This window comes from Pelophylax lessonae, assembly GCF_965119305.1.
Source record: "Pelophylax lessonae genome assembly, chromosome: 1".
NCBI lineage: Eukaryota > Metazoa > Chordata > Amphibia > Anura > Ranidae > Pelophylax > Pelophylax lessonae.
Window position 1 is genome coordinate 702,498,556 of NC_138768.1, and position 64,223 is coordinate 702,562,778.

Here is a 64,223-nt window from a genome sequence, read left to right on the forward strand (position 1 = left end):
ATAAGACACTGTTAAATGCAAGAAATCTTTAAAAATGTATGGGGGACCCACCAACTACCATAGCTCACAACTAGGTCGGGTGGTGTTAGCTCTGCCTGCTTGTCTATAGGTGGTGGCCTCTGCTATGATTAAAAAAGTAGCTAAAATTGTCCTGGGAAATCAGCTGATGGTTTTGGTGTCCCACCCACTCTCTGCATACAGTGCTGTTAAATGCAAACATTAAACACCTACCTGCAGCCTGATTAACCAAGTACGAACTTGCCCATCTGGCACCTCCCAACTGGCATTTTTCAGGTGCAAGGCTTTGAATCCAGCCACACGTCTGAGCCCACCTCGAACTTGGTTAATGAAGAGATACATAATGTGAAAATATGTAACTGAAAATTACAATGGTGCGCTAATTACTAAATAATCAAACAAACAAAATTGTCCGTGAATAACTAAATTGATTGAAGAGGAGTCTATTCCATCTGGAAAAAAGGTGTTCCCAAACAAATACGTGCTGAACGAACTCTTGTGAAGTGATAGGTGAATTAACCTCTTACCAAACAAAAATCCAATGGAGCATGATATGGTGCAACAACTGTGTATTCATTTATTTTTCACAGTGCTGCTTTTACACGTTTGTATTGGTTCGCGCACCTTTTTTCATTTTTAATGAAGAGATACATAACTACAGCCACGTCACAAGCATGTTTTTCATGCCTTTTCTACATCTCTCAGATGAACCAATAGCTGATGCCGAACTGATGTCGTTGTTTTTTACAACTGCCTAAATGTGACTTTTTTAGTATGTACTTGTGTGTGTGTGGATGCTTTCCCCAAGTAAAGAGATAGCTAGAAAAGAGACAGTCAATATTACTGTCAGGAAGCTGCCATCAGAAACAGTTTGTAATTCAGGAGGGAGACTGGCAGAAACCGGAGCAGCCTTGCAGGAGTGAGCGAGGAGGATCCAGTTCCTTTTCCATCGGGGGAATTAAGTCATAAAGGCATCTGCGGGGACATTTTCAAACAGCTATTCGTACTGAGAACGTGAGTTACCCCTCTAAGAGGGAGATCGATCTGGTGAGTGGTACCACAAACGGGGGGGGGTAATAAGGAGTGTTGCTCGGACACCGACCACTTGTGTGGAGTTTGCAGCTTTTTCATGCACTTGTTTTCAAGGACTTTTAATAGATTATTTTTACCTTTACCTGAGGACTTGCTGGTTTTATTTTCACATAAGGACCTACTGTTATATATTATATGCACAATATTCACTGACTTTATCTCACTTATTATCACCTATTAATTAGGGTCTATATAATTCAAATTATGCACGTTTGATTATATTGCCTGGTATTTGATCTATTATATTTATGTTTTTTTATATATTTTTTTTTGAGGATTCATGACACATTGGTTGTATTTTATTAATACACGTTTGTTGGATAGTTAGTCACCCAATATTAAACAGCAAGAGTCTAGGTTGCAGTAAAGCTGATAAGATGCTCCAGAATAACAAAATCTCTCTTGTTCTTACTAAAGAATTCTTTTGGAACAGGTAACATGTTCCAACAGCTGCAGCCTCTCCCCCCTTCCCTGTGATGAGCGGTGGCGCTTCTCCCCCGCCTTGCGGCTGTGTAGGTCCCCAAACACAAACTGCAACTTATATAGTTACATAGTTTGTGAGGTTGAAAAAAGACATCAGTCCATCCAGTTCAACCTATGATATGTGTGTGTGTTTGCTGTTACATTGTATACCCCTGTATGTTGTGGTCTTTAAGGTGCCCATCTAATAGTTTTTTGAAACTATCGATGCTCCCTGCTGATACCACTGCTTGTGGAAGAGAATTCCACATCCTTACTGCTCTCACAGTGAAGAACCCCTTACGTATTTTAAGGTTAAACCGTTTTTCCTCTAGTTTTAGTGAGTGGCCACATGTCTTATTGTATTCCCTTTCTGTAAAAAGTTTGTTCCTTATGCTAGGGTCGCCAGTACAGTATTTGTATATGGATATCATATCCCCCCTCAATCGTCTCTTCTCCAGATAGAATAAGTTCAGCGCTTGTAGTCTTTCCTCATAGCCGATGCCCTTCATTCCCCTAATTATTTTGTTGCCCTTCTCTGGACTCTCTCCAGTTCCAGCACGTCCTTCCTGAGGACCGGTGCCCAGAACTGGACAGCATACTCCAGATGTGGCCGGACCAGAGTCTTGTAGAGTGGTAGAATAATTTCTTTATTTCTGGAGTGAATCCCCTTTTTTATACATGCCAGTATTCTGTTGGCTTTGCTTGCAGCGGCTTGGCATTGCATGCCATTGTCAAGCCTGTTGTCCACCAGAACCCCCTCGTCCTTTTCCATCTTAGATTCACCCAGAGGTTTCCCCCCTAGTGAGTAGCTTGCTTTCGTGTTTCTGACGCCCAAGTGCATTGCTTTACATTTCTCAACATTAAACCTCATCTGCCATATAGTTGCCCACCCCATTATTTTGTTCAGGTCCGCTTGTAAGGTTTCCACATCCTGCATAGAAGATATTGGCATGCTTAGTTTAGTATCATCCGCAAATACTGAGATTGTACTAGATATCACCTCCTCTAGATCATTTATGAAGAAATGAAATAGGATTGGTCCCAGGACAGAACCTTGGGGGACCCCACTTTCCACACCCGCCCAATCCGAGTACTCCCCATTAATCACCACCCTCTGGACTCGCCCCTGGAGCCAGTTCTCTATCCAGGTACTCACCTTATGGTCCATACCTACCTTCCTTAGTTTGTACAGTAAGCGTTTGTGGGGAATGGTGTCAAAGGCCTTTGCAAAGTCTAGATACACCACATCCACAGGCTTACCTTTATCTAGGTGGCAGCTCACTTCATCATAGGTTAATAGATTGGTTTGGCAAGAACGATTTTTCATGAATCCATGGTTTGGCAAGAACAATTTTTCATGAATCCATGCTGATTACTACTAATAATACCGTTTTCATTACTAAAGTCTTCTTAACATCCCCTCCAAAATCTTGCAGACTTCTGATGTTAGGCTGACCGGCCTATATTTACCCGGGATATATCTCGGCCCTTTACCTTAAGTCATTGAGGCTGACAGCTTGTAGTTCTAAATAGATTGCAAGGTCGCTGATCAGCAGCCTCGTAGTTCATTCACAAGCCCTGCAGTTTGTAAAATGGTCAGCCTGTAGGAGGCATGAGCTGAAAGCTACAGGGCTTGTCTGAAGGAGTCTAGCATTGCACTCCTGATCCACTGATCACGGATCCAATGCTTTCCAGGCTCCTTAGGGGGAAAAGTAATAAAAGGCACACTTGATTTCTGCAAAAATATGTGCATTTATTATATTTTCCTAAAAGGTAAACCTATCCTTTTATGCTTTGTCTGTGCAAATTCTTGAGAAAATGTGTTAATATGCAAATATGTTTGTGTTTTTTGGAGGGCCTACCTGTCAACTGTTCAGGCCTGGAACCTAAAAGCTTCCCTTTCAGGTGAAGATGCTGGGTCTTGGCACAGAAGATTAAATCCTACATTCATTTGTTAAACATTTTGCTTTTACTTATCACGTTTTTTTCATTTTCTAGTTTCTTTGAGGCGCGGGTGATGTACCCAGGGCCTCACAGATGTATCCTGGTAGGTTCATGTCTCATGCTCCAGGAAAAAGACCCAGAATTCTAGGCAGAATTCTATAAGTAAAGGAAGATTAATTCATTTTTTCTTAGTAAAAATTGCCACAGTGAGAGGAAAAGAAAAATAAGGTGTGTAAAAAGTAAAACACCTGCATTTATCTAAGTATTGGTTTGTTGACTGCCATTGCTAAACAAAAGGTATCTTTGTTGTAATGTAATTTTTATTATATTGGGTGAAGTTCTTCTTTAATCCCTTTTCCTTCACTTTTTTAGCTTTTCACTCCTATGTAAACTTTCAAAATCATTCATTGTGAGCAGAGGTTGTGGTTTGCCTTATCACAATGCAGACTTGCATATATAAATGATGATAACTCCAAGGTTAATGACGTAATAAAATAATTAGAAATGGAATTTATACAAATGAAGTGCAGTTTATAAAAGTTGTTTGTGCTTTTTTTTGATACATAAATAAAAGGATAATGTTAGAAACATTTAGACATGTCATTAGCGAGTGAGATTCTGCATGTAAAAAAGCTTAGAAAAAGAAAACAAAAAACCTCCTTTAACTTCTCTAACTGAGCCAAATCCTCTTAAATCTGTATTTCATACACTCCCCCTGCCAGACACTGCAACACAAAGTGGAGGATTTCAAAAGCACAGTCAGTGCTGCCATTCTAGAAGGCAGTGGGCAGGGCCTGGTATGGCTAGCTACTGATTAACAAGGTACAGGCTTATGAATCAGGAGTGACAAGACAGTGACTGGTTGCCATACTTCATGCAACATACACTATATTGACAAAAGTATTGGGACACCTGCCTTTACACCCACATGAACTTTAATGGTATCCCAGTTTTAGTCCATAGGGTTCGATATTGAGTCCCCCCCCCCCCCCCGCCTTGCAGCTAGAACAGTTTCAACTCTTCTAGGAAGGCTAACCACAAGGTTTAGGAGTGTGTCTATGGGAAAGTTTGACCATTCTTCCAGAAGCGCATTTGGGGGGTCAGGCACTGATGTTGGCGGGGGAAGGCCTGTCTTGCAGTCTCCGCTCTAATTTATCCCAAAGTTGTTCTATCGGGATGAGGTCAGAACTCTGTGCAGGCCAGTCAAGTTCCTCCACCCCAAATTCACTCATCCATGTCTTCATTGACCTTGTTTATGCAATGGTGCGCAGTCATGTTGGAACAGGAAGGGGCCATCCCCAAACTGTTCTAACAAAGTTGAGAGCATAAAAATTGTCCAAAATGTCTTGGTATGCTGACACCTTAAGACTTCCCTTCACTGGAACTAAGGGGCCAAGCCCAACCCCTGAAAAATAACCCCACACCATAATCCCCCCTCCACCAAATGATTTGGACCAGTGCACAAAGCAAGGTCCATGAAGACATGGGTGAGCAGGTTTGGGGTGGAGGAACTTGACTGGCCTGTACAGAGTCCTGACCCCAACCGGATAGAACACATTTGGGATGAATTTGAGTGGAGACTGTGAGCCAAGCCTTCTCGTCCATCAGTGCCTGACCTCAAAAATGTGCTTCTGGAAGAATGGTCAAACATTCCCATAGACCCACTCCTAAACCTTGTGTACAGCCTTCCCAGAAGAGTTACAGCTGCTATAGCTGCAAAGTGTGGGGCCAACTCAATATTGAACCCTACGGACTAGGACGCCATTAAAGTTCATGTGCGTGTAAAGGCAGGTGTCCCAATACTTTTGACAATTTAGTGTATTCTGATCCCACAGTAATGCAAGTGGGCACAGTCCTAATAGGAGTGGCAACTTTGCTCTGAATTTAAATTGGGTGTTTACCACTTGAATCTCTTGTTTGGTGATTTCAAATGGAAATCGGAGTATACTGTAAAATACCTAGGAATTTTTGTAATAACCATTTTAATACTATGCTATGCATATTTTTTTTTACAATTTTGTAATAAAGATTTTGTACAATTTTAAGGATTTACTCAAAATCACTCAAGTCACAATTTCCTGTGCAAGACTACAGACACTCACCTGTCCCATGGTCCAGCGGTGAGCTCACCACAGCCGTCTTTATCCTCAGTCCTCCCACGGCTGCGCCGGCATCTTCACTATGGGCACCCGGCTGTGACAGCTTGTGGTTTCACAGCCGGGTGCCCACTGCGTATGCAAGAGTCATGCGGCACATCCTGGATTGGTGGATGCAGTCTTCTGGGACCTGTCAGTGTCCCACAAGACTGCAGGGGGAGAGGGGGGGGGGGGGGAGAACTTCTGTTCCCGAGCGCCTTGTCACTCGGAAAGGAAGTGGGTACAGGTACCTGTCAAAACCGGGTACCTGTCAAAAATGGGCACCTGCCCCCCCCCCCCTCAAAAGTGCCAATTGTGCAAGAGGAGCGGGGGACGAGTCCTTAAAGTGGAACTTTCCATTTTGGGTGGAGTTCGACTTTAAGTAGGGAAACACTCTTGCCACAGCATTGAAGATGGCTATATATTAGGTGGACTTCACTGGTAGGATCAACAGGTAATAGTGGAAGTTTTATTTTGCTTTCCTTGGTACCTCCCTACCCCTTTCATTAAAATGTGAATGTCATTTTTAAACAACGGGTGCCCTGACTCAAGTCAAAATGTACCTAAAACTATTTATCAAACATATACAATTACAGCTGCTTAAAGTTACAGTTTACCATCCCCATTCCATCACAGTTTTTAACTCCACTGTTCAATCAGCATAGATTTACTCACCCTTGCCACAGCAATTCGTCATTGGCCAGGTCTTGCCATACACATGACGCCAAACACAGGTCAGTGGCATTAAGATAGGATAAAATAGTAAGGCTTAGCTCTGGTGGCAGCATTTCAAGATTAATAAATCCTTGTTCGCCCTTTCCTTTTCTAGCTTTCAGCAGATGGTAGAGGTCTATGCCACTCTGGGCATGTCTTCGATTGCTTATATTGTTGTCATTATCTGTGGATAGGTAGCTGTGATCTAGATATCCTTGCTGGAACTGGTGGTTTCTTGCAACTCTCCAAAGCCCTTGACCCATCTGTGAACCCTAGTAGACAAAAACATAAGCAATATTAAAACAAAATAATCACACAGGAATTCCTTGCCACGGTCTCTGTTCTATTTTATGGGAATGTCTGGGCCTTTGATTATGCAGGAAAGAGATTCTAACTTCTGATTATTGAAGGCTCTCTGCTGCCTAATTGAGCACACCTCTGACCATCAACAAAAAAATATCCATGACTCTTCATTCTAGGGCTAGAACAGTGTAGAGAGATTCTGTGCCGAGATCAGAGAGGGAAGCCGCATAGCATAGAATGGGCAGCAAGACAGACAAATTGGGCCAACACAGAGGTACTGCAAAAGCACAGCTCAATCTGATCGTATAGGTTTATGGGGAATTTATATAAAACCAGGGGAAACAGTAACTTTTGTGGAATTTGAATGTCCGCAGAGTCCAAAAAACTTGCCTCTATCAATTACTTTTTCCTCTTCAACACCGTTATTCTACTTACTATTACCAAAGCCTGGCTCCAGGAATCTGATTCTGCCTCTCCGGCTGTCCTCTCCCATGGTGGCCTCCTCTGGACTCCCCTCACCCAGATCCAGCAGATGAGAAGGAGGCAGAGTTGGAATACTCCTTTGCCCACAAAGCAACTTCAAGGTTCTTCCTACACCTCCCTCTCTGTCCCTCTGCTCTTTTGAAGTGCACTGTTTTTGTCATTTTTCTCCTGTTAGTCTGAGGGTTGCAGTTATTTACCGGCCTCCTGGCTCAGTGTCACGCTTTTGTGATGACTATGCATGGCCACCCTACTTTCTCTCCTCTGAAGTACCTGCCATCAACCTCAGTGACTTTAACATTCCAGTCAATGTTAAACACCTCAGCCACTTCTCAACTACTCAACTTAACCCTCATATTTTAACACAATTGACATAAATCCCCACTCACTCCAATAAAAACATCCTCAACCTTGTTTTTTCCCACCTCTATACTCCCTGCAACTTTTCTAACACCCCATTTCCCCTCTAAAATCTCAACCTTATTAGTTTCAGTTTCACACTCTTCCATGCCTTCAACCAGCAAACAGTTACCCGTGGAAACCTCCACCCCCTCAACTCTCTCTCTTCTTCCCTCTGCTACTGATTGCCTTTATGACAAAATTGCACCCTGTCCTGCCCAGACCTGTCCACTTTGGTCTACAACAACTTACTGTCATCCTCCCTGGATATACATTCTCCTTTCAGAGCAAGGCCTGCCCTGCTAAACCTTGCAAACAGATGACACCAAAAGTCTCAAAAGATGCAGCAGTGCTCTTGAGCCAGTGTGGTGTAAAACTCAATCCCTGTAAGACTTCACCATCTTTAAATTTGCTCTTCTCAAATACAACTTCTGTCTCCATGCTGCTAAACAAACCTACAAGACCACTCTGATCAAAACCCTCGCATCCAATCCTTGTCAACACTTTTGTACCCTTACTTCCTTACTTAACCCCCCCCCCCCCCCCCCACTGCCTTCACCCACTGAATTACGTACTGCCCAGGAGATTGCAAGAACAAGATTGACACAATTCATAATGAGATCGCCATTATCCAGCTTTCTGCTCCAACCAACATACCAGGTCCAACACCACACTCAATAGTTTCCTCTTTCGACCCTGTTACCACCGAGGAAGTTGTCAAATTCCTTTCCAAGGCCCACCTCACCACCTGTCCCCTCACAATTACTACGGCCCCCTTCCTGCTCTATCCTAAACTCTCCAACTCACATCTTCAACCGCTCCCTCTCCACTGGCACCTTTCCCTCCCAGCTAAAACATGCACTGGTTAACCCATACTTAAAAAACTCTCATTGGATCCCACCTGTTTGAATAACTTAAGACCCATTTCCCTGCTCCTGTTTGTCTCTAAGCTTCTTGAATGCCTTGTCCACAACCATATGAGTTGCCACCTCACTGACATCAACCTTCTCGATCCCTTACAATCTGGCTTCCGCCCACAACAATACACTGAGACTACCCTAAAAACACTCACTAATGACCTATTCACTGCTAAAACCAATGGCCAATACTCCATACTCCAACTCTTAGACCTTTCCACTGCCTTTGACACAGTCAACCACCCAGCCCTCCTCAAACTCCGCTCCCTTGGCATCCATGACTCTGCTCTTTCCTGGTTCTCCTCTTACCTATCCCAGTGCACTTTCAGCATCACATACAACACCAACTCCTCCACTCCTCTTCCTCTTTCTGTTGGGGTACCCAAAGGCTTCGTCCTTGGGGCCCTCCTATCCTCTCTCCACACCTCTTACCTGGGCAAATATATAACCTCCCACGGCTTCCAATATCACCTCCATGCCAACGACACCCAGACACATCTCTCATCTCCTCAGCTCACCCCTTTAATCTCCTCACTTATCACAAATTTACCAAGAGACATAACAGTATGAATGTCACACCACTTCCTCAAAATCTTTCAAAAACTGAGCTTATAATATTTCCTCCTCCCCGATTCCCCATTCATGGATTTTACCCCCAGGAACCCAGGACAAACTCATCACTAAGGGCTTGACGATTTCAGCTTTGGAAGTAAGCCCTCCACCCAGCAGTTAATCCACTGTCCACTGAGAACTTTCAACAGCCAACAGCAGCTCTCACGGGTGTGTAATACACACAGGGTGGGGAAAGCTAAGGTTCATGGGCATGGAACGCTGAAGAGGGTTTTTAGGTTAATAAAAGGTTGAACAATTTTGGTTCCTGCACTGTAAGTGTGGACCTTCATCTTACATAACATTTTACATTTTACTACCGTTAGGTGATAAGTTTCTTTATGCAACTCTTTTAAGGTGTCTACAACCAATTTCGTCTGCAGGAAAACTTTGCTAAGCATTCTTTGTGCAAGACAAAAAGTCTTTGAAGAAGAGCACCCATCTTAAGCATCATCTAAAACAGACATGTTGAATTTCACAGTGCATTGGGATTACGGAATAACATATGTAATCTTAAATTAAAAGACCCCACTTGGATAAAGTTTCCTAAATGCCTTAAAATGTCAACTCAGGCAACGTGTATTCCCTTTTTTAAGTAGAGTGAATGAAGTTCAAAAGCACTGTATAAATCTGGTAATTTGACATACACAGGGAGCTTCTGCTGTACTAGTTTTTAAAAGCTACAAGAAATTAACTTTTCAGAAAAGGTGAGGAAGACTATTTAGATTAAAGCCCAACTGAAATTTAAATTTAAATTGGCTAAACTCATTTCAGGTGCGTCAAAACAGAAGAAGGTGTGAAAAGTCTTACACAGTTTTTTCTTGAAAAAATAGCCACATTCTCGTAAGAGTGTTAAGTTCACATTTTGGAACATATAACATGTTCCAGCTCCTGCTGCTAGTTACCCTGACCCCCCCCCCCCCCCCTCAGTGTGACAGCGGGCAGGTAATATTCTCTCCGCACCCACTGTCCCTTTTTGAAAAGAGCGTGGACGTGTGGGACTTTGCTTTCAAAGCTGTATCATTCATTCACAGTTTCCTGTAAGTGAATGAACAACACACACCATCATCCACCGCAGCTAAAGGCTTGTAGTTCTTTGTAGTTAATTCACAAGCCCTACAGCTTTCAACACACAGCCCATATGAAGGTATAGGCAGAAAGCTGCAGGGCTTGTCTGCAAAAGCTTGACTCCACTGATCACGGGTGCAATGCTATTCAGGCTCCTGCAGGAAAAAAATAAAATAAATGCACATTTTTCTGCAAAAATTTGTGCATTTAATATTTTTTTTTTTTTTTTTTTTTTTTTTAGGTAAGAATGTACTTATTCTTTAATCTAACCATGCACTAATGGAATTCTGCAGGTTCAGCAGGACCAGAAGAACATTGATCAGTTTGTGGGCTACTCAACAGAAATCAATTAAACAGGGATTATATACTGGAAAATTTTCCATCAGTGGCCACTGGTCAGTGTATTCTTACAGGCCAACTTTACTCTATGTGGGGAAGCAGTGATTTCTTTACAAAGGTCCAACACACGAAGGTCCAACACACCACTCTTGATGATGTAGAGCCAGAACACTTCAATCAGCAGAGGACAGGAGATGAGCTGATGGCAGAGCTACAAGTCTCCCCAGAGGCAGCAAGGGTCTTACTCACAATGTTATTGCTTTGCAAAGCAAATTACTGTAACTGAAAGACAATGAAAAAACTTTTGGAAAAAAAACGAACTGTAGGACACTGAACGCCTTTTGAAAAATATTTGCCTTTTTAAAACTAAAGGTTTAGTTGGGTTTTAATAATGTGGAAGAGTTATGATAGATCAAAAAGCACATCAAAAAAGATACCAATTTACATTGTTATAGTATACACCTTAACAAATACTGTACATGTATTCCTGGCATAAAATGTGAAGGATTTGGCCTTATTCAATAAAAAGGTGCTAATTCTCAAAAGCAAAAATCCATAACAACCAATCAGAATCCACTATATATGAATCGGTCCTCAGCAGGGTGAATTCGGTCTGGAACAACCTCTCTCAACAACTAGTTTTGTAGCAGAAGAAAACAAACCAATACCCCTGGGTCAACTGTTTCCAATTTGACTAAAATAAAGAATAAAAAGTTCCCCCGACCCTCTAAGGAGAATAAATTATTGTTCTTGCATATGCAATTGATGTGTCCTCATCATTTGTACCATTCTAGAAATAAAAGGTTATTTTGCAAAATCTTTATACTGGTTTAAAAAAAAAAATTTAAACTGATTAAGCCAGCTTTGAGATTTTAATGTTTTCTAATTCACAACAACTAAAAATGTCCTCTTTTATGAATTTAGTTGATGATCTTTGAACTCTCCAAAACTCCTCTTTGCTTTTACAAACAAATATCCAGTGTTAGACCCCCATAATCTAAATGTGGCTGTTACAAGGGATTTATACAATGGGGTTCATTTACTAAGCCTGCGGTCACACCGGGTACGATTTATAATGGTGTGATTTAAAGCCAGACTTCAACAATTTAATACTACTTTAGCACTACTTCTGTGAGATTTGTAAAAATACGATAGAACTTCAGTGCTACTTCAGTGAGAGGGGCTGTCCATGTCAAAGGGAGGAACAAGGATGTTATGAACAAAAGTTGAACTAGCAAAGGGTTAATATTTCACTTCTTTCAGGCTTCAGTAGTGCGGATATAGAGACAGATGCGATTTGCAGCACGATTTACATTATAGTCTATGGCAGTGAAATCGTGCTGAAGTCCTGAAAAAGTAATGCATGAACTACTTCTCAAATCGCACTACTTGAAATTGTACCTATTAGGACACTGCCATTGAAACACATTAGATGCTTTTTCGGGTATGATTTGTATATCGCATGTCGTAGAAGTATCACCGGTGTGACGGGGGGCTAAAACTGGTTAGAGCAAAATCTGGTGCAGTTCTTTACAGAAACCAATCCGCTTACAGGTTTTTTTTTTTGGCAAAGCTTAATTGATCGAGCTGAAGTTAGAAGCTGATTGGCAAACCTCAGATTTTGCACTTTCCAGTTTTAGTAAATCAACCCAAATGTCTTTACTATGTTAGCAATAGATGCGTTTCCTTTTAGTGGAGGTACTACTTTAAATTTTTTAATCTGGTATTTCCAATCATCAAAGTCCTTCTTTAACCTTATTTTACCCAGATAGATTCCACATAATATACAGGATGCAATACCTTATATTTTTAAAAAATTCAAAAAGGTAAAATTTGGCTCGGTTGTCAATTTCTCAAGATTCTTCTATGATATAATCAATGTCCTACTAAATTTTGATAATTCTAAATAATTTCAGAGTAAAAATTATATTTAATTTGAAGCACTACAATTTACAACTAGGTCTATAACAACTGGGCCCAAAGCCAATCCCTGTAGTAAATCATTTGAATAGGTTTTGTGTTCAACATTCCTTTGTCTCCTTTTTTTTTTAACCTATTCATTTAAAAAGAGGAAGTAAAGCTTCCTCTGTAACTTGTACCTATATGTAAAGCCTATGATAAGGCTTACCTAAAGGTACTGTAAATATCTCCTAAACATGCACAGTTTAGGAAATATTTACTTTGCGTGCAGCCAGTGACATCACTGGCGCATGCGCTCTGAAGGAACGGCTGCCCATGCCATTCCTTCAGAGCCCTGTGCGCATGAGCAGGAGTGACAAAATCGTGGCTCCAGTCAATCAGATGGCCGGAGGACACGAACCAGGAAGGAAGACAGGTTAACATGTCGGCCGGATAAGTGTTGTGCAGGCGGTGCTGCGGGGGCTTCGTTTTAAGGCGAGTATTTCATAATGAGCTAGTATGCGATGCATATTAGCTCATTATGCCTTTGCCTTTCAGCAACCTCTTTAAAAAGGACCAGGACTATTTTGACACTTTTAGTTTACAAATAAAAACCAGTATTTTTTTTGCTAGAAAATAACTTAGAACCCCCAAACATTATACAATTTATTTTTAAGAAGAGGCCCAAGAGAATAAATTGGTGGTCGTTGCAATTTTTTATGTCACACTGTATTTGCGTAGCATTTTTTCAAATGCAGTTTTGTTAGAAAGAATACACAAATTAATTGAAAAAAAGAAAAAAAAACAACATCTTAATATTTGACCCTTTTTTTTGTAAAATATGAAAGATGATTTTACCCCAAGTAAATAGATACCCAACGTCATGCTTTAAATTTGTGCACATTTGTGGAATGGCACCAAAACGACAGTACCTAAAAATCTCCATAGGTGACATTTTAAAAATGTTTACAGAGGAGGTCAAGTGCTAGAAATATTGCTCTCGCTAGAACGAGGTTGAGGTGATAACTCACAAGTGTGGTGCAAACACCGTTTACGTATGTGGGTGTGACCAACGTGTGTGTTTGCCGCTACGTACGAGCATGGGGGGACGGGGGCGCTTAAAAAGAAGGTTTTCATTTTTATATTACAATTTTGTAATTTTTATACTGTCCCTTTATATATTTTTTTTCTTCTACTTTATTGCTGTCACAAGAAATGTAAACATTTCTTGTGACGACATTAAAGCAAAACAGGTTCTCCTTATGAAGAGATCTGGGGTCAATATGACCCCACATCACATCAAAAAAAGAGAACCCCACCAGACTCACTACCCAGCAGAAAACAGGCACTTGCAGCCACCAGGATAACCTGCACTCCACGTGCGGTGATCAGGAAGTAAAATCATCCAGGAGTCAGCACCAGGGGATGAGGAGGGGCTCCCACCGCCAAAATCGCCACCCACAGGGCTCCACTGTCATGGCCACCGCTATTTTCAATGGCAAACCACCGCAAAATGGCCGCCAGACTACACAAACATCACTGTCGTTTATAAAAACACATGCTACAACAAAATGGCGGCCCCGCGTGGCACCACAAGGCTTACAGGGACCCAGGAGGAAACCCAGGCCTCAAAAGGACAGACCATGGAAGGACGGGGGACCCTGACCGGGGCTCCAACCAGGTACAACCCCTCCCCGCACATTTTATCATCCGGTTGCTGGCAGCACACCCCCCGGCCCCTATCGCCAGCATATCGCCCTGCCCCCACCCCAGGAGGTGGACCAGACCACCCAAACAGCCCCAACATAATTGGAGGGGGAAGGGGGTAGGATGGGGGACAGATGACAAGATGGGGTGCGTGACGAGAAGGAGGGAACCCCAGGGGTCCGGCCATCCCAAGGAGGGGCCCACGTCCCCCCCAAAACACTGCAGGGGGAGAGGGGGGAACAGCTACTCACCATACCAGGAACCAGGCGGTCACCGCTCTGGACAGAACCCCTCTCCATAGAAATGGGGGGCTGTCGGCCAGGTGGAATACTGCGACTCAGGCCAAGACCCGGTCGTATGCGACCTCGCAAGGGGTTTAACTCGCAGGCCAGCCCCCGTCCAGTGGCCGACCTAGAGCAGAGGTTTGCGCACGCGCTCGCTGGCCAGACTGGGGTGACCACTGGATCTAGATTATCCAGCCCTTCGCCCAGTCCAGCAGTTAATTGTAGATCTCACAGGAAAAAAAAATTCTATCTAAAAAGAAAAAATTGCCAGGACCAAAGATCCCAGCAAGGAACTAGGGCCTTACTCTTGACTAGGCAGAAAAAAACTGGGTGCCTATAGCAGAGAGAGGGAGTATACCCCCTGGAATTGCCCATGGGAGTAGAGAGACTTTTGTTCTGCCTAGTGTCCTACTCCTGTAGGGGGCAGTGTAACCCAATGGTTACGAAGATCTGAAGCTGTCCCGTCAATGAACGAAAGAGAAATGAAAATTTTTAAACAAGTAAAGTGTATGGCCAGTTTTACAAATATGAAGCAGACATGGTAGAAAAGTTGCAGTTTACTGACAGTGCTCAGCATAAATGAGTATACCCCAACAGATTGTCAGATAATCATTTCTTTCTTTTCAGAATCAACATTTTCTATGGGACACTATACAACAAAATACTCCCACAAAATGTGAGCCATTGATTGCACCAAGATTTGTTAATTTGCACGCACACAAAAAAGTATTTTTCCTAAAAAAACAACAAATTCAAGACCATGTTGCAAAAATGTACATCCCAATAAAAGTCTTAGGAGCAAAGCTAAATTTTAGACAACACAATCCTAATTAATAAGAATTCAACTACATGCCAGTCTAATTATTCATTAAAGAAAAACCCTTCCCATTTCATGCAGTCAGCAATGGCACCACATGGAAGAGAAATGTCACAAGGCAAGAGAAAGATAATTCAATTTCTTTACACAAGAAAGGTGAAGGCAACAAGAAGATCAGCAAAGCTTTACTTATTGGTCAGAATACTGTAGAAAAAGTGATACAAAAATTTAACAAAGTTGGAACTGCAACCATCTCATAGAGACATCCAGGCCATCCACGAAAGTTCACACCGCAACAGGAGCGTCCTCTGATGAGAAGGGTTAAAAAAATGCCATGCAAGTTCCCAGCAGTTCACTAAAGAAGTAAAAAGCCAAATTGAGGTGATTGATTCCCGTGACACAATACAGTGCACACTGCAGAGGAATGGCATGCATGGGTGTTATCCACGAAGAAAGCCTCTCCTAAAGTCCATGCACAAAAAAGCCAGCCTAGACTTTGCCAGGGCCCATGCTGAAAAAGAAGACAACTACTGGGACTCTGTACTTTGAAGTGATGAGAGCAAGATTTTTTTTGAACTGATGGCTTTGAAACTGTATGGTGTCGCAAAGGTAAGGAGTACAAAGAAAAATGCATGGTCCCTACAGTGAAACATGGTGGTGGCAGTGTCCTTCTGTGGGGCTGCATGAGTGCTGCTGGAGTTGGGGAACTGCATTTCATTGATGGTATCATGAATTCACAAAATGTAATGCTCTATATTGAAAGAGAAGATACGACTATCACGCCATGCCCTTGATCGCCGTGCACGTTTCCAACAGGACAATGATCCCAAACACACATATAAGGCCACTGTTGCATTTCTGAAAAAGAACAGGGGGAAGGTGAATCCTATAGGGAATCCTGAAGAGACAAGTTGAGCATCACTCTCTATCCAGCATTTAGGCTCTAAAAGAGTTTTTGAAGAATGGAAAAAGATAGATGTTGCAATATGTCACCAATTTGTTCATTCCATGCCAAGAAGACTTGGTGCTGTCCTTACAAATCATGGAGGTCATACAAAATACTAGGGTGTACTCATCTATGCTGGGCACTGTATGACCCAATGACATATTTTGCACTATTAATGGTAATCTTTAAAAACACAGGCAGGGTGAGAGCCTTTCTGGATTCAGCAAGTATACTTCAATATTACCGGTATATATTTTTTTTAATTACAAGGTGAGTAAATAAAAAAAAAAAACCTAACTATCCAATTCCTTTTCAGGTGAAGGTGTAGAAGCGGACGGGCACAAAAAAAAAAAATAATCGATTTTGTGCCCGGAACTCCGCTTTATGCTGTGCAGTATAATTGTGCTTTTTTTGTAATTTAACTTTTTCTTTTCATGTAAAGCAGCACTAAGACTGTGTAATTACCCCCACCCCCTTGCAATACGATACATATAAAAGGTCAACAATGGAAATAAAAAATTAAATGTATATCTTTTTTTTTTTTTTTTTTTTAACATTTTTATTCTTTTGGACGGGCATTTTGTAGCATCTGTAATCAATGTTTAGTTTGAATGTAGCGCTACAACCATTGCTTTCCACACAATTTGTGTAGGCCTCTACTCTTTCACCTTCCCATCTCCTGGATGGACATACTGACAGCACCGTACTTCCTTCTGCATATGCATAGGCAATGGCCAGCTTTCTATATACATACAGATGACAAGTGTAAGTTACAGACTTTAGACCCTCTTCAGTAGTGGCAGAGCAGAGGCTTTGAGCTTTTGATTTAAAACAGAGATCAAATAGACACAACAGATAAGGGCCAATTAATAGCAATAATAGTGTAGTAGATAAGCTAGATATAAGGTTATAACACTTTATTCTCTTATACTTTACCATGAGCTGATATATCCTATCATATCACAGGCTAGACTTACACTCTCCTCATATTCATACGTTCACAGCAAATACTGAACACATTACTTCTGTTTGTCTAATTCTTCTAGTACATCTCCTAACAAATGTGTGAAATGCAGATGAAATTTAAACAAAAAGTCAAAATCCCTCTAACCCGTCTACAATATAAAGGGGCTGCATTAGCCTTTCATTCATGTGAAATGTTTATATGGGTAGACACAGTTTGACTGAAGGCCTACTAAAAATAGATCATAGGCAATCTGATCTAAAGAAAGCCAGCCAAGGCCACTAACACTGGGGTTCTGAAGAAGTGAGACGTTGTGCAGATCTCGCTGTCCTATACATTTGTGACAGCCCGGGGAGGTGAAATGAGGTAGTGGCTGTTTACATTTGAACAAGAGTACAATGCTGTTTAGATGGCAGAAGAAAAAGGTACAGTAAACAAATTAGATTGACATAGCGAATAAAATCTGAACTGGACTGAAATCGAATACACAAAATTGAGTTTCCAAAAAAAAGTCAAATCACAGCAGAGGTGGAGTGGAATTCTGAAAGCACTGTCACCCTAAGCAAATGTAGAGAAATCTCTAGGAGGAGTCTTATTACCTTCCTCAAAGATCACATAACATGGGAGTCACGGCACAACGTTTCGACGGATTGTAGTCCATCTCTATCTGGCTGCAGTCACTGTTCGGCCAATAATTTATCAGACTCCTTCATTTTTTTTCAGATTAGAAGTTTGTAGTGCTAACACCTATGTAGGGGTACTGAGTCGGTGATCGGAGAACTTATGCTGGCCAAACACAACTTCAATTTGGGCCGATTTAGCCAGACATTTGAGCCATGTGTGGCCAGCATAGGTCTTCAAATGCCAAACCCCTACATAAGAGGCCTTTCACACGGGCTGTTTGCATTCTGAAGAGCAAGGTGGATGGCAGGTCTGAGCCCACTCCGACTACGCAGAGTGCATATGGACAGACTCCGCTCTGCTCTATAAGCGACCAGGAGTAAACAAACTCCACTTTTTGTTTACACCTGGCTGCCTCTAATCCAGTCAGTCAAAAAATGGAAGAGGACACAGTCCTACATTTTCTTTAGCGGGCATGATCGGACCTGGGGGTAGGCAGGTGTAAACAAACACATGTCCCTTAACTCCCTCGGTTCATAGGAATGCATGGACCTTCCGATCAGGTCTACCTAAAAAACTGACAGGCGAACCTGAACGGATCGCCCACGTGAAAGGGCACTAAAAGTGGAACCCCCAACCCTAAATTGAGATCAAAGCCTGACTGCATGTGTATTGCAAAACAGATGATGCAACACTTACTTCAAACCACAATCAGTAGTGTAGCTCTACAGCTGCTTAGTGTGCGTTCATGCTCTCTTCTAGTGGTTTCCCCTCACTGGCCGGTTAGGATGTCCCTCATTCTAGGCTCTGTAAAAAAAAATGTTTTTAAAAATTATAGATATACACACACATATCTTGCAACGTGGGACTAAACCCTTACTTTGAAGTGATAGCCCAGTATTTCCTGCTGTATCTCTGGTGTTTTATTTTACAAAAGGTGGACTTATCTGAAGAAGAACTCCAGGCATCGTATATTTTTACATAGATGCATTGGTCCAACTTAGACAATGTCGGACATCACCGTCCTGCTTCTTCACCTCATGTAATCCAAAAACACTGCATTCTTTGGTGCCCTTACCAAGCTGCCAATGTCCTATGTTTACAATACATCAAGCCGGTCACTAAGCATAGGACCAGGATGCAAGTGGACATACATTAGTGATTTCCAGGGGCATCACCCAGGTATGGTATACATAAGGTTACATTGTTCCAAGCTGGATCAATTAAATTATGGAAAACAATGCCGTGTTTGGAATTCTTTATAGGTAGAAAGGATGTAGCCACTGCAACCCAGCAGTCTGTTTGCCTACACCAGTGGTCCTCAACTCCGGTCCTTAGGGGCCCACTAACAGGCCAGATTTTAAGTATTACCTTGGGGAGATGCAGACTAGAATACTGCAATCACTGAGCAGCAAATTATATCACCTGGGATGTATTTCAGTTATCTTGCAAACATGGCCTGTTAGTAGGCCCTGTAGGGCAGGGTTGAGGACCACTGGCCTACACAACACGGTCTTCTGGCTTGCTATAGTGGACCTTGGTAGGCAAGGGGGATGATTTGGAAACATAAAAACTCCAGCAGGCTTTTATTAATGTCTATGTTCCTGTTTGGGAGCTCTCACCTTGCTTTCTGTCAGGGAATGAGTTTTCAGATGGGAAATGGTTAGAATATACAGTATGTCTGATTTTTATCGGTGTCTGTGTCTTCCTGTTCTAGGAGACAAACTTTCCCTTTTTTCTTGTTCTGGTGTCACAGGAACACAAAGCAAACTGAACTTTCACCGATTGGGTCAAAGACAGCAAAACTCTATCATAAATTCTAACTCATCCACACCCTATAATAAAAAATAAAAATAAATGTTTATCTGGGGTTGGGCATTATGGCTATGTCCTATAGCTATTAATACATAGAACAGCAGCACTAAGGTGTGCTAAATTAAATCAATACAACAACATATGAATAGTGAATAGCAAATAATACTGAATTCAGTGTAAAACAGTTGTGCAAAAAAGTCCAATACAGTGATGTATCAAATCTTCAATAAAAAGTGCAGTGCAATCGGAGACCAGAAAAAGGATTGCAACCACCAACACCCTCCAACACATGCCTATTACCAGATCAACAGGACCATGGATATAGCTGCACCGGCTTTAGATATACATGTTCAGGGTTTGCTCCCCCAATTTTTTGCTTGTTTATTATGTATTCGGTCTGACCAGACTTCTGAGGTTGAGCACCCCACCCCCCACACACACCTGTATTCTATCAGTGTCCACTATCAAGTAGATATAGGAGGAGTCCCTTGTAGTGCATTAGCACATCTCTCCCAGCAAGGAGTGTTGTCTCCAAGGTTAGAGAGGCTGGATTCACCCCTTTTTTATGGATAGTGTAGAACCCACTGATAATGGGGTACTTTGACGTAGTGGTGGGCTTGAGCACGATATGGCCATATGGTGGGACCAAATCCCCATTTTTATTTATGGATTGTCTCCATATTTGATAGTCATTTCTTTTGCATGTGTGCGCTATTCTTTTTTAACATACATGTCGCTTGGTTCATAGCTGCACCGGTTTTAGATATACATGTTCAGGGTTTGCTCCCCCAATTTTTTGCTTGTTTTTTAGGACCATGGATATAGATGATCATCACAGGTGGAAGAGTTGATAAGAGGTATTGGATTCCATATGGACTCGAGAATAAAATAAATAAATAAGCAATGTTTGTTAGCCGACAGCTTGCTGGAGCGATACCATTGTACATGCCTTATTTTGACCTTCAAAAAAGGTAATTGTAGCCATCTACTTTTTTACAATATACATTATATTGGAGTTTGATGGACTTCATTATGGGAGCTTTTTTATTTATTTATTCTCAAATCCATATGGGATCCAATACCAGTTGTCAACTCTTCCACCTGTGATTGTCATCCATATCCATCTGCCTACTCTAGCTCATTTGACTATTATAATTTATGGTCTTGTTGATCTGGTAAGGAGGCTTATGTTGGAGGGTGTTGGTGGTGGCGATCCTTTTAGTCTCCAATTGCACTGCACTTTTTATTGAAGATTTGATACATCTCTCTATTGGACTTTTTTTGCACAACCGCTTTACACTGAATTCAGTATTTGTTCATCACTATTCATATGTTGTTTTATTTATTTATTTAATTTAGCACACTTTAGCGCTGCTTTTCTATGTATGAATTGTTATTGGACTGGTATCACAGTTTTTGTAGTAGCTGCTCATAGATTATTAGAATATATATATATATATATATATATATATATATATATATATATATATATATATATACATACACACACACACACACACAGTATCTCACAAATGTGAGTACACCCCTCCCATTTCTGTAAATATATTATTATACCTTTTCATGTGACAATGCTGAAGGAATGACACTTTGCTACAATGTAAAGTAATCAGTGTACATCTTGTATTAGGCCCCTTTCACAAAGGGGAGTCTGTCTGCGGACTCAGTTTTTCTCAGCGGGGGGGTCGATCCACTGATCCCCCGCTGAGCAGGCGGATGGCTGCTCTGTCTCCACGCTGTGGGCGGAGACAGAGCTGTCAGGTCCCCGCTGTTCTCTATGGGGGAATCTGATGGGAACGGACCGTCTGTCCGTTCTCATCCGATCCGATGGATGGATGGAAAATATGGTTTCTATCCGTCCAGATTTGACGGATCGGATGTCAGTGGACATGTCTCAGCTAACATTCGATGCCCCATAGAGATGCATGGGGCATCCGTTCAGATCCGCCTGAAAAATGGACAGGCGGATCTGAACGGTCCGCCTGTGTGAAAGGGGCCTAACAGAGTAAATTTGCTGTCGCCTCAAAATAACTCACCACACAGCAATTAATGTCTAAACTGCTGGCAACAAAAGTGAGTACACCCCTAAATCAAAATGTCCAAATTGGGCCCAATTATCCATCCCCCCCCCCGATGTCATGTGACTCGTTCATTTTACAAAGTCCCAGGTGTAAATGGGGAGCAGGTGTGTTCGATTCAATGTTATCGCTCTCATACTGGTCACTGGAAGTTCAACATGGCACCTCATGGCAAAGAACTCTGAAGATCTGAAAAAAATACAGCGGTTTAACAGGACAGGTTCCACTCAGAACAGGCCTCATCTTGGTTGACCAAAGAGGTTTAGTGCACGTGCTCAGCATCATATCCAGAGGTTGTCTTTTGGATAATAAATAAGTGTATGAGTGCTGCCAGCATTGTTGCAGTGGTTGAAGGGGTGGGGGTCAGCCTGTCAGTGCTCAGACCATACGCCGCACACTGCATCAAATTGGTCTGCATGGCTGTCATTCCAGAAGGAAGCCTCTTCTATAGGTCATGCACAAGAAAGCCAGCAAACAGTTTGCTGAAGACAAGCAGACTAAGGACATGGATTACTGGAACCATACCCTCTGGTCTCATGAGACCAAGATATACTTATTAGGTTCAGATGGTGTCAAGCCTGTGTGGCAACAACCAGGAAAGGAGTACAAAGACAAGTAGGTCTTGCCTACAGTCAAGCATGGTGGTGTGAGTGTCATTGTCTGAGGCTGTACGAGTGTTTCCGACATTAGGGAGCTACAGTTCATTGAGAGAACCATGAATGCCAACATGTACTGGGCCATACTGTAGCAGAGCATGATCCCCTCCCTTCAGAGACTGGGCCGCAGGGCAGTATTCCAACATAACGACCCCAAACACACCTCCAAGACGACCATTGATTTGCTAAAGAAGCTGAGGGTAAAGTTGATGTACTGGCCAAGCATGTCTCCAGACCTAAACCCTATTTGAGCATCTGTGGGGCATCCTCAAGAGGAAGGTGGAGGAGCGCAAGGTCTCCAACATCCACCAGCTCCGTGATGTTGTCATGGAGGAGTGGAAGAGGACTCCATTTGCAACCTGTGAAGCTCTGGTGAACTCCATGTTAAGAGGGTTAAGGCAGTGCTGGAAAAAAAATGATGGCCTCACAAAATATTGACACTTTGGGCCCAATTTGGACATTGTCACTTAGGAGTGTACTCACTTTTGTTGCCAGCGGTTTAGACTAAAATGGCTGCTTGTTGAGTTATTTTGAGGGGACAGCAATCTCACACTGTTATACAATCTGTACACTCACTACTTTACATTGAAGCAAAGTGTCATTTCTTCAGTGTCGACACATGAAAAGATATAATAAAATATTTACAAAAATGTGAGAGGTGTACTCACTTTTGTGAGATACTGTATATATAATTTTTTTTTTTTTTTTTCTGAGCGCAGATTTATTCTGTTTTTGAAGTCCTATAGCTAGAATCTGTCAGCACTAGTCAGAGATTATGTGTTGCTACCACACAGTCTTCATACTTTTCCTAAGATGCCGGGTTTTTCGTTTAGAGAAGGAGTCAGCCCATGTTGTCAAGTTCTATTCTGCACAATAAAGTGAAAAAAAGAAAGACCGACATGACTGCTTTACGCGGCATCCCTCAGACAGGAAGCCGTCTGGAGAATTTCAGCTTGAGCGGTGTTTATAAAGTCTGCATGAAACACTTGAAAGACAAAAAGCGCATAAAGTGGACTTCTGCTACATTCTGCTTTCCTTGACTTTTATTCTGAACAAGAATTGCTGAATGTGCAACTGAAGTAATCCTAACCATGGCTATACTGAATATTATTAATCCAATTAAAAATGCAATTATAGATTTTGTTTTTTATTACCCTGATGACAATCTTGTAGTTACACATAAAAACCGAGCTGTGGGTACACACAGACTGCATGACCCATTCTGTTCTGGTAATCCCCAAACCTTCCAGACACATTATCATCTAATACCTACACTGCAATATAATGGGAAATAAACTGCACATATCCAGCCTCTGTGTTTATGCATTTAGGCCTAGTTCACACCTTTGTGTTTTTTTGGTGCCTTCTTTGCAGAAACACACTAAAATTGGATTTTTGTAAGAACTTAACGTAAAATCCCTTTTCTCTTAAGCTCATTGACAGACGCAGTCCTCTTTGATTAATATCAAATTGGGTTATACTGCCCTCTACAGGAGTAGGACACTAGGCAGAAGAAAACGTTCTGGCCACACCTTAGGGGCAGTCCCAGAGGGTATATCCTCTCTCTCTCTGCTACAGGATGTCGGTTATGTCACAAAGCAGTGTCAGAGAATTTAACCCAACCCAACTCAAAAATAGAGGGGCGGGTACTGTGTCTATCAATGAGCTTAAGAGAAAAGGATTTTACGGTAAGTTCTTACAAAAATCCAATTTTCTCTGTCGCTCATTGACAGACGCAGTCCTCTTTGATTAATATCAAATTGGGACGTCCCAAAGCAGTGCCACAAATGAGGGGTGGGATAACAGAAATCAAAATTCAAATCCAGAAGGCCCAACCGGTGCCAACTAGAAGTCTTAAAGGCTCATCCGACAAAAGGATGAGACTCAACTGAAAACCCAACAGAAAAAAACCCTCGAGGTAGACCACCGGTCTCCTCAAATGGCGGCCTGCAGAACCTTGCGGCCAAAAGAGGCATCCGCCGATGCCATCACATCAACTTTATAAAATTTTGCAAAGGTATGCACCGACGACCATGTAGCCGCCTTGCAAACCTGAAGCACTGACGCCTGATGGCGAAAGGCCCATGAAGCACTAAGCGCCCGAGTGGAGTGCGCCTTAACAGGGAACGGAGGCTCCCGACCCTTAATAGAATAAGCCTGTACCACCGTCTGTCTGATCCATCTCGAGATAGTCGCGGCAGATGCAGGCAACCCCTTCTTAGGGCCATCCGTGATCACAAAAAGTGAATCGAATCCGTAGTATTCAAGTATACCCTGATTGCCCGAACCACATCCCAGGAATGCAACGCGAATACCCGAGGATGAGTGGGCTTAGGACACAGGGAAGGCAATACAATGTCCTCATTCAAATGAAACTCTGAAACCACCTTAGGAAGGAAAGATGGATTCGGACGAAGAACAACCTTATCCCTATGAACCACCAGATATGGGGAACGACAGGATAATGCGGCCAGTTCTGACACCCTGCGTGCAGAAGTGATAGCCACCAAGAAGGCCACCTTCTGGGATAAAATAAGCAAGGGAATCTCCCTGATATTTTCAAAGGGAGGTTTCTGAAGAACCGACAACACCAAATTAAGATCCCAGGGCGGCAAGGGTGCGCGCACCGGCGGAGCCAGGTGCCGCACTCCCTGGATGAAACTCCGCATCATGGAATGAGTAGCCAGAGGCTTCTGAAAGAAGATTGCTAACGCTGAAACCTGACCCTTGATGTTGCTCAAGGACAGTTTCTGCTCAACCCCCTTTTGCAGAAAGGCCAATATTCGGGCCACCGAGTAAGAACGTGGAGGGAACCCAAGGGATTCACACCACGCGATATAAGACTTCCATGTGCGATGATAGACTTTTCTGGAAGTCGCTTTCCTTGCTTTAATTAGAGTAGGAATAACTGAAGCTGACAACCCCTTGTCCTTCAGCACCTGGGTCTCTGGTCGGCGTACCAGGCCCGACGAGGCCAGTCCGGAGCTACCAGGATAACTGGAAATCCCTCCACCTCTATCCTGCGAAAAAGTTTCGGCAGCAACTTGAGAGGAGGGAAGACATACAGTAGCTGATACTGCCCCCATGGGGCGACCAGCGCGTCTGCAGCGTCTGCTAGAGGATCGCGGGAGCGAGCTACAAACCTCTGCACTTTCCTGTTGAGCCGAGATGCCAACAGATCCACATCCGGGGTGCCCCAATGAAGGCACAGTTGGTGGAATACCTCTGGATGAAGAGACCATTCCCCTTGATCCAGAATCTGACGGCTGAGATAATCTGCCTGCCAATTCTCCACCCCCGGAATGAATACCGCGGAGAGAGCTGGAACAAATCGTTCCGCCCAACGAAGAATGCTGGCCACTTCTATGGCCGCCAGGACACTCTTGGTGCCCCCCTGGTGATTGACGTAAGGCACCGCTGTGGCATTGTCTGACTGGATCCGCACCAGGCTGCCCCGGAGCTGCTCGGTCCAATGAATCAGACAAAGTCTGATCGCTCTCAGATCCAATACATTTAATCAGTAACCTGGACTCTTCCAGGGACCAGAGCCCCTGAGCAGATAATTTGCCGAGAATTCCTCCCCACCCGGATAGACTGGCATCCGTGGTGACAATCGTCCAGTATATTGGAAGAAATGACTTCGCCTGGCTGAGCATCGGAGACCGAAGCCACCAGACCAGAGACTCCCTGGTCCGCTCGCTCAATCGGATCCGATTGTCCAGGGAATCGGGATTCCGGTTCCATTTGAGAAGAATCTCCTTTTGAAGGATTCGGGTATGGGACTGGGCAAATGGTACTGCCTCGAAGGAAGCCACCATCAGACCCAGGACCCTCATGCAAGTCCGAAGGGAAGGCCAGTTGACGGATAGTAACAACTGAATCGTTGATTGAATCTTCCGGAGTTTCTCCGCAGGGAGAAACACTTTTGCCATGGAGGTGTCTAAAATTAGACCCAGATACTCTAGCCTCCTGGTGGGAACCAGAGATGACTTCTGCAGGTTCACCAGCCACCCGAACTCTTGCAAAGAGATCATGGTGATCTCCAAGTTTAGCAACAGAGTCTGCGGAGATTCCGAACGGAGCAGAAGATCGTCTAGGTAACCTAGAATCTATATGCCTCGCTGTCGCAACAGCGTCAAAACTGGGGCCAACACCTTTGTGAAGACCCGGGGAGCCGAGGCGAGACCAAAGGGTAACGCCGCAAACTGATAATGGTTCTCTTCTACGGAAAAACGCAGGAAACGCTGATGTCCTGCGTAAATGGGAATGTGAAGATAGGCATCTTTGATGTCTATGGACGCCAAAAAATCCCCCTGATGTAGGGAGGCCGCTACTGTGCGAATGGACTCCATTTTGAATTTTTGTACCCTGACAAAAAGATTGAGTGCTCTTAAGTCCAGAATTGGACGCACCTTGCCCTCTTTTCTGGGTATTGTGAATAGGTTCGAATAAAACCCCTGAAAACGCTCTGTCCAAGGAACGTGGACCACCACCCCTTGTTGCATCAAATCCGTTACTGCCCCCCGCAAAGCTTCTAAGCGATCCGGGGATAGTCGGATATTGGAAGGGAAGAATCGCACCGGTGGAAGTGATCGAAACTCGATCTTGTATCCTGACCGTATGACTTCGCGAACCCATTTGTCCAGGATTCTGGAAAGCCATGGATCCGGAAACCGGTGAAGACGCCCCCCCCACCCCAGATATGGGTGGGGGCGCACCTTCAGGCTTTAGTAGTCTTATCTTCAGCTCTGGAAGAGCCGGACTTTTGTTTACCCGACCAGCGCCCCTTGAATCCTCCTGGAGGGGCTTTGGAGGGCTTTGCCTTATCGCCCGCCCCAGCGGAGCGAAAAACTTTTTATGAGCGGAAAAGGAAGGCCCCCCGTCTATGACGAGGTCCTTTACCCTTAGTATTCTATGGCAAAAAAGTGCTCTTGCCCCCAGTGAGATCCTTGATAATCTCATCCAAGGTGGCCCCAAATAGGCGATTCCCTTGAAAGGGGAGATTAGCCAAAGCTTTTTTGGAACCTTGATCCGCCGACCAGCACTTTAACCACAGCACACACCTGAGGACCACTGCGGAAATCGATGCACGCCCCAACAATGGAGTGGTGTCCAGAGCGGAGTCACAGACAAACTGTAGCCCTTGTATCATCTGCTCTAGCAAGTCTGATACTGCCGGGGGGATGCTTCTCCCCTCCAAGTCCCGGCGTAACAACTTGGTCCATTCTGTCAATGTTTGTGAAACCAAACCAATATCAATCACTGGCCTAAAAGCTGACCCGATCAGGGAAAAGATGGAGCGGGACACGGCTTCCACCTTACGATCCACTGGATCCCTAAAGGACAGAGCGTCCTCCAATGGGATAACAGTAGCTTTATTTAGTCTGGAAATCGGTGAATCCACCAATGGTGGTACTGTCCATTTTTTAAGGAGGGATTCCTCAAAACGGATAACGCCTAGTAATGCGTTTGGAAATACCAGGGGTTCATTTTGGTCGACCCCATTCCTCTTTAATATTACCAAAACATTTGGGCAAGGGAAACACCCTCGCCATCTTGGTAGGTTTGTTAGTACCAAAAGGAATTTCAGTATCAGCTACCTCTGCCAGTGTAACCTCAAGTCTTAAGGTTTCCCGGAAAGACACAATTAGTGCATCCACCAACGCTTCTTCTTGTGCTATGGCGGAGGCACTGTCTGAGGAGACCGTACCTGAGACACAAGCCCCAGACGAGGGACCTGCAGCTGCAGTGACAGGCTCAGAATCTGTATCTGAAGTGTCAGATGAAATAGGGGTAGGCGGGGGTCGCTTCTTTGCGCCCCGTCCCTGACAGGCCACCTCCACCCGGGATACAAAAGACTCCAAAACCGCTGACAATGCATCAATAGTAAGTGGGAAACTGGAGGGTCCTGCGGCCACCTAGAGGGGATCAGGTGGGGATATATGTGTGGCAGGGTCCATGACTAATACAAGGGACACTTGCCAGCAAACAAAGATTGCAAAAGAAAAAAAACTTTTTTTTTTATGTGTAATCCCCCAGCGCAACAGCGCCCCTCAGCGTTACCAGCTTTGGACCCCCACAGAGAGAGAGAGAGACCCCAAGGGCTCACCACCTGATGCAGAGAAGCTTCTACCAAACTGCTCTCAGCGCTGTCCTTTGCAGAACAGGAAGTCTTGTGAATAGTTTTCCCGGGTAAAGGAGGCGGCTTCGCCCCTCTACACGCCTTCCGGCGCTCCCACTGCTACTCCTCGAGGTAGCTGGGCATATCAAACATGGCCGCCCCCATGCAGGAGAAACCAGGCTATGCCAAAATGGCGGCCTGTGGAAAGATGGCGGCTAACTCATGCGGCCTGCGGGAGGATGGTAGTGGCCTGTGGGATCCGTGCGGCCTGCGGAAGGAGGGCGGCGGCCTACGGATCTCGTGTGGCCTGCGGGAAAATGGCGGCGGCCTGCGGGATCCGTGCGGCCTGCGGCAGGAGGGCGGCGGCCTGTGGATCTCGTGCAGCCTGCGGGAGGATGGCGGCGGCCTGCGGACGGCCTGTGGAAGGATGGCGGCGGCCTGCTGAATCGTGCGGCCTGCGGAAGGATAGCAGCGGCTTGTGCCGTGCGACCTGCGGGAGGATGGCGGTAGTCCATGTAGCTGCATCACTATGCATTGGGTAGGTGCTTGATTATATCACCTTTTTACATGACTATTTCAACTAGTAATGCCAGCCCCTGTCTCCATCCTTGACCCCAGTCATGGCTTCCTCCTCTTACAGCGCCAATTCTTTACAGTGACTATTAGATAGTCAGCTCCCAAACCAAGCCTCCTGGAGTGTATCTCTTATTCACCAAATCACACTATCAAGAGGGAGATCTGTGAAACATGTCATAGGATAGAAGGGGAACCCTAGGATCAAGAGGGTCCGACCATCCACAGAGGGGCCCGTATCCATCCCAAAACCCGACAGGGGGGGAGGGGGAACATTCTACTCACCATACCGGAACCGGTGGGCACCCACTCCTAACAGAACCCCTCTCCACCGAGGTGGGGGGGGGGGCTGTCGACCAATACGGACGCCATGACTCAGTTTCCGACTGGTCGTAGGCGTCCTGGCGAGACGTTTAACTCGCAGGGCCAGTCCCCGTCCAGCGGGACTATGTCGCAGGCCGACCCAGCGCGGAGCTAGGGCCTGCACGCGCTCGTAAGCTGGCTGGGGTGACCACTGGATCTAAACATCCAGCCCGTCGCCCAGCTCCAGCATAATTGTTAAAAATGTGTCGTGGCCGATCCAGCGCAAAGCTGGAATCTGCACGCGCTTGTAGGCCGGCTGGGGTGACCACTGGACCTCAACATCCAGCCCGTCGCCCAGATCCGGCATCTTTGCTTGAAGATCTCACAGGAACAACTGGAGAAAAAAAGCTAACTAAAAAGAATTTATCTAAAAAATCTTGCCAGGACCAAAGATCCCAGCAAGGAACTTAGGTCATTACTCCTGACTAGACAGAAAAAAACTGACATCCTGTAGCAGAGAGAGAGAGGATATACCCTCTGGGACTGCCCCTAAGGTATGGCCAGAACGTTTTCTTCTGCCTAGTGTCCTACTCCTGTAGAGGGCAGTATAACCCAATTTGATATTAATCAAAGAGGACTGCGTCTGTCAATGAGCGACAGAGAAAGTTCTTTTAACATGGTTTACTATGGGACGCATTTACATCTACACTTTTTTCAGCCACTCAGTTTCTGGAAATGGTCAGGGACATTTTTTAAATGCAAAACAGTGTTTTTTTTGCTTTCTTGGTTCAATAGACTTTAAATGGAGAAGCTGCAGAAAAGCATGTAGTGCATTTTTGCAGCGATTTGCATTTTTTTTTTTTTAAATCGGCCCGAAAACAAATTGGAAAAAAAGAATAAAAAGCATAAAGAATGCAAAAACGCAAACCGCGTGTTTAAAAATGCACAGCAAAAAGCACTGCAGAAACTGATCAAAAGCAAACTGCATAGATGTGAACAGAGCCTTATAGACTCTCACAATGCTCCAACGCAGTTTACCAGCAGCACTGGTGCAAGGTAATAAACGCACAGTTTTTGGAAGGGTTGCCCACAATTTCCTATAGATTTCTATTAGGGCGTTTTTAGTGCGTTTTCAGAAAGTTAATCAAAGATGACGCATGCAGGACTTTTGCTGTGCGTTCAGAAAACACTCTAAACACACCCAGTCTAACAGAAGTCTTTGCGAAATCGCTGGGAGAACCCTCGTGAAAACTTTGGGAGCACTGTGCTGCGAGGAACCTGCACCAGAGCAGTGTGAAAGTGCCCTTAGTCCCCGTTCACATCAAGGCAATTTGACAAGTCAAATCGCATGCCAAATCCCAGCCTATACATTTTTTTTTTGGTTTGACTTTTAAGCCGGCCATAGATAGTTTGAATTTCGACTGGTTCAGCAGGAATTGGACAAGATCCGAACCATCTATGGAGCAGGGTGATTGCACCAGAGTTGATCCATCGATCGACTTGGATACAACCAGCATGTCAGATTTTTATATGCAATTTTTCCAGAGGCGGTGTTCTCCTGGCAGGGACGCTCCAAGTGCCTCACCACCATCAGAACACAATAGCTCTGTGGGAGGGATTCTCCCATCAACACTCCATGGTTGCAGGAAAATATAAAATGGGATTTTTGACTTACCGTAAAATCCATTTCTCTGATGTTCATTGACAGACACAGCTCTTCATCTTCATGGCCGTAGGGTTATGATGCCCCCTAAGGGAGCAGGACACTAGGCAGAGAAAAGCTTGAGCACGCCTATGGGGCTGTCCCTGGGGGTATACTCCCACTTCCTGCTATAGGTGTTCAGATTTGTAACAAGCAGTGTCAGAAGAAATACAAACCAACTCAAAATAGGGAGCGGGTGTTGTGCCAGTCAATGAACATCAGAGAAACGGATTTTACGGTAAGTCAAAAATCCCATTTTCTCTTTCCTTCATTGGCGGACACAGCTCTTCATCTTCATGACAGTAGGGACGTCCCAAAGCAGTGTCAAACATGAGGGGTGGGAACAGCAGAAAACAAAAACGAACTTCCCGAAGGCTAAACATAGCCAACCAGAGAACATGGGGGTCAACTGAGAACAACTGGAGCTCACCTGAAAAAACACCCTCAAAGAGGACAAGTCCTCTAAACTGCAGCCTGCAAAACTTTGCGGCCAAAAGAAGCATCAGCAGATGCCAACACATCCACTTTTCCGTGAGGACAAACAGTGAGTCTGACTTTCGAAACGACTCTGTAGCTGTCAGGTACACCCTAATTGCCCGAACCACATCCAGGGAATGCAAAAACAACCTTCTTAGGATGCTTAAGCTGGATACACACTATCCAAATTTTGTGGTTAGATTTTCTTCAGATTTACCTTTTCTATGTAGTACAAGGGCCTGCCAGATTGCATACAAATTGAAAGTGTTTAGGTCTGACCTCATATTATATGGTTTTGGTAAATCTAAAGGAAAAAGTCTTCAGAAAATCTTATAGTGTGTATGGCCCATTAGGCATAGGACACAGGGAAGGCAACACAATGTCTTCATTCAGATGAATATCAGAGATGACCTTTGGAAGGAACAATGGACATGGTCGAAGAACAACCTTATCCCTGTGATCCTGACTAGGCAGAAAAAAAAACTGAATACCTATAGCAGGAAGTGGGAGTATACACCCAGGGACAGCCCCATAGGCATGCTCAAGCTTTTCTCTGCCTAGTGTCCTACCCCTGTAGGGGGCAACATAACCCTACGGTCATGAAGAGCTGTGTCCGTCAATGAACGATAGAGAAATTGCTTTATCTATAGCCTGCCTTAGGCTTCATTCACACTGATTTATTGTAAACGTCGTTTCTCCTTAAAGAAGAAAATCAGCACTAAAAACTCACCTAAGCTGCATTTTTTCCAACCAGTTTAGCAGTATTTGGGAGTTTGTTTATTTAATTGGCCTGAATTTAGACGATTTTAGAAGCATCTGGCAGTTTAAATACCCAAAAGCTCCCCTCCTGAATGCAATTCTTCTGCATTCAGGAGAGGAGCTTGGACTGCCTCTAAATTCTACGTGAGTTTAGGAACAGCAGTGTACATGAGGCCTTACTTTCACATTCTGCAGTCAAAATTCCTTTCTCTGTATAAGGCCTCATTCACACTGGGCATGTACTGTAGCATACGCTCACATGAGAGCAGAGTTTACCTGCATGGAGATGCATAGGTGTTCTGTGCAATCCTGCTCAGACAGTCCTAGTGATGTCAATTAGGATGTAGCAGGTGCACGGCCTCGGCGCCCAATCTGACAACCAAACCCCAAACGCATACTGTTTGCATTCAGGGCTCTGCAATCCCACCCGCACTGATGTCAAATTTGGAGCAGCAGCTTTGACCGTGCAGCTGTTGCATCCCAACTGACATCAAAGGACTGTACAAAACATCTGTGCATCCCCTGTGCAGGTAAACATGGCTCTCACACAGGCCCATGCTGTAGTACGCACAGTGTGAATGCGGCCTCAGGCACAATGACAGCTCAGCGGGTGAGTTTGGTTTGTAAACAAACATATGCTCTTCTATCATTGCTTGCCATTTGCAGATTTACATTGCCAAGGATAATAATGTCCCTCCAGCCTTCTTGCGAACAAAAAAACGCTTACCTAACGTCTCATACTGTATGTAATGGCGCTTTTCCACTGCATGGAACCGAACGGTTCGGCTCGCTTTTGCGCTTTTCCACTGCATGGTACGGTGTTGGATGGTTCGGTACGGCGGCACTTTTCCACTACATGGAGCCGAACGGTATGGCTCGCTTAAACAGTACCACCTTGGTTGTGGTTCCAAGAGGGCCGTACCGGTATCATATCCCAAAATCCTTTGCATGCAGCCTTGACTGTTTGTCACTACTAGCCACTGATTGGTCAGAGAATCGTTGTTATCCCACCCACTTACTATTAGTGGAAAAACAAACCGTACCAAACCGTTCCAGCACCGTACCATGCAGTGGAAAACCAAACCGAGCCAAGCAGGGCCGAGTCGGTACTTGCAGTGGAAAAGTGCCATAAAGTCATTGCAATGTTTAACACTATCCACGATGTACAGAAAAATTAGGACATCTTCAAAGACATTGCTACATTTATGAAAAGTTAACACCACATTACACATATTTACTGAACACGAGACTTCTATTACAACAGCCAAAAGCTATGTAGGAACACTGATGTGTATCAAGTCTTGTAGGACTCTTCTCACATGTCACTATGTCAAAGGGTACCGTCTGTAGTAAACAACTAGGCTGGGAATGGGATACTTTCACTGATCTGTCCAAAATGGTTTGTTTTCAGATTAATTTTCCTGTCGTACAACAGAAACTATGATGTATATCAGATTCAGGAAAAAGCAGTATCTGAGCGCCTATTTGTAATGACAATATGGAAAAGTACATTTGCTTTGCGTTTTATCAGCTGATTTTCATGCGCTCTTCACTCCCAAAGGCCAATAACAATTATCTGCTGCTTTACTGGGGCAGAGATAAGTCACAAGCAAAAACGTAGCTAATGACATAATTTACTATTATTCACAATATTTCTAAACCATTCTACAATACAGTCTGGATGGGGCCATTTCTCATGGTTATCATATTTCCGGACAGATTTATCATTACTCCCTTTAAACACCCGAGTAAGGAAAGCCTTAGAGCCGATAAAGCTTGTAATGAATGTACAGAAATGTTGTTTTGGGAAACACAGATATGGCATTTTTATTTTTTTTTCCCCAGGCAGAAGACCTTAAAAAGGTTTAAAATGAGCATTATAAATTCAGTAATCTAAGTACTTGGTGTCACTGTATGCAGAGAGGCAATGTGACCTTATTTTTTAATCTATTCTGGATTTACAGTACATAATCCTCCGCTCAAATGACAAATCTAGAGACATGAATGCATTCCACAAATATCTTTCAACCTACACTCACAATGAGGACACTTTTATGCAAAAAAACACATAACTTCACACTGGCCTTTATTAACCACTTGCTCACTGGGCACTTTTAATTCCCTTTTTACCCAGACCAAAATTTCAGCTTTCAGCACTGTCACACTTTGACAACTGGATGGTCACAACACTGTATTTAAAGACATTTTTTGGCATTTTTTTCCCACACAAATAGAGCTTTCTTTTGGTGCTATTTAGCCACCACTGGATTTTTTAAACTTTGCTAAACAAAACATAAAAAATACATTTTTAAAAAAACAAAAAACAAAAAAAAAAAAAAAACAACATTTTTCATAGTTGGTTATAAAGTTTTGCAAACAGGTAATTTTTCTCATTCACTGATGAGGCTGCACTGATAGGCTGCACTGATAGGGAGCTCTAATAGGCAACACTGATGAGGAATCACTGATGGGCACTGATGGGACCGATGCCCCTCTAACAGAAGCTGGTTTTAGGCTTTTTGCTTCTCTCCTCACGCTGTGAGCACGAGTAGAGAAAGGCCGATAACTGGCTTATGCTTACATCCAGTGATCAGCTGTCATTGGCTGACAGCTGATCAGGTGGTAAAGGGCCGCTGTGATTGGCCCTTTACCCCCATCTGTGATCAGCCAAGTCCTGAAGAACTTGGCGATCACAGGGCGCGCCACAGGGGGCGTGTGGGCAGCTCGATCACGTGATGATATCAATGGACGCCCTCACGGCATTGTAAGCCCAAGTTGTAGCCCTCTTCGGCTACAGAGCAGGTAGGAAGTAGCTAATAAGACAAAGGGGTTGATTTACTAAAACTGGAGAGTGCAAAATCTAGTGCAGCTCTGTATGGTAGCCAATCAGCTTCTAACTTCCGCTTGTTCAATTAAAGTGGTTCTAAAGCCTTAAGGTTTTTCACCTGAATGTTTTCTATGCATTAAGGTAAAAAAAAAACTTCTCAGCTGCACCTGTCCCCCAGCCCCCTTTTTTCTTTCCTGGATCCAGCGATATACACGAACGCAGACACTACTGTGGCTAGCTGAGTGGCCTGGAGCACTGGTTGGGGACCCCAGAAGAGGATCGGGGCTGCTCTGTGCAAGTAGCTACACCCCACTCTTCAAATTAAACATTGCCATCAGTATCCAGACATAAGATACAGTACTGAACGCTACTTCTGCCCGGGCCTACCCATAGCTGTGTTCCTCTCTGATCGGGCTTCCTGTAAAGTATATAGGTATGCAACAGTGCAGGACAATAGAAAATAAGGGTGGCCCATAGAGCTGCACAATTAATCATTAAAAAAAAAAAATTGCACTCTCGATTTAACCTTCCTCACGATCTTAATCTGGCATTTCCATGATTCATGTTAAACAAGTGCAGGGCTATTCCCTGCTCAGAGCTGTCAAGAAAAAAAAAAGGCAGCAAGCAAAGTTTATTACAACATTGCTCAGTACTAAGATAAATAGCGACATTGTATCATTTGGTTCCTTTAGATCAAAAGGGATGAACTTCGCCTGCTAATAAGGGCATTTTAACCACTTAAAGACTAAGCCTTTTTCTGAAACTTGTTGCTTACCTGACACTGATGTGTATAAAGTTTTTTGCTAGAAAATGACTTATAACCAGCAAACCTTATTATATATACCGTATCTCACAAAAGGGAGTACGCCCCTCACATTTTTGTAAATATTTTATTATATCTGAGACAGTAGTGAGTGTACAGCTTGTATAACAGTGCAAATTTGCTGTCCCCTCAAAATAACTCAACACACAGCCATTAATGTCTGACCCGCTGGCAACAAAAGCGAGTACACCCCTAAATTAAACCAATGTCCACATTGGTCCCAAAGTGTCAATATTTTGTGTGACCACCATTATTTTCCAGCACTGTCTTAACCCTCTTGGACATGGAGTTCACAAGAGCTTCACAGGTTGCCACTGGAGTCTTCTTCCACTCCTCCATGACGACATTATGGAGCTGGTGGATGTTAGAGACCTTGTGCTCCTCCACCTTCCTTTTGAGGATTCCCAACAGATACTCAAGGTTTAGGTTTGGAGACATGCTTGGCCAGTCTATCACCTTTACCCTCAGCTTCTTTAGCAAGGCAGTAGTCATCTTGGAGGTGTGTGTTTGGGGTCGTTCTCATGTTGGAATACCCAGTCTCCGAAGGGAGGGGGATCATGCTCTGCTTCAGTATGTCACAGTACGTTGACATTAATGGTTCCCTCAATGAACTGTAGCTCCACAGTGCCGGCAGCACTCATGCAGCCCCAGAACATGACACTCCCACCACCACGACACCATCTGAATGACATGACACCATCTGAACCAAATAAGTTCATCTTGGGCTCTCCAGACCACAGGACATGGCTCCAGTAATCCATATCATTAGTCAGCTTGTCTTCAGCAAACTGTTTGTGGGCTTTTTTATGCATCATCTTTAGAAGAGGCTTCCTTCTGGGACGACAGCCATGCAGACCAATCTGATGCAGTGTGCGGCGTTTGGTCTGAGCCCTGACAGGCTGCCCCCCCCCCCCCACTGCTTCAACCTCTGCAACAATGCTGGCAGCACTCATATGTCTATTTACCAAAGACAACCTCTGGATATGACACTGAGCATGTGCACTCAACTTCTCTGGTCAACCATGGCGAGCCCTGTTCCGAGTGGAACCTGTACTGTTAAACCGCTGTATAGTCTTGGCCACCATGCTTCTGCTCAGTTGCAGGGTCTTGGCAATCTTCTTATAGCCTAGGCCATCTTTATGTAGAGCAACAATTCTTTTTTCAGATCCTCAGAGAGTTCTTTGCCATGAGGTGCCACGTTGAACTTCCAGTGACCAGTATGAGAGAGTGAAAACGATAACACCAAATTTAAAACAATTTCTCCCCATTTACACCTAAGACCTTGTAACACTAACGAGTCACACGACACCGGGGAGGGAAAATGGCTAACTGGGCCCAATTTGGGCATTTTCACTTAGTGGAGTACTCACTTTTGTTGCCAGCAGTTTAGACATTAATTGCTGTGTTGAGTTATTTTGAGGGGACAGCAAATTTACACTGTTATACAAGCTACTACTTTACATTGTAGCAAAGTGTCATTTTTTTCAGTGTTGTCACATGAAAAAATATAATAAAATATTTGAAAAATATAAAAAATGTGAAGAGTGTACTCACTTTTGTGAGATACTGTATATATATATATATATATATATATATATATATATATATATATATATATATATATACACACATACATACACACACACACACACACACACACACAAACACGTACACAGAAGCAGAGACCCTAGAGAATAAAATTAAAATGGCGGTCGTTGCAATATTTAAATGTCACACTGCATTTGTGCAGCGGTCTTTTAAAAGTAATTTTTTGGTAAAATGATACACTTCAATTAAATAAAAAAAAAATAAAAAAAACATAAAATTAGCCCAATTTTTTGTATAATGTGAAAGAGGACGATGTTACGCTGAGAATCATGAGAAAATCGTGATCTTTATTCTAAGCAAAAAAAATTGTCATTCTCATTTTATCCAGAATCGTGCAGCTCTAGTGGCCAAGTCTTTAGCTTTTGGTCAGGATAGCCATTCCCTACAGCTGTGGCATTAAACTATGCATCTACTTTACAGGAAGATACAGCCAGAGAGTTATCAGACGGCAGAAAAAAAATTGCCTGGCTGTGGATACACTGAGTCACTGGCAGAGTCAGTAAATGAGGTCTGTAGATTACGTGGCAACTTTTATTAGAAAGGTGGTGGGAAACCAGATAGAAAATACACTTGAAATGATACACAAACACTCTAAATTAAAAAAATAAAGATCTAAGGTTTGGATAACCTGCAGACAACAATTTAAGCACCAACCTGTGTGTTTAACAACAAAAGGCACCATTTTTAATTTATTGGACCAACAAATGGTCATGTTAACCAAACCAGCTGATCTACCCCCCACTCCCAGACAACCCATGAGTCCACACACATTGAATATACCATTTACATTAGGCAAACTGCAACCAACATCACACAAATTAAACAGTTACACATAGTAGCCAGAATTCTTGGCTCTTACTGACTTTTGCTAAAGTTGCCTTTGCTCCAGATTTTGTAAACAAGCCTTTATCTATTGCTTACTATGGACACCAAACAATTAGTATGGAATCGTGTGACTATTAGAAGATCACAAACCCCTGTACACCTAATGCAGTCGTCTTCCCTGTTCTAAGAAATGATCTGAGTTCACAGACCGATCGTACATCTCATTCCAGCTAAAGGCGTGTGCTTACAGAATGACCTATATGACACAATGCTTGGAGTATTATTGCAGGTTCCAAGCTTATTGCACTTACACTTATTCCAGTGTGAGAAGCATAAATCACAGAAGGTTTAAGTTGAATTGCTTAAAGTGATACTAAACACACACTGTTTAAAGCGGAGTTCCACCTAAAAAAAACCCAAAAAATACATGAAAATACCCCCGGGACAGTCAGGGCTAGTGCATTCCACAATGGATAGCCTCTGAACTGTCCCGGGTCGCACTTACCTGCAAGAAGAAATACTTACCTTGAAAATGTCTTCTCCAGAGCTGCCATCTCAGGTGTGGGCAGCTTGAAGCCAGCGCGATCCTCTTCTGCGTCTTCTCCGTCACCTCCGGGGCTGCAGCGTCATCCCTGCACAGCTTCTGGGCATGCCCAGAAGCTGTTTAGAAGGGAATGGTGCGCGCGCACCGGAACTGACGTCGGGGCCGGTGCAGGCGCATTGATTCCTGGGAGCGATGACGTTCAGCTCCCAGGAATCATTGCAAAGCCAGGAAGTGACGAATCGCCGTGGCCACAGAGGGAGGAAGAGGAAGTAAGGTGAATATATGTTCTTCTAAAACAAGGTAAGTGAATTAAAAAAAAAAAAAAATTGTGAGTATCCATTTGTTTTACAGGTGACCCGGAGCAAGAAGATGGACAAAAGTAAAATTTTAGGGTGGAACTCCCCTTTAATTTACATTTTCCCTTCTATTTCTGTATGTAGATGATGGCACTGTAGTTATTTAAAAAAAAAATAAAAAAATCCCACATCTAAGTACCTTTTTCCTAATCGATATACAGCTGTCACATGACCCAGATCTTTCCCAGCCTGTCTGCAGGGAAACATAAGCAGGAGTGGGGAGGAGGATTTAACCATATATTTGCTGGACACTATCTTTGTTTATTCACACTTTATTGGGACTTTTGGTTACTCATATAACATTTGCCCGTGTTTATGTTTTTCACTTGTATTTTGGAGAGATTACTTAAAATATTAGCACTGCCCGATTAGATTTTCATTTCGGGTAATCTGGTATCACAGATGTGTGCTGGCCGCTTAGGATTACTAACCCTGAGCAGGGTTGTAGATTTGCTTTTGTGGTATTTTAAGTGTCAAAGTTTTTTTTTTTTTTTGGGCATACTTCTCATTTGGGTAACAGGAGTACACTTACTTCCATTCTCCTACTATTGCCTGCTATCAGCTAAGGGGCCAGAGCCAAGCCAAGCTCTGGAAGGATACCACCAAACATCCACATTACAAGATGGGTCTGATGTTAAAAGGTTAAAGTTAAAGGGGTAACTCCACTTAATGGGAAAAAAAAAAAAGGGAAATAAAAAAAATAAAAAAATTATGTATCTATAATTTAGTATAACAATTGCGACACAAGTAATCTTGTAATTGATTGGTATTAAAAAATGACCATTCCTTTTCAATCTGCAGCTCTGAAATTTTCTGTAAAAGTGCAATGCAATATGGCTACCTGGAGAAGTTCTGTACACAGAATGTACAGAACGCCCCCCCCCCCCAGAAACGTAAGAACGCCCCCCCCCCCCCCCCCCAGAAACGTAATGTCCTGTTTGTGTGATTGGCTCATTGATTTTCCCAGAAGTCTGATACAAGTCAGATTTTTGGCATCCCCTGCAACAAAAATTTCATTTTTTGGTGAGATACTCCCAATAGGAAATCCCATCTAAAAAGATGCAGACTCAGCAATTTTCCTTATTAGAGCCCTAATTCTGCAGCAGCTGGTTGATAATTATGAAACCACTCCCATTTAGACTCACTTAGCACAGGGGCACAGAGGAACAAATAGTTTTTTCCTTCAGAACAACAAAAGGTAGGAATCTGCCACAAAGTTTGGTAAAATCCTTGCAATGTAGTGCCTTGGAAAAGTATTCATACCCCATGATACACACATGTTATGCTACAACCAAAAACGTAAATGTATTTTATTTTTTTTTCTTTTGCAACAGATTAACACAAAAGTGGCACATAATTGTAAAGTGGAAGGAAAATGAAAATGGTTTTCAATTTTTTTTTACAAATAAATATCTGAAAAGTGTGTGGTGCATTTGTATTCAGCCCCCTTTACTCTGATACCCCTAACTAAAATCTAGTGGAATCAATTGCCTTCAGTAGTCACCTAATTCGTAAACGGAATCCACCTGTGTGTGATTTAATCTCAGTAACAATACAGCTGTTCTGCAGAATCCTCAGAGGTTTGCTAGAGAACATTAGTGAACAAACAGCATCATGAAGGCCAAGGAACACACCAGACCAGTCAGGGATAAAGTTGTGGAGAAGTTTAAAGCAGGGTTAGGTTATAATAAAATATCCCAAGCTTTGAACATCTCACAGAGCACTGTTCAATCCATCATCCGAAAATGGAGAGTATGGCACAACTGCAAACCTACCAAGACATGGCCGTCCACATAAACGGACAGGCTGGACTTGAGAGCATTATTCAGAGAAGCAGCCAAAAGACCCATGGTAACTCTGGGTCCTGTGTCAGAGTCCTGTGCACAGATTCAGCTCAGGTGGCAGAATCTGTGCACAGGACAACTATTAGTCATGCCCTTTACAAATCTGGCTTTTAGGGAAGAGTGGAAAGAAATCCATTGTTGAAAGAAAGCCATAAGAAGTCCCATTTGCAGTTTGCGAGAAGCCATGTGGGGGACACAGCAAACATGTGAAAGAAGATGCTCTGGTCAGATGAGACCAAAATTGAACTTTTTGGCCTATGTGTGGCGGAAAACTAACACTGCACATCACCCTGAACACACCATCCCCACTGTGAAACATGGTGGTGGCAGCATCACATCGTGGGGATGCTTTTTTTCAGCAAGGACAGGGAAGCTTGTCAGAGTTGATGGGAAGATGGATGGAGCCAAATACAGGGCAATCTTAGAAGAAAACCGGTTAGAGTCTGCAAAAGACTTGGGACTGGGGCGGAGGTTCACCTTCCAGCAGGAGAATGACCCTAAACATACAGCCAGAGCTGCAATGGAATGGTTTAGATCAAAGCATATTCATGTATTAGAATGGCCTAGTCAAAGTCCAGAACTAAATCCAATTGAGAATCTGTGGCAAGACTTAAATATTGCTGTTCACAGACGCTCTCCATCCAATCAAAGAGCTTGAGCTATTTTGCAAAGACAAAAAGGTTACTCTCTAGATGTGCAAAGCTGGGAGAGACATCCCCAAAAAGACTTGCAGCTGTAATTGCAGTAAAAGGAGGTTCTACAAAGTAGTGACTCAGGGGAGGCTAAATACAAATGTACAGCACACTTTTCACATATTTATTCGTAAAAATGTTTATAACCATTTATTACTTTCCATCCACTTCACAATTATTTGCCACTTTGTGTTGGCCTATCACATAAAATCCCAATAAAATACATTTACAATTTTGGTTGTAACATGACAAAATTTCAAGGGGTATGAATACCTTTTCAAGGCACTGAACATAGATCAACCAGAGGAGAATGTTTGTTTCTCAACAAAATTGGAGTTACTCTTTAAAGTGTTACTAAACCCAGGACCCTGCATTCATTAGATCTGGTCTCCCACAGCACACAGAATATGGAAATGCAATCTTTTTAGGAAATATAAAATGCTAAATACCTTTTCTCATCAGCAGTATATAGCAGTCTTGTGACCTCTATCAGTGTTGGGTTAAGCTTGTAGGAGGAGTTTTCATTCTCCTGTGACTGTCCAATGAGGCTGCATGACCCCTGACCCTTTGTCTGGACAGTGTTTATTGGCCCTGTGCCGATCACATGCACCCTCCCAAGAAAAAAAAAAAAAACTCTCTAGCAATACATACCAAACTGAGCATGTGCAGCTTGCCCCTAGACTTTGTTCTATCAGGAGATGAATTGGGGACAGTGGAAGAAGGGGAGGAACAGAGAAGACAGGATCAAACAGCCTTTTTACACAATGCAGAGGATTAACCCCTTAGGTTCCACAGTGAGTTAAACAAGCATGCTTTCCTGCATATGCAGACTGATTTTACTGTTGTGGGTTTAGTAACACTTTAAACGTTAGATGGAAACTAGGTTAACACTTATGCATTTTCATGTGTTTTTGTGCATTTAAATGTTTTTTCATGCATTTTTCTTACATGTTTTCAACGTGATCTCCTTAAAGTCTGCCGGAGTCAAAACAGCACATGTAGCTTTTTCCAAGTTGAATGGAAGCATGTTACATAGGTATAATCAGGCCCTATGACGGAAGGCCTTGCACAGGTCTGAACTAAACTAGAGAATGAAACTAAAGCCAAACTCCAGGAAAGATCTAGAACTTAGACAACTATCCTTCCCACCCCCTCTCACCCATCCTGCAGCTCCACAGTAATACAAAGCCCTGGCTGCACTCTAAAGCCTCGTACACACGCAACGATTATCGGCCAACCGATCGTCCGACTTTTGTCCAGGGTGGTGTTTTGTTGGTTGGAATGTGCCTAGACTGCACACAAATTTTCTCGGCCAACAGAAATCTACTTCAGAAGTGATGTCATGTGCTGGTTTACTTTCCGTGTGTTTTTTCTTCTCTGAGCATGCCCAGTCTTGCTCATCAGATTTTTGTCTGCTGAAATCTGTACTGACTGACGGAAAATCGGCCGTTGTGTTGACGGCCAACAAAAATTTTATAGCATGCACACCAGATTTTTTTCGGTCGAAAAGTCGGAGTCGGTTGTCGGAAGCATTATACTAACAAGCCGAAAATCGGCCGATCAGACATTGGCCGAAAATTCACAAAAACACATGAAAATGCATAAGTGTTAACCTAGTTTCCACACAAGCTTCAGATACAGTCCTTACGTTTTGGCCATGCCCCTCTGAGGAATTTCATATTGCACTAGTGGCTAGGAGCAGAGGGTGAAATTGTATCATTATCCATTAATAAAATCAGGAGAAACTGAACATTTTTTTTTTTTTTTTTTATGAATGGCTGATGATGCATTCCCAGTGCAAAAATTAAGAAAATAAATGAATAAATAAAAAAAAAAAAAAAAAAAAAATCTGTTTTTAATTATTTTTTTTTTCTAGAAAAGACAAGAAAAAAAAACACCACAGATACATGTACCTTACACATAACATAGCACACTGGAAAAAAATGTTTTAACTTGCTAGTAATACAACACAAAAAAGAAAATATGTTACACTATATATATATAAATAAAACAAAAAAACAACACAAAGCATCGCAAAAGAACAGGCAAATTATGACGGCACACCCTAACATCACTGCTAATTAATACAATTCCAGTACAGCTCAGCTAAAGGCTCTGCAGTCACACCTACTTAGTTATAGATGAGATATGATTGCTATGTTAATTGTATGTCATCAAGAACAATAATAAAACAAAACAGACATAAATATCTCCATCTACCACTGAGATACTGTAAGTAAAGCAAGCAGATGGGTTTTAATACATATAGTAATGGATTTGTGCTGTGATAACAAATGTGGCCGCTGGCAAACAAAGTTGGATATACCCAAACCTAAAAACAAACAAGATCGTGAAATGATGCAATGCTAGGTCAATATGGTTGTCCCGGTTGCCCACCTGGCTCTCCCCAAACCCCCCACCTGCCCACCATTTGGCTCTCCCCAAACCCCCCACCTGCCCACCATTTCCTACATTGTCAAGCCCTCCACCATTGCCTTCCCTGGCACCCACATGAAGACCACATAACCTTTGTGGCCTTCAGGGAGCTGCCTCCTCCTAAAGGGCTTCACCCCCTCTTCCTGGTTGAGTGCTGAAAAGGGTGCCTCCCCTCTGCGCCTGCATGTGCATGTTGCAACGCACCCACTCCCACCTTAGCGGGCACAACGCAATCCTGCTGTTCCTGCCTTCTGTGCCTGCTGGAGACAAAGGCCGCGCTTCCTGTGCCCGGCCGAAGCAGAGTGGGTGGGTCTTGTTGTCAAGGTAGCCCAATGCCAGGATTTGGGTTGCCTGGCAACAGGATAGCATCCTGCCCCTAAAATAAATTTTAGAGCGGGGCCCAAGCACTCTCAGTCATCCAGCCCTCTCTCCCCTGGCTGCTAACAGGCTGTGTATGGTCCGGTGCTGCGGCCAGACCCCACCCTCACCAGGTAGGTGACTTATAGTAGGTTTAACTTATAACAACTGGGAATGGGCTTTCTACTGTTAAACACGAAGCCAATCTCTCAAGTAGCTGTCTTGGAAGATTCTTGCAAATCTCATTATCAGTAACTATATCCATGTTTTTCTTGTTTTTTTTCCCCCTTTGACAGATTTGAGCTTTATATTAGTGGTATTAAATAAATAAATACCCAGTACATTTTTTATTCCTTGCTATAAAAAAAAAAAAAAAAAAAAAAGACTAATAGTGTAATTTTTTTGTCACTGTCTTTTTTGGAAATGAGAAACCATGCTGGCATTGTGTTAAAGAAGTTGCACTTAGCTTTTAGAAGTCACCCGCTAGAGTCACATAGTAGCAATAGATTGCCTGCCTGCCCCCCATGTGAATGGGCGGAATGTTTGTAAACAAAGGCAGGAGTTTACACTTATGATGACTGTGATTGGTTTACAGCAATCACAAAGTAAAGAACCGCTCTGACTGCCTCTTTTCATTTTGTCTGTGTGACCCAGACATCACGCATGCCCCTGGCAGGCGTACAAAATGTAAAACACAACACCATTTAATGGTTTACTGCAGGAAGGGGCATGGGCAGACTGCACAATGTACATTTACATCATCCAGCCTGTTCCAGGTTAGGGGCGCACGCATGCTAGTCCACACTGTCACTGGCTGCAGTGGAATTTAGTCAACAAGTCCCGGCCAATGATTTATGGTTGAGACCTGCTGATCCGCTGTAGCCAATTACAGCACAGAGTCCTGTGCCTACTTACACACAAGGCTTAGTACACAGATCTGTGATCTAGCCGTTTCCTCTGCAAAGCAGGGAGGAAAAGAAAACAAACAGTCAGATCTGTTAGTAAAAGCAGCACACAAATTACACACAACTAGACATATGCCGGTTTTCGGTAATTCGATATATCGCGGTATTGCATAGCCACGGTATTGTTATTGTGGCATTTTTAAAATACCGAGTTTCTCTGTCAAGTCTGCCTGACTTGTGAATTGATACATTTCAGTGAGCTGGATGACTCATTCACTCACTCAGCTAACACCTTTCAGCATTAAGTCTCCTAACTATAAACAAAAATGATTACATTTGTATCTTTTCCTTCCCTCTGCCAGGGAGAAAGGAAGTTTAACCTCTTAAAGACTTGATCTTTTTCTGACACTTGTTGCTTGCAAGTTAAAATCAGTTTTTTTTTTGCTAGAAAAGTACTTAGAACCCCCAAACATTTTATATATTTTTTTAGCAGAGACCCTACAGAATAAAATGGCGATTGTTGTAATATTTTATGTCACACTGTATTTGCGCAGCAGTCTTTCAAACGCAATGATTAGACTTTAATGAATAAAAAAAAAAAAAAAAAAAAAAAACGTAACAGTAAAGTTATCCCAATTTTTTTTTTTTTGTTACACAGAGAATCGTGATCTTTATTCCAAGCTAAAAAATCGTGATTCTCATTTTGGCCAGAATCGTGCAGCTCTAATAAATATATATATATATATATATATATATATATATATATATATACATACATACATACACACACACACACACACACGCATAGCAGCCCACATTACATTATTATATAGCCATCAAGCAGTGTCTACAAAAAATGCAGAAAGCTTGCCAGAGCAGGAACTGCAGGTTAGTCGCATGGTGCAAAAGCAGGATGGATTTCAAGGCCACTGAATTTTAAAAAAATGCTGCATGCACCTTTTTTCTGCGGAAAATGAGGGCATAGCAGCCCGTTCAAATCAATGGGCTGCTATGCCTGTGCAAATGTGGGCCGCCAACCCGCATACATGTGAACCACCAACCCGCATACATGTGAACCGCCAACCCGCATACATGTGAACCAGGCCTAAAGCGATAGTAAAGTAATTTATAAACAACACCTCCTTCAGGTTTAACCACTTCTTGACCACAAGGATTTGCCCTCTTAATGACCAGGCCATCGGATCGGAGCCGAGCGCCAGGACCAGTTATCACCAGTTAGGCCAGACACTGCTTGATGACCCATTTTAGGCCTGGTTCAGAGTCTGTACTGACTGACTATATAATAATGTGCATAAGTGAACCAAAGCCCCTAAATTCAGCAATGAAATTGAAGTGAGGTGGAAATTTAATAATTTAAATTTAATAATAGAATACCGTGATAATACCGTATACCGTGGCACAACCTTAATCAATTAATCGCAGCATGAAAATCTGATACCGTCACAAGCCTACACACAACACATTTTAGGCACAAAGTTAACCACTTGATGTTGGTTGTACATGTTGAACACTAATGGGAGCGTTGATTGCCACTTTATGCAGGCTGCAAGCTTCAAGTAATGCTGAAGCCTGCTTGCTGCTAGTTTAAAGTGGCAATCAGCACTCCTATTAGGATCGGTGTTCAACATTTACAAACTGGAGTTGAAGGGTACTTAAAAGCCTCAACAAAGTTTGCTGAGAGCTTTCACCAGTGTGAAATAACTGATGATGAGCAGTTATGGCACTTTATTTCACACTGGTGATCAGTGACCTGATTACATTTCCCTGTGTCCCCTATGAGGAAGAGCCGCTGATCGGCTCTCCTCGCCTCACACACTGACACAGTGTGTGCCGAGGAGAGCCGAATAACGGCACTTCCTCATTTACATGTGACCAGCTGTGATTGGACACCGCCGATCACATGGGTAAAGAGTCATGTCATTGACTCTTTACCGAGATCGGGATCGCGCCGTGTCCTAGCAACACGGCACGGTCACGATCGCCGCTCATATGACGGCGTCCCAGGATAATAGGTACACCGCTCCGCCATCATTTGACAGCAGGTGGGTAGTAACTGGTTAAACAGTGCATTGAGGTTGACTTGTAAGTTGGAGACATCCTGTAAGGAAGTTATTCCACTGCAAAGCTCGGTGTCATCTGCAAAGACTGAAATGGTATTTTTAATCCCAGACCCTATATCATTTATAAAGGTATTAAAAAGTAAGGGTCCCAACACTGAACTGAACTAATGGCTGTGTTGAGTTATTTTGAGGGGACAGCAAATTTACACTGTTATACAAGCTTTACACTCACTACTTTACTTTGTTGCAAAGTGTCATTTCTTAAGTGTTGTCACATGAAACATGAAAAGATATAAAATAATCACAAAAATGTGAGGGGTGTACTTTTCTGATATATATATATATATATATATATATATATTTTTTTTTTTTTTTTTTTTAAATGTTCTTTTTAAAATTTTGGTTTTCGGCCAAGTGCATCCTGCTGCATTTTTGGTACCAAAATTCCCATTCAGTGCACCTGTACACACCGCCACACACTGTAGTGCATTACCGTGCATTGTGGTGATAGAATGTGGTGTAATGAGTCACACTGCATGAAAAGGCAGCCTGTCTGCCTTTTTACATATCAGGACAACTCCAACCCACCTCAATGCAGTACTGAGGTGCACAGCGCACATACTGTACACACAATAGTTTTCTAGGTGCCTTTGTGTTGATTTGTGCAGATAAACAAAGCTCAACTGATATGATGTGACTAAGCTAGAAATACACTATGCAAATGTCAGCAGCTTCATAATGAACCAAAAGAAATGACCTCATGACAAGAAGAGGCAGAACCCCATTCACCTTCAATCATGGATCATCGGGGCTGTGCGCCAGAACAGCCAGCTTCAATTATTATAGAGTGTACAGTACTGTGTAGTACAGCGTGCATACAGTGGTAGAGAGTGCTCCCAGTGGTATAGAGTCCAGTGTAGTACAGTGCCCCCAGCAATATAGAGTACCCACAGCGGTATAGAGCGTACTACTAAGTACCCCCAGTAGTATACAGTACTGTGTAGTAGTACAGTGTGCTTCCAGCAGTACAAACTGCACTGTAATATACAATGCTACCAGTAGTATACAGCACCCCCAGTAGTACAGTGTGCCCGCCCCCGCAAGGAGTACACAGCATTCCCCTCTCCCCTAGTAGTACACAGAGAGCCCCCAATAGTACACCGTGCCCCCGCAAGGAGTACACAGCATTCCCCTATCCCCCAGTAGTACACAGAGAGCCCCCAGTAGTACACCGTGCCCCCCCAAAGGAGAACACAGCATTCCCCTCTCCCCCAGTAGTACACCGTGCCCCCACAAGGAGTACACAGCATTCCCCTCTCCCCTAGTAGTACACAGAGAGCCCCCAATAGTACACCGTGCCCCCGCAAGGAGTACACAGCATTCCCCTATCCCCCAGTAGTACACAGAGAGCCCCCAGTAGTACACCGTGCCCCCCCAAAGGAGAACACAGCATTCCCCTCTCCCCCAGTAGTACACCGTGCCCCCCAAGGAGTACACAGCATTCCCCTCTCCCCCAGTAGTACACAGAGAGCCCCCAGTAGTACACCGTGCCCCCCCCCAAAGGAGAACACAGCATTCCCCTCTCCCCCAGTAGTACACCGTGCCCCCGCAAGGAGTACACAGCATTCCCCTATCCCCCAGTAGTACACCGTGCCCCCCCCCAAAGGAGAAAACAGCATTCCCCTCTCCCCCAGTAGTACACCGTGCCCCCCCCCCCCCCAAGGAGTACACAGCATTCCCCTCTCCCCCAGTAGTACACAGAGCTCCCCTAGTAGTACAGTGTGCCCGCCCCCAAGGAGTAAACAGCATTCCCCTCTCCCCTAGTAGTACACAGAGAGCCCCCAGTAGTACACCGTGCCCCCGCAAGGAGTACACAGCATTCCCCTCTCCCCCAGTAGTACACAGAGAGCCCCCAGTAGTACACCGTGCCCCCCCCCCAAGGAGTACACAGCATTCCCCTCTCCCCCAGTAGTACACAGAGAGCCCCCAGTAGTACACCGTGCCCCCGCAAGGAGTACACAGCATTCCCCTCTCCCCCAGTAGTACACAGAGAGCCCCCAGTAGTACACCGTGCCCCCGCAAGGAGTACACAGCATTCCCCTCTCCCCCAGTAGTACACAGAGAGCCCCCAGTAGTACACCGTGCCCCCCCCCCCAAGGAGTACACAGCATTCCCCTCTCCCCCAGTAGTACACAGAGAGCCCCCAGTAGTACACCGTGCCCCCCCCCCCAAGGAGTACACAGCATTCCCCTCTCCCCTAGTAGTACACAGAGCCCCCAGTAGTACACCGTGCCCCCGCAAGGAGTACACAGCATTCCCCTCTCCCCTAGTAGTACACAGAGAGCCCCCAGTAGTACACCGTGCCCCCGCAAGGAGTACACAGCATTCCCCTCTCCCCTAGTACACCGTGCCCCCCCCAAGGAGTACACAGCATTCCCCTCTCCCCCAGTAGTACACAGAGAGCCCCCAGTAGTACACCGTGCCCCCCCCAAGGAGTACACAGCATTCCCCTCTCCCCCAGTAGTACACAGAGAGCCCCCAGTAGTACACCGTGCCCCCGCAAGGAGTACACAGCATTCCCCTCTCCCCCAGTAGTACACGTGCCCCCCCCCCCCCCAAGGAGTACACAGCATTCCCCTCTCCCCCAGGAGTACACAGAGAGCCCCCAGTAGTACACCGTGCCCCCCCCCCAAGGAGTACACAGCATTCCCCTCTCCCCCAGTAGTACACAGAGCTCCCCCAGTAGTACAGTGTGCCCGCCCCCAAGGAGTAAACAGCATTCCCCTCTCCCCCAGTAGTACACAGAGCTCCCCCAGTAGTACAGTGTGCCCGCCCCCAAGGAGTACACAGCATTCCCCTCTCCCCCAGTAGTACACAGAGAGCCCCCAGTAGTACACCGTGCCCCCCCCCCCCCCAAGGAGTACACAGCATTCCCCTCTCCCCCAGTAGTACAGTGTGCCCGCCCCCAAGGAGTAAACAGCATTCCCCTCTCCCCCAGTAGTACACAGAGAGCCCCCAGTAGTACACCGTGCCCCCCCAAGGAGTACACAGCATTCCCCTCTCCCCCAGGAGTACACAGAGAGCCCCCAGTAGTACACCGTGCACCCTCCCCCCCCCCCCAAGGAGTACACAGCATTCCCCTCTCCCCCAGTAGTACACAATGCAGTGTAGTACACATAGTCCATAGCCCCCAGTCGTATACAATGCAGTGTAGTACGGATAGCCCATAACCCCCAGTAGTATACAATGCAGTGTAGTACACATAGTCCATAGCCCCCAGTAGTATACAATACAGTGTAGTACACATAGTCCATAGCCCCCAGTAGTATACAATGCAGTGTAGTACACAGTGAGCCCCCAGTAGTACATTTAGCCCCCCCAGTAGTACACACAGCTCCCATTACATTAGTACAAAGAGGGCCCCCACCAGTAGTACGCAATTCAGTGTAGTACACACAGCCCTCCATTAGTACACAGAGCTCCCCAGTAGTACATAATGTAGTGTAGTATACAGAGCCTCCCCTCCATTAGTACACAGAGCTCCCCAGTAGTACATAATGTAGTGTAGTATACAGAGCCTCCCCCCCCCATTAGTACACAGAGCTCCCCAGTAGTACATAATGTAGTGTAGTATACAGAGCCTCCCCCCCATTAGTACACAGAGCTCCCCAGTAGTACATAATGTAGTGTAGTACACAGAGCTCCCCCCCCCCCCGGCAGTACACAATGCAGTATAGTACACAGAGGCCCCAGTAGTACACAATGCAGTGTAATACAGAGCCCCCCAGAAAAACACAATTCAGTGCAGCACAAAGAGCCCCCCCCCCCCCCAGGAGTACACAATACAGTGTAGTACACAGAGGCCCCCCCCCCCAGTAGTACACAATACAGTGTAGTACACAGAGCCCCCAGTAGTACACACAGCTCCCATTACATTAGTACAAAGAGGGCCCCCACCAGTAGTACGCAATCCAGTGTAGTACACACAGCCCTCCATTAGTACACAGAGCGCCCCAGTAGTACATAATGTAGTGTAGTACACAGAGCCCCCCCCCCCCCCCGGCAGTACACAATGCAGTATAGTACACAGAGCCCCCAGTAGTACACAATACAATGTAGTACACAGAGGCCCCAGTAGTACACAATGCAGTGTAGTACAGAGCCCCCCAAAAAAAACACAATTCAGTGCAGTACAAAGAGCCCCCCCCCCCAGGAGTACACAATACAGTGTAGTACACAGAGCCCCCCAGTAGTACACAATACGGTGTAGTACAGAGAGCCCCCCAGTAGTACACAATATGGTGTAGTACACAGAGCCCCCAGTAGAACACAATTCAGTATAGTACACAGAGCCCCCAGTAGTACACAATACAGTGTACTACACAGAGCCCCCATTAGTACACAATGCAGTGTACTACACAGAGCTCCCAGTAGTACCACAATGCAGTGTACTACACAGAGCTACCAGTAGTACACAATGCAGTGTAGTACACAGAGCCCCCAGTAGTACACAGAGCCCTCTGTAGTACACAATGCTGTGTAGTCCACAGAGCCCCCCCAAGTAGTACACAATGCAGTGTAGTACACAGAGCCCCCCAGTAGTACACAGAGCTCCCAGTAGTACACAATGCAGTATAGTACACAGAGCTCCTAGTACTACACAATGCAGTATAGTACACAGAGCCCCCCGTAGTACACAATGCAGTATAGTACACAGAGCCCCCAGTAGTACACAGAGCTCCTAGTAGTACACAATGCAGTATAGTACACAGAGCTCCTAGTAGTACACAATGCAGTATAGTACACAGAGCCCCCCAGAAGTACACAATGCAGTATAGTACACAGAACCCCCCAGAAGTACACAGAGCTCCTAGTAGTACACAATGCAGTATAGTACACAGAACCCCCCAGAGGTACACAGAACCCCCTGTAGTACACAGAACCCCCTGTAGTACACAGAGCTCCCTGTAGTACACAATGCAGTGTAGTACACAGAGCTCCCAGTAGTACACAATGCAGTATAGTACACAGAACCCCCCAGAGGTACACAGAGCTCCTAGTAGTACACAATGCAGTATAGTACACAGAACCCCCCAGAGGTACACAGAACCCCCTGTAGTACACAGAACCCCCTGTAGTACACAGAGCTCCCTGTAGTACACAATGCAGTGTAGTACACAGAGCTCCCAGTAGTACACAATGCAGTATAGTACACAGAGCCCCCCAGAAGTACACAGAACCCCCCAGAAGTACACAATGCAGTATAGTACACAGAACCCCCCAGAAGTACACAATGCAGTATAGTACACAGAACCCCCCAGAAGTACACAATGCAGTATAGTACACAGAACCCCCCAGAGGTACACAGAACCCCCTGTAGTACACAGAACTCCCTGTAGTACACAGAACCCCCTGTAGTACACAATGCAGTGTACTACACAGAGCCCCCAGTAGTACACAATGCAGTGTAGTACACAGAACCCCCAATAGTACACAGAACCCCCCAGAGGTACACAGAACCCCCTGTAGTACACAATGCAGTGTAGTACACAGAACCCCCAATAGTACACAGAACCCCCTGTAGTACACAATGCAGTGTACTACACAGAGCCCCCAGTAGTACACAATGCAGTGTACTACACAGAGCCCCCAGTAGTACACAATGCAGTGTAGTACACAGAGCCCCCAGTAGTACACAATGCAGTATAGTACACAGAACCCCCCAGAGGTACACAGAACCCCCTGTAGTACACAGAGCCCCCAATAGTACACAGAACCCCCTGTAGTACACAATGCAGTGTAGTACACAGAGCTCCCAGTAGTACACAATGCAGTATAGTACACAGAGCCCCCAATAGTACACAGAACTCCCTGTAGTACACAATGCAGTATAGTACACAGAGCCCCCAATAGTACACAGAACTCCCTGTAGTACACAATGCAGTGTAGTACACAGAGCTCCCAGTAGTACACAATGCAGTGTAGTACACAATACAGTATAGTACAGTATGTGTATAGCAGCCAATACCTTGTCATTGGGTGAGCACACATAGTGAAGGTAGTCCTCCCCCCAGTGAGAAGACAGACCGGTGACCCCGACTCCGATCCCAGCCTATTACCGCCCCATCTATACACTTACAGCGCTGCCATAGAGCAGGTCCTCCCCGGCTCTCCCACACTATCAGCTTCCTCGGCTCCCACTGGTTACTTCTCCACCAGGTCATGTGACTTTGATGTCAGCGAGCTACGAGGAGGTGGTTGGGTCAAAACTTTTCACCTTTCCGAGGCAGCCCTCCATTGGTTAGTGCTAGAATGTGGACGGAAGGAATACAGGCTGTTGCTAGGGTAACCCAGAGAGCTGATAACAGGAAGCCGCCCTGTGTCATGCAGACTCCTCCAGCTTTGCTGTGTGTGACAGGACAGGAAGTACTTTCACTTTGTGAGGATGTGATGTAGCCGCTGACAGCTGACTGTTTATTGTTATGGGTGGAGTCTGTGGAAGCTGCTCTACTGCTTATACATAGTTCTCTACTGTCCCTGATTTCAAGGACTGTCCCTCATTCAGAACAAAGTCCATCTGTCCCTTCCTCCTTTATTTGTCCCTCATCTCATCAGGTCTGATCCACATAGTTGTATATAAAATGCACTTTTTTTCTTTCAGAAAGTGTTTCCCAGTGCTAAACCTTTCATGCAATTTCTAAACTGCTGCCTTTGTAATTGTAAAAAGTCAGTATAAAGTAATAGTTGTGGTGAAAAAAAAAAAAAAAAAAACACTTGTGGGTTTAAAGTGTTATTAAAGCCAAGACGCTGCATTCACTTGTCTGGTCTCCCACAGTACACAGAAAATCAGAAATACAATCGTTTTAGTAAATATAAACCGATAAATACATTTTCCCATCACCTCTATATAGCAGTATATTGTGACTTCTATCAGTGTCAACTTAAAGCTTGTAGGAGGCATTTTCATACTACTTTGACTGTCCTATGAGGCTGCAGGACCCCTGACCCTCTGTTTTGACAGAGCTGATTGGCCCTGTGCTGATCACATGCACCCTTCCAAGAAAAAAAAAATAAAGTCTCTAGCAATACACACCTAACTGAGCATGCAGAGATTGACTCCAAAGCTCTGATCGATCAGGAGATAGGTCGGGGACAGTAGAAGAAGGGGAGGATCAGAGAAGACAGGATCAAACAGCCATTTTACACAACTCACACAGGCGGACCGTTCAGATCCGCCTGTCAGTTTTTTTGGCGGATCTGAATGGTCCCCACATGCATCTCTATGGGGCATCGGATGGCAGCGGAGACATGTCCACTGACATCCGATCCGTCAAATCTGGATGGATGGAAACCCTATTTTCCATCCGTCCAGCGGATCGAATGAGAATGGACCGACGGTCCGTTCCCATCCGATTCCCCCATAGAGATGCATTGGGACCTGACAGCTGTGTCTCCACACACAGCGCGGAGACACAGCTGTCATCCGCCTTCTCAGCGGGGGATCGGCGGATCGATCCCCCGCTAAGAAAAACTGAGTCGGCCTGACGGACTCCGTGTGTGAAAGGGCCCTTCACACACCACATTATTTTAGTTTTTTAGTTTTACCGCCCCCCCCCCCCCCAAAAAAAAAAAAGATTCCAGTTTGTTGTTAAACTGAGTTGTAGTTTATAGGTCACATCAAGGGTGGAAAAAGTTCTGAAATGATTTATCTTTGTCTCATTATTTTATATCACAGAAACCTGACATTTTGACAGAGGTATGTAGACTTTTTATATCCATTGTAGGAGTTAACATAGATAAGAGAACAATGTGCCATTTTCTATATGTACACCTATTTGCCATTTTTGTGTAACAAACAAATGTGTGGCAGGAGTTGTAAAGGCAGAAGATTTTTTATCTTAACGCATTCTATGCATTAAGATAAAAAACTTTCTGGGTGTAGCAGCCACTCCGGCACCCCCTAATACTTACCTGAACCCCATCTCTATCCAGCGATGTCCACAAGTCCCTTGGCCGTCAGGGACTCTCCCTCCTTATTCCTCGTACACATGCATCAATAGTTGGCCGTGAATTTTCGGCCAACGTCCGATCGGCCGATTTTCGGCTTGTTATGCCTCGTACACACGCAACGATTATCGGCCGACCGATCGGCCGTCTTTTGTCCGGTGTTGTTGTGTTGGTTGAAATGTGCTCTAGACTGCACACGAATTTTCTCGGCCAACAAAAATCTACTTCAGAAGTGATGTCATGTTCTGGTTTACTTTCCGTGTGTTTTTTCTTCTCTGAGCATGCCCAGTCTCGCTCATCAGATTTTTGTCTGCCGAAATCTATACTCACTGACGGAAAATCGGCCGTTGTGGTGACAACCAACAAAAATTTTATAGTCTGCACACCAGATTTTATTCGGCCGAAAAGTCGGAGTCGGTTGTCGAAAGCATCATACTAACAAGCCGAAAATCGGCCGATCGGACGTTGGCCGAAAATTCACGGCCAACTATCGACGCGTGTGTACGAGGCATTACTCTTTAAGTCTCTGTCTGTTTCCCAGCCTGTTTCTGTCCTGCTTGAGGGTATGTCTTTGACAAATGTAACTTAGATGATAAGCTTGACATAGTATTGTGAGACCACAACTATCTTCAGATAAAGGCAATTTCCCACAAGAAATGCTAGAACAATGACTAGATTTTTTTTATGACTTATGAATATGCTAAAATGTATACTTCTTTTGTCAACGTGCATTATTTTTATTGGTTAAAGGGTCATATTATACCTGCCCACTTGCTTTCACATATAAGTTTGTATACAGGAAATAAAGCCCTGAATAGATTGGAAATGCCACGGCGTGTCTAATCTTATTCCCGAGTACTTTTAAATAGCCAGGCTGGAAAGGAGAGTAAAGGGATCCTGACTGAAATTACCCTTACACCAACATGGCCCCTTTGTTGTCTTTAAAGCTAATCCACTGGGAAAATATACTGGATTAGAGCTGATCCCTGAAGTAGCATCAACCCGTACAATGCAACAAAACCATGGCAGATTTCCCTTCAGTGTTCAAAATGTTACCAACTCTATAGGGAAGTTACAGGCTCGAATGCTGATAGGACAAGTGAATCTAGATACCGTGTGCAACTATTAACAGAATATTTTGTGCAGACATATAGAAGAAACACTGAGTACCATAAAAACAACTTTTTATGTACCATTAAAACTTTATTATACAACATAAAAAATTACTCTCCACATAGGGGTTCACAACATGCCAAGATTCCGATTACAGTTCAGATGTGGACTCAATGTGTTTTTGGATTCCTTCTTCAGGAACACGTGACAGAATCTAGGAAGTACAATTACATGCATTAAAGAGGTTGAAAACCTCATTAAAAAAAAATAAATAAAGAAATAAATCTGAAAGACAAAGGCATAATGAGCTAGTATGCATCGCATACTAGCTCATTATGTAATACTTACCTTAGAACGAAGCCCCGCAGCGCTGCCCGCTCATCGGTGACATGGCCAACATGTTCAGCCGTCTTACTTCTGGGTTCGCTTCCTACGGCCATCTGATTGGCTGGAGCAGCGATGACGTCACGCATGCACGCAGGAGCCGCTGTTCACGGCACAGGTGGCCGTTCCTTCAGAGCGCATGCGCCAGTGATGTCACTGGCTGCATGCAAAGTAAATATCTCCTTAATGTTTAGGAGATATTTACAGTACCTATAGGTAAGCCTTATCATAGGCTTACCTAAAGGTACAAGTTACAGAGGAAGCTTTACTTCCTCTTTAAGTAACACATTTCTCAATTGCAAAGTTACATTGTGATACATGGATAAATAAATATATTATACCAATACACTGGACCCCACTCCTAATCTTTAATAGAGTAATATCAGCCAGTAGGGTAGACTGGAATTCATAGCATGTGTATGTTGCCCATAGAGGTGTAAATGAGTAAGCCAAGGTGAAGCCATTGCCACAGTCTGGGCTTCTCTCCCATGATAAATCTAGCTACCCTGTCTCACCAACTGATTTTGGTGGGGGAAACCGAAGATGAGATTCCAGTAGAGAAGTTTTACCCACTGAACATTCTGATTACACCCAAATGAAAGGAGAAGGTCTAATCAGTTCTTCAGATAGCTGACACTATTCTCCAAGAATGAGTTTGATGCAGAGCGCACGAAGAGTGCCCAGCACCTAATCAGCCCTGATGAGTCACTGAGTTCTTATGCCTTGCCCATAGTGGTGGACCAGAAGAAAAATGGTTTCCGAAGGGTGTGCATTGACTATCACACTTGTTTCTTGTACACATCATCTCTGCTGAAGAAGTGGTCACCAACCCCAAGAAAATGGAAGCTTTCATCTCCTTGCCAAGGTCTCACAACATGAACCAACTGGGGTCATTCCTGGGGTTTTGCTTTTATTAACATAGTTTCATGGAGGGAATCACCAAAATTGCCTGACCCCCTAATGAATTACTTACTAGTGAAGATAAAGAAGAGGACTCAGAAAGACAGGCTTGTCAAGCTAAAGGGACCAGCAGTCCCAAGAATTGATACTGGATGAATGGCCTGACCCGCGTAAGCAAGCCCTTAGTCAATTAAATTCGTTTGATCAGTTCCCCTCTTCTGGTCTATGCTGACTCAGCTCGACCATACAAATTACATGTTGAAGCCAGCAGAGACAGAATAGGTGTTGTGTTGCACCAGGAGTACGATGGACACCTACAGCCTGTTGTCTATGTGATCCGAAGCCTTCCCCCTGCTGAAAAGAACTATTTCACTTACTAACTGGAATTCCTTGCCTTGAAGTGGGCAGTGGTCTACAAGTTGAAGGATTATCTATATGGATCACAGTTCGACAGATAACACGCTCACATACATGTTCATCACAGCCAAGCTGATAGCCACAGAGCATCAGTGGTTGGCTGCCCTATCTGGTATTCCCCTTCACCTCGAAGTACCAACCAGGGGAAATAAGATGCCAACCCTCCATCGAGAAGACCCTATGATTCTGAGGGTCCCCAAGGAGAGAAGCCTCAACTGACCTCAGAAGGAGTCCAAGTCTTGTGTCAAGGGGTTGAATTTAAGGGAGCAATAGGGACTGAGGCCATTGGGTCTAGGCTAGGGCCTAAGCTCTACTGTGATCTCCCCCAAGTGAAAGGCAGAGACGTGCCTACTCTTTCTAAGAAAGACCTATAAAGGATCAAGCTGAAGACCCCACATATAGTCTGTCCTTGAAAGTTTTGGAGAACGGTTGTTTGGAGCTTTTGTTAGTGGATTCTCCAAAGGAGGCATGATTGGTCCACAAGAAGTGAGATCAATTACAGCTGCACATCAAGGTGGTCTACTGAAGGGGCAAACCTGAAGATAAGTGGCAGTTGTCTCTCCTGGAAAAACATAGGGAAACCATGTTAGCTGCCTTGCATGGTGACTTTGGTCATTTAAGGCAAGAGAAGACTTTCAAGGTAATTGGTGTCAATTGGTTAAGTTATTGTCAAGTTCATTGGTTCAAGTGGTAAATACGGTACATTTTCTTTTTAGGAAAATAATAAAATGACAAAAATGCAGAACTGCATATGGTGCTGAAAGTATTTGGTTTTTTTGTGACTGTTTTCTAGGATCTATATATCAACCCTCATTTATGTTAGCAGCCGGTTTATGCCACAGCTCAGACTAGAAATGTACTCTCTTTAAAATAAAAACATGTTATACTTACCTGCTCCATGCAATGGTATTGCACAGAGTTGCCCCTACCTCCTCTTCTGGAGTCTCCCACTAGTGCTGTCCTTTCCTCTTCTTCTCTGGTACTCTTTCAGCTAGCCATTTCCCCGAGGGGCACCATTGCGGGCGCACTCCTGAAATGGGCTGTGTATTTCCATATGCACACACAGCATGGCTCACCAACACCCTCTACTCCCTTCTCACAGAATAGGGCTGACAGCAACAGGAGCCAATGGCCTGTGAATGCAAGAAGAAAGAAGAGTAGAGCTGAAGACAGGCACGGAGCTCTATCAAAAGATGACTAAGGTAAGTGTTTAAGGAGGGCTGGGGAGAATAGTCAGTGGAAGGATTTTTACCTTAATGCAAAGAATGCATTAAGGTAAAAAAACATTTTGCCTTTAGAACCATGTTAATGAGAAATTGGTTCTATTGGCCCTGTATGCAGGCCAAAGTTGAGTTTTACTGTTACTCCAGATTATGCTGCATCCAGAGAAAGACAAGCTTCGAGAGCTGCCCCAGTGGGCCATGTCCAATGTCAAGGAGCCATAGAGTTGATGTGCATTGATTTCTTGTGCCTGGAACCAAACGTGAGTGGACATGGAAAAGTCCTGGTGGTGACAGACCATTTCACTCATTACGTCCAGGCTTTTCCAACAAAAGACCAACAAGCATCCACAGTGGCCAAGGTCTTGATGGAGAAGTTTTTAATTCACTATGGGCTGCCTCATTAAATCCACTTTAAACAGGGCAGAGACTTGGAGAGCCAACTCATCAGGCAACTGCTCGATCTGTTGGGTTTCAAAAGTTCAGTATCACCCCCCTATCACCCACAAGGGGACCCACTGCACCATTCTAAACATGCTGGGAACTCTTAACACCAGAAATGAGAAACCCCTCTGGAGCGGCCACTTTTCTGCAGTCCTGCATGCGTATAACAGTACTGAGAGGTTTGCTATTGATTACTCTCCATACATGCTCTTGTTTGGGAGAGAGGCCCAACTGCCCAGTGACTTTTGGCACCTCTTTAGACCAGACCTCTGTTACATCCTAGAGTGGGTATGTGGATCATCTCAGGAGGAATTTAAAGATGACTTATGAAAAGGCCAAGGCTACATCAGATGCCTAAGGTCCCAGGGTTTAGAAGTGCATTACACACAGAATGCAAGGTTATGATGTGCATAACAAACCCAATAGCACACGTATGGGGCTTTAACAGTGTGTGCAATTTACAGGAGTGAAGCAAAAGACACAGCATATAAAACAGTATTTCACCACCAAGTAGGTATGATAACCATATCCAGCATCAGTGGTCAATAGCGTATACTTAACTAAAACACCCTATATACCGCTCCTATCAACTCCGCATATATTGGCATATCAAGGGTACTTTCACACTGCTCTGTAGCAAAATCGCAGTAAAAACGCAAATAAGTGGGGAGTAAATTCAAGCCTCAAACCGTTTCCAGATAGATTCCAAGAGGTATATGGAGCTACAAATCACCATAACACAAAAAAGGGGGCAAGGGAGACTCTAGTACTTTTAACAGGCAGCAGTAAGTGTACATCTGGCATGTGAACTGGAACCGACACCTAAAACTACAGCTACCAATCTCCTCCATGTATACAGGAAGAGGATGGCTGCCCCCCAGGCCTGCTGCAGGAAGCACATCGGCAAAGCCAGATGCAGGTGGGCATGCCACTGGCCTTGTTAGGTTTTATTGCTGTCTGTACCCCTCTTACGGAGATTCACCCTCTCTATTTGTCCTGTTTACTATTATCATTGAAAGTGAATGAAAAAAAAAAAATCCCAAATTTCGAGTTGTCCTCAAAACAGTAATAGAGGGGAAATCTTCAGATGGAGACACTAGTTCTGGTGACCTGGGGTGACCCAAGGGATGAATTTGTTGAGATTTTGTCTCACTTCCTGTTTTTGCTTTGGGAAGGAAAGTGAGGGTCACTAGTAGAGTTGGGCCGAACACCCCCGAGGTTTGGTTCACACCAGAAATCCCGAACATGTAAAAAGTTCAGAGCCTAGGCTCAAACTCTATTAAAGTCTATGGGACCCAAGTTTGAAAAATCAAAAGTCCCCATTTTGAAGGCTTATATATGTTACTGGCCATAAAAAGGGCACGGGGGCTCAGGTACTGCCCTGGGGGATGTATATAAATTCCAATTTTTTTTTTAAAAAGATCATTTTTAGAGAAGCAGTGATTTTAATGATGCTAAGTTCTAAATAAAACAATAAAAATTAAAAATTCCTTTAAATTTAGTGCCTGGGGGGGGGGGGGGGGGTCCCCTTAGTCTGCCTGTAAAGTAGCGCATCAGTACTGTGTAAAGAACTTGTAAGTACTGCAAAACTGATGGGCACTGTGGCACTGATGGGCAATGATTGGCACTGGTGGGCAGCGCTGATAGATGGTAATGATGGGCAGCAGTGATGAGGAGGGCACTAACAGGTTCCTTGAGCACTGATTGGCATCAATGGTGGCATGGGTGGGCATCCCTGGTGGCCATGGGTCAGAAATCCCTGATGGCTGTAGTGGCATCCCCCAAGGGTCTGCACTGGTAATCAATGCTCTGATTACAAGCACAGACACCCCCCCCCACACACACACACACCCACACTTACTTTGCATATCAATGCCATTTCTTCACAGCTGAAAGTGGCCCTCACCATGATTAGCCAGTTGATTGTGACCACTTGCTGGAATGTGTGCAACCCAATATGGTGTCATTTCTGGTCCAGGGCGAACGCCAATGTGCCATTTGCAATTTATTGTAAAGAGATTTTGCTTTATTTTAAAAAATGGCGCACACAGACAACTAAAATGTATTGGAAATGTTTTACCTAGGCCAGTGATGGTTACCCTTAACCCCCCCCCCCCTAGATGTTTTTGCCCTACATTTTCCATAATGCTCATGTACTCTGCAGTGTAGGTGAGCATCATGGGAAATGTTACACCTGTGTTGCCAAGGTTCATCATCACTGACCTAGGCCAACTAAAAAGGTGAGTGAGCGCTGTAGCAATCTTTTATTTAGTAATCATTTTTAGTGATTTTTTATTAAATGTTTTGGTTACATTCATCCACAGAGGCTGAATGGAAATTTTGTATTATTTCTTAATTTATATATATTTTTAGCTAAATATATACATACACACTTTATTTCTTACAATTTAGCCCCCCCACAGACTCCCCCACACCCACCTCCCCTCCCACACACACACACACTCCTCCCCCCCACACACACACACTCCTCCTCCCCCCCACACACACACACTCCTCCTCCCCCCCACACACACTCCTCTCCCCCCCCACACACACACTCCCCCCCCCCACACTCCTCCTCCCCCCACACACACACTCCTCTCCCCCCACACACACACTCCTCCCCCCCCCACACTCCTCCTCCCCCCACACACACACTCATTCTCCCCCCCACACACACACTCCTCTCCCCCCCCACACACACTCCTCCCCCCCGCACACACACACCACACATCCACAGAGGCTGAATGGAAATTTTGTATCATTTCTTAATTTATATATATTTTCAGCTAAATATATACATACACACTTTATTTCTTACAATTTAGCCCCCCCCACAGACTCCCCCTCCCCCCACACCCACCTCCCCTCCCACGCACACACACTCCTCCCCCCCACACACACTCCTCTCCTCCCCACACACACACCTCTCCCCCCCACACACACCTCTCCCCCCCACACACACACACTCCTCTGCCCCCCCCACACACACACTCCTCCTCCCCCCCCACACACACACTCCTCTCCCCCCCCCCACACACACACTCCTCTCCTCCCCCCCACACACACACACACACTCCTCCCCCCCCCACACACACACACACCACACATCCACAGAGGCTGAATGAAAATTTTGTATCATTTCTTAATTTATATATATATTCAGCTAAATATATACATACACACTTTATTTCTTACACTTTAGCCCCCCCACAGACTCCCCCTCCCCCACACACACACACACTCCTCTCCCCCCCCCACACACACACACTCCTCTCCCCCCCACACACACACACACTCCTCTCCCCCCCCACACACACACACTCCTCTCCCCCCCCCACACACACACACACACACTCCTCCCCCCACACACACTCCTCTCCCCCCCACACACACACACTCCTCTGCCCCCCCCCCACACACTCCTCCTCCCCCCCCCACACACACACACTCCTCTCCCCCCCCCCACACACACACACACTCCTCTCCCCCCACACACACACACACACTCCTCTCCCCCCCCACACACACACTCCTCTCCTCCCCCCCACACACACACTCCTCCCCCCCACACACACACACTCCCCCCCCCCCACCACACACACACACACACCACACATCCACAGAGGCTGAATGGAAACTTTGTATCATTTCTTAACTTATATATATTTTCAGCTAAATATATACATACACACTTTATTTCTTACACTTTAGCCCCCCCACAGACTCCCCCTCCCCCACACACACTCCTCTCCCCCCCCCCCCCCACACACTCCTCTCCCCCCCCACACACACACACACTCCTCTCCCCCCCACACACACACACACACACACACACACACACACACTCCTCCCCCCACACACTCCTCCTCCCCCCCCCCACACACACACACTCCTCTCCCCCCCCACACACACACTCCTCTCCCCCCCCCACACACACACACACTCCTCTCCCCCCACACACACTCCCCCCCCCCCCCACCACACATCCACAGAGGCTGAATGGAAACTTTGTATCATTTCTTAATTTATATATATTTTCAGCTAAATATATACATACACACTTTATTTCTTACACTTTAGCCCCCCCACAGACTCCCCCTCCCCCACACACACACACACTCCTCTCCCCCCCCCCACACACATACACTCCTCTCCCCCCCCCCACACACACTCCTCTCCCCCCCCCACACACACACACTCCTCTCCCCCCCCACACA

At 44.5% G+C, this 64,223-nt stretch overlaps 1 long non-coding RNA gene across 1 annotated transcript; it reads right to left on the reverse strand.

Annotated features, from left to right (window-relative positions):
• Nucleotides 1–6,332: 6,332 nt before the first annotated feature.
• On the reverse strand, nt 6,333–53,947 carry LOC309545977. Its single transcript, XR_014224917.1, has 3 exons — nt 53,658–53,947; nt 18,418–18,525; nt 6,333–6,637 (listed from the first exon to the last, which is right to left on the reverse strand). It is a non-coding gene; the product is annotated as an uncharacterized lncRNA (long non-coding RNA).
• Nucleotides 53,948–64,223: the final 10,276 nt, after the last annotated feature.